This window comes from Aedes albopictus, chromosome 2, assembly GCF_035046485.1.
Source record: "Aedes albopictus strain Foshan chromosome 2, AalbF5, whole genome shotgun sequence".
Taxonomy (NCBI): domain Eukaryota; kingdom Metazoa; phylum Arthropoda; class Insecta; order Diptera; family Culicidae; genus Aedes; species Aedes albopictus.
Window position 1 is genome coordinate 443,395,006 of NC_085137.1, and position 72,089 is coordinate 443,467,094.

Genomic DNA, 72,089 nt, shown 5'->3' on the forward strand with positions numbered 1-72,089 from the left:
TGGAGGAATATTGATTGGTTTCGGAATAAACCGCTGGAAAACTTTGTGGAGACCTCTATGGAGGAATTATTAAAGAAATCCATTGAAGGTTTTCTGAAGGAATACTTTGTTGGCCCACCCCATTAGGCCGACGCGCGCATCTATGACTGTGGTATCTACAGCGTCGAGATCGTACAAAGCCTGCGATACAACGGTTGACAATGGAGTGACAGGTATACTGGGTGTCACTGGGTGAGTGATGAACATAAAAACGAATTGTAAAACAGAAAGATAGAGAAACGTGCTATACTAAAATCTACTTAAATCTAGAGTATAAGTATTGAATTTGATCTAAAGCCTAGTGAATTATATACATAATATTAGTACCTGGTACACACAAGCTGAACTTGGTGAGTTTATTCAGCTAAAACTAATGAAATCGAGCTAAATATTGAACTTAAACTAGGTAACATACACTGTACTGCGGTTGCTTTCCTCTGACACTCGCTTAGACTAGACTATTGACTATCGAAATCGGTAAGATGAAACTATGAAGAGTTTATACAAACATAAAACTTAACTATGTACACGATCAACAGGACAGACCACGAAACACGACATTACGGACGACAAACGCAAAACAAGGGAACTAAACGCAAGTTAACTCTACTATCTAAATTGGTGTTTAAACACATAACCGTGCATTTACATCCCCGCCCTCGAAAGACAGGGGTACACAAACCAACTTATGCATATCGCAAAGGTGGAATTCCAATTTATTTAATTTACAAAGAATGTCGTAAATTTTATTCTAAAATACATTTGTTTTCTATATAGGAAAGTTATATTCTCTAATACGCTGTCAACAAACGGATCGTGCGTTTTTATTTTGTTTCTGGCTGAGAATAATAATTTCGGAAATTCTCCCTACCCGTTGGATCGAATCCAACATACTTCATGGAATTTTTGGAGGAATCTCTACAAGAACTTTGAAAAGAATCTTTACGGAAATTTCTGGAAAAGTTAATGAAGAAGTTTCCGAAGCAAACCCTGTAAGGTTTCCTTAAGGAAGCTCCAGAAATACTGTTGAAGGCATCTGTGAAAAAATATTTGAAAGAACCCCAGAAGAATCCCTAGAAAAGTTTCCAAATAAAGCTTTGTCGATTTGTTAAGGAATCAATTGAAGATTTTTTTAAGGAATGCCTGGGAGAATTTTTGAAGGATTTTGCGGAAATTCTAAAGTTCTGATTCGTTGGTCAGTCGGTTTCCACGGTAGGGCGATGGAAGTGCGAGTGAAAAATCCGGGTTCAGAATCGTGCTACAATATTCGTTGGTCAGTCGGTTTTCTCGGTAGAGCCATGCAAGCGATAGTGTGGAATGCGGAATCAGATTAGCTTGAGATTTTTCGAATGGCTGACAATTTTCAGGTAAGAGTGATGGGGGTGCGAGTGAAAAATCCGGGTTCAGAATCGCGCCACAATATTCGTTGGTCAGTCGGTTTTCTCGATAGGGCGATGGAAGTGCGAGTGAAAAATCCGGGTTCAGAATCGCGCTACAATAATCGTAGATCAGTCGGTTTCCACGGTAGGGCGATGGAAACGCGAGCACGAAATCCGGGATCAGTGGTCATCGTGATCAAATAAATCATAATCGTGATGAAGACCGCGACGTGTATTTCCATATAACTAGTGGATCATATCACCTAACAGAGGTGGCTCCTAGATCCACACCTTACCCTACCCTACTAACCACCATTCCTTCCCGTGACAACTGTGGGGATGCTGTGGATTCCACGGTTTCTAGTAGCAACGGTTGTCGAACTAACATTCTTTCCCTTTCCTGATGACCGTAAGGACGTGGCCAGCGCCGTTATTGACTTTAAATAGCTGAACTCTCGATTTGTGCACATTGAGAATGGTTAGCTAGTCCCAAGCTTTCACATTCATTGGCTCTCTGTGCAACTTCGATTGTTCTGGTCAATCACGGAGTAGCAACTACGATGTGTACGGTTATCTTTGCTTTGCTTTGATTTTGCGGAAATTCTAAAGTTCTTTCTTGATAAACAAATTCCTTAAAATGTCTGGAAGATTTTCCAGAAGGAATCGCTGGTGGAATTTCATAAGGAATCCTTGGAATTTTTTTAGAGACATCCATGAAGAAAACCTGTGGAGGGTTTTCTAGAGGAATTCTTGGAGAAATTACGAGCAGATCTCCTATCAAATCAAAGACGTCAGAAAAGAAACTTTTTTTGTCTGTATTAACGTGATTTTCAGCCCTAGGCTAGTTCAACTCGGGACCGCTTTACTTCCCTCCCGAAGGAAGAACTCACATTTTGTGAGTTTGTAGGGGCTGGGACTCGATCCCAGGTCCTCGGCGTCATAGTCGCGTGTTTTAAGGTCCGCTCCACAGAAAGGAAACTCTGAAAGAAAACCTGAAAAACCGTTGCGGAATTTCCGAAGCAGCTCAAGGAAATCTCAGGAGAAAATTTCCGAATTAATCTCTGGAAGATTTTCTGAAAGAAACCCTGGAGGAAATTCTTAAGGCATCCGTGATAGTATTTCCAATGGAATAGTTGTAGAAAATGTATGGAGGAATTTGAGGACAAATTTCTAAAGAAATTAATTGAAAGTATTCTGAAGCAATACTTTGAGAAATTTCTAGGGGATTCCCTTTCGTAACGAACCAGCACAATTGTGCTGTTGAGTGGTAGCAGTTTCGCATATTTTTTTCATCTGTTCAGTCTTTGTTTCATGTGATGTAAACTGTTTCATTAATTCAGCCATTACTTATACTTGTTTGTGTGTAAAAAAAAACTTTTGTTTACGTTGCCTGTGAAATTCACCACAAAAAGTGGAAAAAAAAACCGTAAAACATGAAAAAGTCCTGTCTGTCGCATAATTTTCATATTCCATTTGTCTAGGTAGCCAAAGCTAGAAATCGAAAGATAAAGAATAGTTCTTTCAAATGAGGTAAAACAACTGTTGTTTTGTTGGGAAATCTAAGAGTTCTGGAGCGCCAAAGTTGAGCCATTTGTATGGAGATTTCATTTTTTTGCGCTCCGTCACGAAAGGGGTATAGAAGAACTTCGGGAACAATACTTGGAAACATTTCTGAAGCAATGCTGAAGCAATTTTAGGATGATTGATACCGATATTGCCACTAACTTACCGAATATTCCGAGCATTCTTTTGTATAAAAACATAGGCCCGGAAATCCGGATTTTCCGGCACCCACGGTGATCGGACCGCTCTAACCAAATATTATATCGATAGATAATAAGTTTGTGGGTACCCGGGTACCCTGCCAGCATTCTACGGGTGTTTTTTTGCTGGCCACACTACGGTTAAACAAATTATGAAAGAATTACCGGAGCATTTTTTGGAAATACCCTAAAGAAAAACAAAAAAGTTTCTGAAGGCATCTTTGAAGGATTCTCTAATGCCATCCTTGAAGAAAATTCTCAAATGCAAATTTGAAAGATTTCTTGAAAAAGATAGCCAATGAATCTTTTAGAGAATTTCCAAAGGAATCCGTTGGATAATTCTTAGCCTCGTCACCCCCACCGATTTTTACCATATTTTGCTTTTTTTGTAAACTGAGCGGTTGGTACGAGATGTCCCCACTCATTGTTTTTATTGTTAAATTGACAACGCTGCACAGTAGGCCTGGCCGCTTTAATGCTTGTAATGCATCTTCGATGTACTACAATCATTAATAATGACAAGAAAAATGATGGAAGTAGTCGATTTCATAATTTTCCAGGATTCTTTCAATGAATGGCTGTGTTTGTGTAGACTAGACTAGACTAGAAACTCTAAAGTTATTTCCAATGTATTTTTTAGGAGATTTAAAAAAACCCTGGAATGATTCTCTGTAGGATTTTTGAGTAAAAATCTCTGACAAATTTCTAAAGGAACCTCTGAAGAATTTACTAATGTAATCCCTGAAAAAAAAAAATCCGAAAAATAATCTTTCCGAAAAAAATACTTTTGAAACTGGAGAAACACGGAGTACATGCGAAAAGGGCTAAATCTTATTAAGTTATCAAAAAAAAAAAATAATATTAAATTAGTAATATCTTCTAAACGGTGCATCTTCGAAAAATGTTACCGAAGTACTTTTTGCTTGCAAATTTGATGTACTTTCATAAAATTAGGGCGACAAACTTTTTTGACTTTTCTTAATAGCTTTTTTTTTTGTAAATCGTAATTTTTTAAAACATTTGTTTTTCATTGTAACCTATTTTTCTCCAGAACAACCCACTGTGCACTAGATAGCATTTTCAGTCAGCTATAACATAAGGATAATTGAAAAATATTGACATGTCACTTTTAAGGGTTATATTTTAGTTCAAATCACAAAAACCAAACTTTTTTTTTTACCGTGCATATTTTCTCCATATAGCACCAACAATTGTCTAAAACTTCGCCGAAGACACCAAACCGATCGGACAAACCGTTTTCGAGATACAATTTTTGGAAGATATCATGTGCATTTTTCATAGGCCCTTCTCATAAGTAACGCTAGATTCAAAATGGCGAACCAAGTATGCAAAACGGCGTTTTTCTCCCCCAAAGACTTGTATGCAAGGTTTCATCCAAATAAAAATATATGAAAATTACTCGTTGCTGAAATGATATGCAACCGCTCAGCAGTGAAAATAACCGAAGAACAAGATTTGCTATTATCATGAAGTCATTGAACATATGAAACATTTAATAACAAGAAATGTTATTAGTTTGTTATTCAATAACTTTGGAATAACAAATACAGTAATTTAAATTTTAGGTATGCATTCATTATTGAAATAACAAGACTTGTTATTTTCTAGGCATTATTTATACGAAATTTTGGCATTCGTTTCTGTTATTTTGCCTCTTATTACCACCTAATGAAGAGCATATCAAGGTATGGTAGTATTTGAGGTAAATACCTTGATATGTTATTCACTTCTTATTTTCTTCTGCTCGGGATCCCAAACATTTTGGCCATCCCCTGTACTTTTGGATGAATCACTAGTGGAATTTTCAAGCTTTTTTTATTTAATCCGTAACAAAATCCCTGAAACAATTTCAACAGTAATCCAGAAATTTCCAAAGAAATCCCATGAGAATTTTTTGAACGAATTTTTGAAATATTCAATGAAAAACTCCTGGAAGAATTTTCTAAGACATTTTTAAATGATTTTCTAGAGTAATACCTAAATATGTAAATTTACAAATAAAGATTTATAGGAAAGTCAGAAGGAATTTTTGGATGAAATGTTCTAAGCAGTTCCGTGAAGGAATCTCTGTGAAATTTTCTGAAGGAAAACATGAAAAATACATGCACGAATTTCATGTGCAATCCTTGAAAGGATTTCATAAAGAATCGCTGAAGTAATTACATAAAAAATTTCTGAAGGTATGTTTCAAGATGAATGTTTCGATAAATTTCTTGAAAAAAATCATGAAGGCAAATTTCTGTAGGAATTCCTGCAAGAATCTCTGGAGGAATCCATGGAGACATTTCCAAAGAAATACATGGACACTGCTCAACTCCTACAGCATTGATGCTTAAAAATCAAATAACCACAATACATAAAAGAAAATGATACCGTTTTAGAATATTCAACTTAATACGGATGTTAGGGTGTACCAGAACAAATTCTATCAAAAAATCAGCTTTTTGTGGTTTTTCGGATTACAAATGTGATATTTACATGTTTTCTTAGATTTTATTGGCTAACCTTGTTCGGAGAACTTTCAGCAAACAAGTGTATATTTCAATTAACGCTAGAAAAAGTTAATTTTGGCAAGTTTTAGTGTAGTTGTATTTTTTTAAAATTCAATAATAGTCGAAACACTCCAAATTGATTTGTTGCACCTCTTAATTCCAATGGATTTGGCTGAAATGTTGACCAACCAGTTACTTCTTTTTGGATACCAATCCAAATATGGGGGTAGACTTGAGAATAGAGAACATTTTTTTTTTAATTGGACAGGAATGCACTCTGAAGGGATACTTGGTGGAATCTTCAGAAGAATTCCTGCAAGAATGCCCCTTTCGTGAAAATTTAAAAAAAAAACATGAAAAATATATGGATTCTAACATGACAGCACTGTTGGTGCTACTCAGTGAGAAACTTTGCATAACTCCAATGACACCAGTGCTACATATCAGTGTATTACATGGGAGCATAAGATCGGATGGCTTGACTTGTTCGGTGAAGTGCTCTTTTCAACATTATCACCCATTTCAGACCTCCACATGAACTGCTCTGGGTTTATTACTTTTCAGCTTAAAATATTTCCACGTCAAACATCTAGTAGAACCTGCACGACGTTGAAACCCAACACCCTCCGAATCATTCATAAGTTTCTTCCCATAAAGATTGTCATCTGTTATGACACTTAAAACTTAGGCAGTAAATTTTATCGCACCGCACTTTTCTGTCAAAGGCTAGAATCCGTCATCCTAGAAGCTATTTGTCCCCGGGGGAACAAGCGTGCGGTCGGCCAGTATCAATTTTGGCACGTAGGCACCTTCACCCAGCAGAGATCCAACCCGGGCAGTCGCGGGCGTCGTCATCGTCGTCCTCGTTGTCCCGGCTTTGCCAATCTCCGACTCTCGAGGCTATTATTACATGCGATTTATTATCTTCGCGGATTGTTTGACTTTGGCCATTATTGTTTGTCTTGCGGCTGGCTGGCTGACTGGCCGGTTGCTCGGGAGCCGCTGGCCGCCGGCCGTGGTGCGCGCGCCGAGGAGCGAAACGGTTTTATATTTTCAGACGGCGTTGGCCAATTTAATCGTGCGCGGTCTCTCTCTCTCCCGTCGTCGGATGTTCTGGGTCGGAGGTTTGGTATGCGTTCAACGACCCATGTGCTCCCGAAGGCAATGGTGACGACGACGGTGGCGGTGGTAATTTAATATTTGTGTGTTTGTTGTATCCATTTCACGCTTGATTGCCGCGCTAGAAGATCACGCGATTATGTAATGTGGCTCGGTGCACGATGATGGTATGGGGATTCTGTGGCCCGTGATTAAGCTGCGAATCAAGAATAGGGGACAGAGTTCGAGCCCCTCTGGGAATTGTCACTTGAATATTTATTGTGTTTGTCTACATCAACCGAAATCCTTGCAAAAATACTGCGCTGAATAGTCTGATAGCAAGCTGGTTATGCGTTGGTTATATAACTGCGACCTGAATATTTGTGCAAAAGTTGCGATTTGAATTTGCAGCAAATGTAAACAGACAAGACACATTTTTCATTAGGCGATTCAATTAAATGAATTTTATTTTGCGAGAATGTTGCAAGGCAAACAATAACGGGGAGCACCAGCAAAGCATTACGATGAGCACCTCAATGGCGACGTTGCAAGTACCGAAGGTGGCGTGGTAACAGATCTAGGAGTATGTGCACAGGACGAAAGACTTCCGGCCCCTGACCTCCAAGAGATTGAGGAGGAGGTTGGCCGGTTGAAAACAACAAAGCCGCTGGAGCAGATCAACTACCAAGCGAGCTTGTAAAATACGGTGGAGAAGCACTGGTGAGAGCACTACACTGGGTCATTACCAAAATTTGGGAGGAGGAAGTATTACCGCAGGAATAGATGGAAGGTATCGTGTGTCCCATCTACAAAAAGGGCGACAAGTTGGATTGCGGGAACTACCGCGCGATCACACTACTGAGCGCTGCCTACAAGATACCCGAGTAGAGGAAAAGAGCTCAATAATAGCATATTTTGATATAGAGATCAAAAAGTGATATGGGTTTGATTGACATAAGAGATAAAAGATCTAAAAATAAAATCAAAAATTTACTCCTGGAACACCATCATCAAATCATATTTAGATTTTGTAAGATCTAACCAATAGCAGCGAGCTATTCATATGATCTTGAAATATCAAATTTTGATATTGTTCAGATGTTCCAGGAACATTTTTCAGATATTATTTTCAGATCTTTTATCTCTTATATCAATCAAACCAATATCATGTTTTGATCGTCAGTATTTTACCTCTACCCGGGTACTCTCTCAAATTTTATGCCGCTGTCTATCATCGATTGCAAGCAGGGTTGTTAATAGTCATCGTAGCTGAAGCGCAATCACTGACGACAACGGGTAATAAAAAGTTTGCGTCACTGAGTCAGCAGCTATTGAATATTTTTCTTCATACACCGTCAGTCAGTTTGCTGGTCGCGACGAAAAAGTTTTGCCGTTTCTCTTTATTTGCATTTTCGTTGAGTGGCTTGCACCGAATAAGGCAGGCGAACAAATAGTCAGCCTCACGGGAATGGCTGATCAGAAAAAAAAAAATGCAAAAATGAAACACGCCTTCATTCGGAATCGAACCAAAAACCTTCGGATTAGCAGCACAACAAGCATACCATCAAAGCTAATTCAACAGCTCCGGAAGACCGAGGCTAAATCGTCAATAAAAGCTTGACTGGTTCGCCTTTCGTCTGCAATCGGATGCCATGTGACGAAAACGTGTTCGTTTTTCGTCGTTGCAAAAGGAGACAAAAGAGAATGACGAAAAATATAGCTTCCTGTTTTATTTTCGGTTCATCCTTGTCGTGGTTTTTGTGTCGGTCGATGATGATGATGCTAGTGACGGAGTTTTATTTGCTGACGGACTTTTTTAATTTTTCGTCGTTGGTCGGTGACGAAACAGATGGTTACCAACCCTGATTGCAAGAGAGTTCGTGGGGCAATATCAGGCTGGATTTATGGGTGAACGCGCTACAACGGACCAGATGTTCGCCATCCGGCAGGTGTTGCAGAAGTGCCGCGAATACAACGTGCCCACACATCACTTGTTCATCGATTTCAAATCGGCGTATGATACAATCGATCGAGAACAGCTATGGCAGATTATTCACGAATACGGAATTCCGGATAAACTGATCCGATTAATCAAGGCGACGATGGATCGAGTGATGTACGTAGTTCGAGTATCAGGGACACTCTCGAGTACTTTAGAATCTCGCTGGTTACGACAAGGCGATGGTCTTTCGTGCTTGCTGTTCAACATTGCGTTAGAGGGTATAGTAAGGAGAGCGAGGATTAACACGAGTGGAACGATTTTCACGAAGTCCGTTCAGCTGCTTGGTTTCGCTGATGATATTGATATTATAGCTCGTAAATTTGAGACGATGGCGGAAACGTACATCCGACCAAAGAGTGAAGCCAGGCGAATCGGATTAGTCATTAATGTGTCGAAGACAAAGTACATGATGGCAAAGGGCTCCAGGGAGGAACCTCCGCGCCCGCCACCCCGAATTCATATCGACGGTGATGAAATCGAGGCGGTTGAAGAATTCGTGTACTTGGGCTCACTGGTGACCGCCGACAACGACACCAGCAGAGAAATTCAGAGGCGCATTGTGGCAGGAGATCGTGCTTACTTTGGACTCCGCAGAACTCTACGATCGAATAAAGTTCGCCGTAACACGAAGTTAACTATCTACAAAACGCTGATTAGACCGGTCGTCCTCTATGGGCACGAAACATGAACCCTACGTGCAGAGGACCAACGCGCCCTTGGAGATTTCGAACGGAAGGTGTTGCATACCATCTACGGCGGAGTGCAGATGGAAAACGGGACTTGGAGAAGGCGAATGAACCACGAGCTGCATCAGCTGCTGAGAGAACCAACCATCGTCCATACCGCGAAAATCGGGAGGCTGCGGTGGACGGGTCACGTCATCAGGATGTCGGATAGCAACCCGATAAAAATGGTTCTCGAGAGTCATCCGACCGGTACAAGAAGACGTGGTGCGCAGCGAGCTAGGTGGTTCGACCAAGTGGAGGATGATCTGCGGACCCTACGCAGAGTGCTGAACTGGAGACAAACAGCCATGGACCGAGTGGAATGGAGACGGCTACTATATGAACAGCAGAGGTCACCCCGGCCTTAGCTTGTTGGGCAAGGTAAGTTAAGAGATACTAGTGCAGATGCGAAGTCGGCTACGGATGTCAGACCGGCGCCTTGCGATTGAAGTTGACCCTTCTAGTAGAATCTCTGGGAGATTCTATTAGAATCTCTGGGAGATTCTAATAGAATCTCAGGGAGATTCGAATAGAATCTCTGGGAGATTCGAATAGAATCTCTGGAAGATTCTAATAGAATCTCTGGGAGATTCTAATAGAATCTCTGGGAGATTCTAATAGAATCTCTGGGAGATTCTAATAGAATCTCTGGGAGATTCTAATAGAATCTCTGAGAGATTCTAATAGAAACTCTAGGAGATTCTAGTAGAATCTCTGGAGAGATTCCAGTAGAATCTCTGGAGAGATTCCAGTAGAATCTCTGGAGAGATTCCAGTAGAATCTCTGGAGAGATTCCAGAAGAATCTCTGGTGAGATTCCAGTAGAATCTCTGGAGAGATTCCAGTAGAATCTCTGGAGAGATTCCAGTAGAATCTCTGGAGAGATTCCAGTAGAATCTCTGGAGAGATTCCAGTAGAATCTCTGGAGAGATTCCAGTAGAATCTCTGGAGAGATTCCAGTAGAATCTCTGGAGAGATTCCAGTAGAATCTCTGGAGAGATTCCAGTAGAATCTCTGGAGAGATTCCAGTAGAATCTCTGGAGAGATTCCAGTAGAATCTCTGGAGAGATTCCACTAGAATCTCTAGAGAGATTCCACTAGAATCTCTGGAGGGATTCAACTAGAATCTCTGGAGAGATTCCACTAGAATCTCTGGAGAGATTCCACTAGAAACTCTGGAGAGATTCCAGTTGAATCTCTGGAGAGATTCCAGTAGAATGTCTGGAAAGATTCCAGTAGAATCTCTGGAGAGATTCCAGTAGATCTCTGGAGAGATTCCACTAGAATCTCTGGAGGGATTCCACTAGAATCTCTGGAGAGATTCCAGTAGAATCTCTGGAGAGATTCCAGTAGAATCTCTGGAGAGATTCCAGTAGAATCTCTGGAGAGATTCCAGTAGAATCTCTGGAGAGATTCCAGTAGAATCTCTGGAGAGATTCCAGTAGAATCTCTGCAGAGATTCCAGTAGAATCTCTGCAGAGATTCCAGTAGAATCTCTGCAGAGATTCCAGTAGAATCTCTGGAAAGATTCCAGTAGAATCTCTGGAGAGATTCCAGCAGAATCTTTGGAGAGATTCCAGTAGAATCTCTGGAGAGATTCCAGTAGAATCTCTGGAGAGATTCCAGTAGAATCTCTGGAGAGATTCCACTAGAATCTCTAGAGAGATTCCACTAGAATCTCTGGAGGGATTCAACTAGAATCTCTGGAGAGATTCCACTAGAATCTCTGGAGAGATTCCACTAGAAACTCTGGAGAGATTCCAGTTGAATCTCTGGAGAGATTCCAGTAGAATGTCTGGAAAGATTCCAGTAGAATCTCTGGAGAGATTCCAGTAGATCTCTGGAGAGATTCCACTAGAATCTCTGGAGGGATTCCACTAGAATCTCTGGAGAGATTCCAGTAGAATCTCTGGAGAGATTCCAGTAGAATCTCTGGAGAGATTCCAGTAGAATCTCTGGAGAGATTCCAGTAGAATCTCTGGAGAGATTCCAGTAGAATCTCTGGAGAGATTCCAGTAGAATCTCTGCAGAGATTCCAGTAGAATCTCTGCAGAGATTCCAGTAGAATCTCTGCAGAGATTCCAGTAGAATCTCTGGAAAGATTCCAGTAGAATCTCTGGAGAGATTCCAGCAGAATCTTTGGAGAGATTCCAGTAGAATCTCTGGAGAGATTCCAGTAGAATCTCTGGAGAGATTCCAGTAGAATCTCTGGAGAGATTCCAGTAGAATCTCTGGAGAGATTCCAGTAGAATCTCTGGAGAGATTCCAGTAGAATCTCTGGAGAGATTCCAGTAGAATCTCTGGTGAGATTCCAGTAGAATCTCTGGAGAGATTCCAGTAGAATCTCTGGAGAGATTCCAGTAGAATCTCTGGAGAGATTCCAGTAGAATCTCTGGAGAGATTCCAGTAGAATCTCTGGAGAGATTCCAGTAGAATCTCTGGAGAGATTCCAGTAGAATCTCTGGAGAGATTCCAGTAGAATCTCTGGAGAGATTCCAGTAGAATCTCTGGAGAGATTCCAGTAGAATCTCTGCAGAGATTCCAGTAGAATCTCTGGAGAGATTCCAGTAGAATCTCTGGAGAGATTCCAGTAGAATCTCTGGAGAGATTCCAGTAGAATCTCTGGAGAGATTCCAGTAGAATCTCTGGAGAGATTCCAGTAGAATCTCTGGAGAGATTCCAGTAGAATCTCTGGAGAGATTCCAGTAGAATCTCTGGAAAGATTCCAGTAGAATTTCTGGAGAGATCCCAGTAGAATCTCTGAAGAGATTCCAGTAGAATCTCTGGAGAGATTCCAGCAGAATCTTTGGAGAGATTCCAGTAGAATCTCTGGTGAGATTCCAGTAGAATCTCTAGAGATATTCCAGTAGAATCTCTGGAGAGATTCCAGTAGAATCTCTGGAAAGATTCCAGTAGAATCTCTGGAGAGATTCCAGTAGAATCTCTGGAGAGATTCCAGTAGAATCTCTGGAGAGATTCCAGTAGAATCTTTGGAGAGATTCCAGTAGAATCTCTGGAGAGATTCCAGTAGAATCTCTGGAGAGATTCCAGTAGAATCTCTGGAGAGATTCGAATAGAATCTCTGGAGATTTTAGTAGAATCTCTGGAGAGATTTCAGTAGAATCTCTAAAAAGATTCCAGTAGAATCTCTGGAAAGATTTCAGTAGAATCTCTAGAGAGATTTCAGTAGAATCTCTAGAGAGATTTCAGTAGAATCTCTGGAGAGATTACAGTAGAATCTCTGGAGAGATTCCAATAGAATCTCTGCAGAGATTCCAGTAGAATCTCTGGAGGGATTCCAGTAGAATCTCTAGGAGAGATTCCAGTAGAATCTCTAGGAGAGATTCCAGTAGAATCTCTAGGAGAGATTCCAGTAGAATCTCTAGGAGAGATTCCAGTAGAATCTCTAGGAGAGATTCCAGTAGAATCTCTAGGAGAGATTCCAGTAGAATCTCTAGGAGAGATGTTGCTCATTTTTGAATTCCACGAGTAGCCCAGGAAAAGAGATCCGCCGCGCCATGATGCAGGGGGTTTTGGTGATTCAAGGCCAATATCATGTTTCTGGAACGTGATACAGCCTTACATTTTTGACACCTCCAGTATCACCTTCCCGAACGTGATATTCTGAATATCATGATACAACTGCTCGAATTTACTACTTGAATGATGATTTTTTGGCAACCCTGTACGGAGTTGGCAGCTTTCATACTTTTTTGTTTTTGTTTATCATTTTGTTGTCGCGAAATCATAAACTGGAGTGGAAGTGCCGATTCTACAGAAGTTTATCGGATCGAATGTTCCGACCTCGGCTCCGACGGTGGCTCCCTAGAAGGAGCCAATTGATGGGAAATCAACTACGAGTAGGATGACTCCGAACCAGTTCAAACATTCATCTGGTAGGGACCGCTCCCAGGAAACCCTTGTTCCCTTGAAGGAATTCCTGAACTAGTCCTCGAAAGAATTGCTGAAGGAATCCTCGAAGGAACTCCTGAAGGAATAGCCATCGAAGGAATTCCTGAAGGAATCCTTGAAGGATTTCCTGATGTAATTCATGATGCAATTCCTGAAGGAATCTTTGAAGGAATTCCTGAAAGAATCCCGAAGAAATTCCTGATTTTGCTCTTCAAGGAATTTTTTGAAGGAATCCTTGAAGAAATTCCTGAAGGAATCCTTGAAGGTATTCCTGAAGGAATCTTTGAAGGAATTCCTGAAAGAATCCTTGGAGGAATTTCTGTAGAAATCCATGATGGAATTTCTGAAGGAATCCTTGAAGGCATTACTGAAAGAATCCTGAAGGAATTCCTGAAGAAGTTTTTGAAGGAATTCCCGAAGGAATTTCTGGAGAAATCCTTAAAGAAACTCCAGCTGGAATCCTTTCGGGAATTCCTGATGAAATCCTTGAAAGAATTTATAGAGGAATCCTGGACTCTCCGAAAGGAATTCTTGGCGGAGTCCCGGAAGTAATTCTTGGTAGTATCCCCGAAGGAATGTCTGGTGGTACCTCGAAAGTTATTTGTGGTCGAATACCCAGACGAAAGTTCCCTGGTGGAATCCTCGGAAGAATTCTTGGTGGAATCGCCAGAAGGAATTACTGGTGGAATCTGCGGAAGGGAGTTTTGGTGGTCAAGCAATATCACTAAACACCCAGTGTGAACGGTTTCGTGGCATTGGAATATCACGTTGCTTGTATCATGATATAACCACATAACTTCGTAGTCTGAACATGGCATTATGCTGGGGACAAATTACTGTGGGGTTGCCAGGTACCCCATACGCTCCGATAAGGACCGAGCATCTTTTTTACCCCCTCTATTACTCATTTCAAGCACTAGTCGCTTAACACCTTGAATTGGGTTTATCCCGTTTGGTGGCCTCTTTCCATCAGAACAGATCATCCGTAGTTCTATGCTGTGCCGGCAACTACACGACTGACTCGCAAAAGAGGAGGTCAACTTCTGCACAACTGAAATAATACCAGGACACACAACCGTTGCATGCCATGTTGTAGGGCCCATATAGCCGAGGCGGTAAACGCACTGTACCGATGCGTTCCCGTTCCTGTCTAACCGTAAACTGCCGCTCTTTGAGTGCCCTTATTCGCACGCATACATAAACCGCCCGCGATGTATAGATCTGTCAGATAACCAAAGTGACTCTTGATTCAGGTATAGTTCCCGTCGGTACATCCCTCCTCCAATTTGGATATAACATCTACAATAGCCAAGACAATAGACACTCTTTCTCGGTTTGACAGTATTTGGTTTCACAGGGTGTGAGGCTTCGAGAAATACACACAACCGGACGAATTTCATCATTTTCTGCTTGTGCTAAAACTGCGCCCAGGCCGCTCGGACCGGCATCGGTTATCAAATACGTTTTATCACGAGGATCGTAATACTTGAGCGTCCTTTGATCTGCTATCGACCTGTAAGAAACGAAACGAGTTATTCTATGTGTGTTAGTCTAATGTTTCCCTACTAACGTTTCCAGATCGTCAAGTTCTTTTTGATGGCATGGCTTTCAACAAAACGCGGTTCCCTTATGCAGTAGTTGCCTCATGTGATGGGTACGCATTGAAAGGTTCTCAATGAACTTTCCAAAGAACTGTGCAGTACCCAGAAGTGAACGCAGCTCACTAGTTGTTTGTGGAGCGCGCATGTCCAGAAATGCCTTAATCTTCGTTTCAGTGAGACTTACTCCCTTCTTTGAAACCTTGAACCCAAGAAATTCAACGCTGGATGCTCTCAATACGGACTTCTTTTCGTTTACCTTTAGGTTGAAGGTTTTCAGCCGCTCCATTACCAATGCAAGAATGCGATCGTGTTCTTCGACTGAATCAGCAAAGATCAATATATCATCGAGGTATATTATGACCCCTTTGATCCCGCCGATAAGGTTTGCTATTGTCTTTTGGAATAGCTCCGGAGCGCTTTTTATTCCAAAAACGAGTCGTGTGAAACGATACAGTCCACTTCTTGAAACAAATGTAGTTATATCACGGCTTTCTGTTTCAAGCTCAAGATGGTAAAATGCGGACTCCAAATCAAGCGTTGACAGCATTTCAGCTTTGTGGATAGACGATAAAGCTTCTTCTATGTTGGGCATCGGATATTTCTCGGTTAGTACTGCCTTATTTGCTGCTCGAAGGTCGACGCACAGACGGAGTTTCGCATCGCTTTTCCGGACAGGAACTAGTGAAGATACCCAGCTTGTGGGATGTTCAACCTTCTCTATGATCTTTTGTGCCAGTAACTCTTGTATCTGTTGTTCAACTTCTGCTTCCATAGCGATAGGTAAACGTCGTATTGGCTGACATACAGGAGTGACGGATGGATCAATGTGTATTTTCAACTGAATTCCTGGCACTTTTGGGAAAGGTGATTTGGGGTTTTGTTCAGCGCCAGTAATGGTATTGACTTCGCTTCCAACGTCATAGCCAATTCTCAGTACTCCGAGAGCAAAAGCCGTCGATTTGGATAGTAAATTGGTTTGCCCATTAGGAGAAACCAGAACGTAACTCCAGACTCCATTTTCTTCACCTGGTATTTTAATTTCGGTTTCGAAAGCCTTACTGAAGTGGATGGTGTCTGATGATCCGTATCCTTGGTATTGCTTGCTCTCTTCCAATGCTTCGCGCTCGTTGATGATATCTGCTCCTGCTCGTTTCAGCTCTCCGTAAGTCTTCTGTGTGATGATATTAGGCGGTGAACCGGAATCAACTAACATCTGTATTTTTATGCCACCAACTTCGAAAGCCAAGGTATCGCTTTTATCTCCAGCGTTGACGCAGTATAATCCTCTCCTGAACGCCACCTTTTGTTTCTTAGCAGGCCCCGAGTTGTCACTTCCATCCCATTTGCGTTTTTTCGGACAGCAAATTTTGAAGTGGTCAAGCTCGCCACATGTATGGCATTTCACACCAGATGCGGAGCATTTGTTCTTGTCGCGCGCAATGTGACCCAAACGGTTGCATCTAAAACATCTCACTGCTGACTTGTTTGATGGCTGCGAGGACGGCTGCACTCGTTGTACGAATTCTGATGGACGAACATCTTTCACATACGCCTTACACTGAGTTTGCAGGTCTTCCATTGCTTTTCCCAGCTGCAGTATTTCCTCGAAAGATTTGTCCTCCGACAGCAATTTCTTGCGGAAGTCTTGGGAGAGACAGCCTTCGATTATTTGATCGATCGTAGCATCGCTGACGTCAGCGAATTCACATCTGTTGGCTTGTTCTCGTATGCGGTTAACGAAATTGTCGAATGATTCGGTCTCTTCCTGCTTGATACTGCGCAACAGATGACGTTCATATCGCTTGTTTGTTCTGGGTACGTAGTATCTGTCAAGCGATAGGATGATCGAAGCATATTTGTCAACTCTCTGTTCATCTGTCTCAGCATCGGTGGTATAACTTCATAATGGACAATTTTCTCATATTGGTCTTGCAATTCAATACCACCGAGTACCAACAACAGGTCACATTTCTCTTCTTCATCGGTCACTGCTCAGCTTCAAATAGCGCTCCAAAACGCGTTTCCATTTGAGCCAATCGCTACGAGTGTCGTGTCCTGGTTTGAACGGAGGAACCACTGTTGCGTCTAAAAATAATCAAAATACACTTTGTTGGAATTTTACTTTATTTAACATAATTATCTTATTTAACAATTTTAGGTATGTTGCTCATATACAAGTGTGCTACCCACACCATTGCTATAATCTCGGCTATAATTCTCAATTCATGTGCTACCCACATGCATCGTGTGCCCCCCACGCCGTACCCATTCATTTTACATGTGCTACCCACATGCACTGTGTGCTACCCACACATCCCGGCTCTTTGTTCCGTATCTTCAAGTTCACTTTTTTTTAATACTTAAATGGTCGACACATTTTTCCGCCAGGTTTTCATAATTTCTCCACCTGGCAAAAGTAACACAGGTATGTTTCCATAGCTCTTCCAGGTGGTTCCACTTGCAAAATACACACAATTGAACAACTGCACTCCATGAAAACTCTAATCAGATGTTGAGCAAATACCACTTTATCACACGAAACACATTTTCATACATAAAAATTCAATATTGTCTGTCACATTTGCAATATAAACAGATGATACACTTGTTTACATACCTCCACAAACCTTCTTTCACTAATGCCTAGCAATAACAACTCTCCCCCAAATCACTGTATTCACCTGAACATTATGGAGCATGTCACCACTGGCATAGACGGTAAAAAAAAAGTATGTTTACAAATACGCGAAACGATCTTAAGAAAAAAAAACCGACGAGAACAAAAACAAATTGACACTTGACATGAGGTTCGGATAGTGAGAGCAAATCAACGATGAATCATTCAATGATGTTACGAACACATGTGCAACTCCCATCAATAATCACCATTCATGGTATCAATAAACATAACCCCAAATAAAAACCCACGCTAGTTCAGGAAGGGTACTATGCCCCCAGCGTCGGTGGGCCCCATTCTTTTATGATGCCGAATCAATTTTTTTTCGCTTAAAAATGGTTTTCAATCGCCCAGAAGAACGGGAACGTTGATCTAATTGTTCTCATGTTTTCACTTTTCTCCAGTTCGTATCGCAGTTCCACATTATTTCGAGGTTTTCGGCCGTTTTCACTTTACTCACCAATTTTCAGCGTCGTCGCCATTGTACCGATGCGTTCCCGTTCCTGTCTAACCGTAAACTGCCGCTCTTTGAGTGCCCTTATTCGCACGCATACATAAACCGCCCGCGATGTATAGATCTGTCAGATAACCAAAGTGACTCTTGATTCAGGTATAGTTCCCGTCGGTACACGCACGAGTATTCAGCATGACCATGCTGAGGGTGACGGGTTCGATTCCCGGTCGGTCCAGGATCTTTTCGTAAAGGAAATTTCCTTGACTTCCTTGGGCATAGAGTATCTTCGTGCCTGCCACACGATATACGCATGCAAAATGGTCATTGGCAGAGGAAGATCTCAGGTAAAAACTGAGGAAGTGCTCATTGAACACTAAGCTGAGAAGCAGGCTTTGTCCCAGTGAGGACGTTACGCCAAGAAGAGGAGGAGAGGAACCGTTGCATGCCATTATGTTTTTATCACTATCCGGGCGGTCATACGCGACACATTTGGGCGGAGAAACCGTAGCATTCAGGAAGACATATCAAAGGGGATTACTCACTCATTACTCACAGTAAAAAAATCTCAAAAAAAAAAATGTTGTCGCCGAAGCACTTAGGTATAACAATTCACACACAGTTGCTCTTGTTGATACGAATTAGCTGTAATTATTTTCGTATTGCCATGACTCACAGTTTTAGCCGAAAGTCCCTGTTAGTCATTGTAGAATTCTACCTATGTAACATGTTTTCCGTGAAATTTCATCATTATTCCAACGTTCCTATCAAGCACATGTGCGAACCATTTCTTTTCCCTTTTCACGCTTTCTCAAATGAATCGACAAATGAATTGGTTCTATTCAAGTCGTAGTCCAACACACACTCGGGCAAGCGCTTCACACAATTTCTCATTTTCAAGTTCATTTTCATCGTCATCCTTTGCACTATCTTCTCGACCTCACCAAAGAAGACTCGTGTAATTCTCTTCCACACATGTTGCGTCGCACATTCACAAAGTTCTCGACTTTTTAGTACAACATTGAACGAATCGTTCGGTCAGTCAGTCTTGTAAAATGTGCGGAGCGGATTCCATCATCATCGTCGGTCTTTCCGTGTGACTGTGTGACAATAATAAAACCATATTGGAGAAGTGCGTCGTCGTTTTCGTCGCCGTGAGTCGGTTCCTCATTTGCCGAATTTGATTCGGTTCTTTGTTTCGTTCGAGATTTTCCTAGGTGAGTAATGTCAGAAAAAAAGCTATCAACAAGTGAATCGCTAGGAAATTTCGCAATATTTTATCTACATGCATACATCTCATACCAATACACAAGTTTGACATCATTGCTCGCCTAGAACGTACGAATGTACCATTCGCTTGTTGCTTCGCATTCGGCTCATTGAGGAAGGAAAAAAAAAGTGAGGAAGAAAAAATATTCTGTTCAGGAGTTCGGGGTGATGACAAACAGACACATATTGCGGTATTTTTAGAACACCATCGTTCGACTGTTGATGGTGTTGTTGGGTTTTTGAATCCACCTACAGCTAGAAATCGGATGTAAAATGAATTTGAACTTTGGTTGCTTCGCGACGAGCGGTTTGTTGTTATTGTCGATACTGGTGTAGGTGTAAGTAGGTTCAGTTTGTTACACGTGTGTTAGTGCAAAGAAGACGAAGTGTGTGGGAAAGAAGTAAGGAATCAAAACAAAAGCTGAAAATCGAATGTTTGCATGGGACATATTATTCAATGAAAAGTAAATATCAGGACTGGTGGTTTACTTATTTGATACTATTATCTGACCGGTGTGCTCTAAGCAGTGTCATGATTTAGTGAAATCCATATCTTATCCGTATCAAATTGGAGCTTCCCATTAATCACCGATTTCACAAGCCGATTCGAATCAGCTCTTCCTGCCTGTATTAATTGGAAAGGGGCCATATACACACAGAAAAATAAATTGTAAACACAATTAAATTCTAGGTCAAATCAACCGATTTTGCAGTTTACTATAGCGACAAACTGATTTCTAGTTAAAACTGAACTGTTCTATTGTTTGATAATACCAATATTTTCATTTGTCGAAATTGTTGACAGTTTGTTAAAACAAACAGAAGTTTTGTAGTTTCAACATAAAATAACGGATTGTTTTAAACGACTGCACTTTTACCACTAACAAAGCCGGAATGTGATTGTGTTGGTGACGGCAGCTCTAGCGGCAGCTTGGAAATCTGTTTTTAGACACTCGGCAAGCGGATGGAAAGGAGAACGAATAAAAAAAACAAAAAGGTGAAACCGGCCAACTTTTTGGGGATGCTGACTTGAGTACCTACCTGCGCGTTATCCATCACGACCAAATCTGCACTTGGAAGTTGGGGTGATGGATTTGCTACACTTTCTTCGTTGTGGCGATGTTCGGGTAAGAATTTTAATGATGTGTGAGTGTGGCCGGGTCATGTTTGTGGTCCCCATTTTGTTGAAACAAATGAAGTTTTTGACGTTATATAAAATGCTGGGAATTGATTGTTTTCATCGATAAACTCTAAGTAAGAACAAAGAAATATAACTTTGGAATAAGTAAATGCTCAGTTTGAAAATCAACCATGCGTTTTGTTGTTTTAAACGAACCTCATTTTTCTGTGAGTAGCCACAGCTGTAAGGACGTGGGTATCCAGCATAATCATGCTGGAGAGACGGATTCGATTCCCGATCGGTCCAGGAACTTTTCGTAAAGAATATTTCCTCGAAAAAGGTCATTAGAGAAAGCTCTCAGTTAATAACTTTGGAAGTGCTCATAGAAGTTAAGACGCAGGCTTTGTCCCAGTGGAGGCGTTACACCAACAGAAAGAAGATTTATAAGGAAATATGGCAACTGAAACCTCGAAGTGATTCAGCGTGCTTCTTCACGGCCATCACATTTCGAAAGAGTGCTCACACACGTCTCAGTGCAGCAGGACAGGGAAAACCTACATTGATAACAGGAGATGTAAATATCCAGCATCATTTTAAACAGTTCAAATGGGACATTAGCCTGGAGCACGTTCAGGTTCCTGATTGCACACTTTTTAAAGGGTGATAGAGGATCATAAATGGTGAAAAAAATGTTTTACGCATATGGCCAAATCTCAACCGTTACGTAAGTTATTGAACTTCCCATGTTTTTTTACTCTTATCGCCTTGAATGGCTATAACTTGAAAATAGTCAAACTTATCACAGTTTTTTACCCTTATTCGAAAGATTATTGAGTTTTCTATCAAATGGCATCTTTGAATCGATTGGTTTAGTTTAATAACTAAGTTTTCTAGAGCAAATAGCTCAGAAGTAGTGTGTTTCAATTTGTTTTTGTCAATTATCTTTGAAAAAATGCGTAATGAATTAATATGTCTTCTTAGCCAAAGTTGTGGCCCTTGTTTCACTCTACAATTCGTTCTTTGACATCAAACATTTATCTCTTATCGTTTTCGTGCAATTTCGATTTAGTCATCGCATTTCAGATCATAAATTTGCAACTGTCAAGGTAAGCACTTTTATGCGCACTGTGCTAGCATTGGTCAAATCTGGCTGAGACATCGATTTTTTGTGAATCGATTCGAATCGAATCAGCAGAATCGATTCACAGATTTAATCGAATGCTTTGAATCGATATTTTCACATCGATTCGATATTATAAAATATTACAAAACTATTACTTGATTCGTTTGCTACATGTGGCTCAAGTCCATGGTATGTTTATTTGTCAAAATAAATACAATGTCAAATTTGAGATTGCACATCTAACATTCCACGACTCTGATTCGAAAATGGATATAACGTTGAGACAGTGTACTCTGAAAAAAAAAATGTAATTAATATTTTTGAATCGAAATAAAAATTCTGAGATCCTGATATTCCCCAGAACTGTGAAAAGTATTCCCATATAGGACGGAGATAAATTCTCGTAGACTGCTGAGAGAAATTCCCCTGGAATCTTTAAAGAGACTCTCCAGAACTATGAAAGGAGTTCCTCTAGAATTATGAGAGAGATTTCTTCAGATTGCTGAGAATGATTACACCAGAATCCTGAGCGACATTATCTAGGAAAGAAAGCAAGATTCTTTCGGTATCTTGGTAGGAATTCTCTCTGAATTCTATTAGGGATTTTCCTAGAATCCTGAGATAGATTATTCCATATTTATGAGACAGATTTCTTCAGAGTCCCGAGAGGACTTCTCCCAGATGTGATAGATGATCTCAGAATTTTTTGGGATTCTCCCAAAAAGTTTCAGAATCCTAAGATGGATTATCCCAAATTCCTTAGATGAATTCTTCCAGAATCCTGAGAGGAATTCCAAGAGCGGTTCTTCCACATTCCTGAAAAGGGTTAGACCCTAAAATGGATTACTTTATAATCCTAAGAAAGGTTCCTTTGAAATACTGGGTGGGATTGCCAAAGAAGCCTGAGATATCTCTCACAGAATTCTGGGAAGAATTCCTCCATAATCCTTTTAAGTATTCTCCCAGAATTCCCCTAGAATGCTGAGAATAATTCTGGGGAATCCCGAAAGGTATTCCCCAGAATTCTACGAGTTATTCCCCTAGAATCCTGAGAAGGATCATATGAGGGGCTCTTCAAGATTCTTATAAGAAATATATCTAGAAACCTTAGAAGCTTTTTCCCAAATATCTGATAATGATTCTTCGTGGAAGGGATTACGAAAACTTCTAGAATAGACATCCCCAGCATCTTGAGAAGGATTGGCTGGAATTCTGAGAGGTATTCCCACATAAAACAGAATAATAACCGTAGATTTCTGCAAAACATTCCCCCAGAATATTTGAATGGACTCCCTTAAACTCCTGAAAAGGATTGTTCCAGAACTCTGAGGGTAATTCCTCTAGAATACTTTAAATGCTCAAGAGAATCTTCCCATAATCTTGTCAGGGATTTTCCCTGATTACTAAAAGGGACTCTCCCAGAATCCCGAAAGGAATTTCTTTGGGCAACTGCTCCAGAACTCAGAAAACTGAATTCTATTGGGATTCTCGTAGAATGCTGAGAAGGATTTCTTCAGAACCCTAAGAGGAATCACAAAATCTATGCGAGGGATTCTCCAAAATCCATATTTGTCTAAAGCATTCTGCCCAGATTCTCGTAAGATGAAGAATTAATAGTTCTTAAAGAAAGTGCCCTAGAATCTTGAAAAATATAGCCCTAGAATCCCAAGGATTTCTCTGGAATCGTGAGACAAATTCCCCAGAACTGGGATTGAATCGACTGTATGGTACAATTAACTATTTTTGGCTACGCAGTCTTGAAATGAACAAACGACGTTATTTATTTGCCCGACGTTTCGACACGGGGTTTGTGCCTTCCTTAGGGAGTACTGCAATTGATTATTTGTACTAATTCTGTATGTTAATGTCTAGTTGTTTAAACTTACAATTTTTGTGTCGTTATTTATCCTATGTTTAGTCTAACTATAACTGCCGGATCACGCTGTTTTTGATACATGCTGTAAGGATTGAATGTATTACATAATGTGAAAATTATCACTGAATATACTTTTTAAAAAACCAATCTCACACTTTAAAATTTCTGATTTTTCTCGCACAACTTGTACTGGTAATGGCGCAAACTTTCAACTCTACTTTCTTCTATCTTTCGGATTGATTTACGTGCCCTATCGGTACAATTGAGTCCCTCTCATCGCTATCATTTCTCCTTGGTGCATTTTGCTCCCTTCTACTTTTTATGTCGTGCAACACTGCAGCGTATGTCGTACTCAATCTATCTATCTAGGTCTCGATCAGCGCAATCTTGGCTATTTCTGTGTTAGTGTTGTTATCATTTATCCCCAGAATCTTGAAATAAATTTCCCCTGAATCCTGACGGGGATTACCCCAGAAAGCCAAACTTTCAGAGAATTTTGGGAAGAGTACCCGCAGAATACTTTGTGATATTCACCCAGAATCTTAAAAGGATCTAAAGCAGAATCCTGAGAAGGATACCACTAGAGTCCTGTGTGGAATTCCTCCAGAATCCTAAGAAATATTCCTCCAGAATTCTGAGAGGAATTTCTGAGAATGCCGAGTTTGATTCTCCAAGAAGTCTTAGAGGAGTTCCTGACAATGCTGAGAAAGATTTCCTAAGACTGACCGGGGTTGATCACCGTGAACGATTATTATGCGGTTTTATTGGCAATTATCGGTGAAAAATAACGGAATTAGTATTATATTAGTATTATATAACTGACGAAGTTGAAGGGGTGATTCCAGCTGAATGTAAGTGTTTTGTGATTTGTAAATTGTAATGTATTTGTACCTAAATCAATGTATTAAATAAATGTATAATGTTTTAGGCGTCTGATGATGACCGAAGAATAGTAGGTCGAAACGCGTCACGCAAAATAAGCTGTTTCCGTTATTTTTCACCGATAATTGCCAATAAAACCGCATAATAAGATTTCCTAAGAGTTCTGAGTGCGATCCTAAGTGAGGGTCTTTCGGAACCCTTAGAGGAAACAACCCAGATTATCGAGAAATTTCTTAGAATCCTGAAAGGGATTTCACCCTTGGTATGGAACCCTGGTAGGAAATACCCCATAATCCAGAAATTAATTCCTTTAGAATCCAGAGATACCCAAGAATTCTGATAGGTATTCCCATATAATACTGCTGAGGAAAATACCTCCACATTTTTAACAGTGACTCTTCCATAACAGTGAGGATTCCTCTAAAATTCTGGCAGAGATTCCTTCAAAATGCTGTAAATTTTCACACCAGCACCCTGAGAGACCTTATTCTAGAAAAGAGAGAAAGACTCTTCTTGGAGACGAACCAGCATCGGGCTGAAAGTCTCGATAATAAAGATAAAAAAAACTCTTCCAATAGGAATTCTCTCTGAATTCTATTAAGGATTCCCCTAGAATCCTGGGAGTGATCACTCCAGTTTTCTGAGATGGGTTCTCTCAGAATCTTTATAGGAATTCTTCCAGAATCCTGAAGGATTTTCTCAAATTCCCGATATGGAGTCTTCTTGAATCCTGTGACGGATTGCCTCAGAATCCTGAGAGAAGTTTTTCCTCGAGATTCTCCCAGAATGCTTAGACGGATATCCCCAGAACTCCCTGGCGGATTCTACCAAAAATCCTGAAAGGGATTCTCCCAGAATTCTGAGAGCAATTCTCCTGCAGTATAGAAAGACATCCCATTAGAATCCTGAAAATGATTGTCCCAGAACCCTGAGAGGAAGCCTCCACATTATCAAGAGAAATTCATCTAGAAGCCTGAGAAGGATTCCCAAAAAAAATGTTCAGCATCCTGAGATGACCTGACCTAGAATCCTGAGAAGAAACTGCCCAAGAAACCTAAGATATACATGTATGCCTCGATTTAGTGGACCCTAGATTATAAAGACCCTCGATTTTATGTACATTTTTTACTGGTTAAATTCTACAGTGAATTCTAAAAAAGAAAAATCGAATGTAAAAATCGATTCGGTCGATTTCGTGAGGCTTCAACATCGATCCAAAAAATCGATTAACCCTCATGTGGCCGACAGGGTACCCGGGTACCCAGTGCCCATTTAAAAAGCACGGTGCTGAAAAAAGCAAAAAATTGTCGGACACATAACGGTTAATTGGAACAAAAGCGTCGATGTTGCGAACATCTATTCAAAATTGCTCAACGCTATTACATAGTTACTTGTAGGAAACTGCCGGGAAAATATCGGAAGAAATTCAGGTGAAATCTTGCGCGGAGCTCGTAAAGACCTACTGGCGAAATTTTGAGAGGAACTTTGGAAGAAATTCTGAGAAAAACTTGGGCATCTCTGAAATAAGTTCTGAAAGTAATCCCGAGAGGAAATGTCAAGAAACATTGAGGAGGAATTCTGAAAATCTCCATGAGAAATCTTGGAATGAACTTCGGGTGAAATCCAGCGAAGAAAGCCAAGATAAATATCGGAAAACTCTGGAAAGATACACACATAGAAAAGATTACCGACTTCGGTAATGTTTAAACGGAATCAGAACGGTTAAATTAGTTTTAAAGGAAAAAAATAGTAAAGGTAGCAACTTTTACCGAACTTAGTTAGAGTTTGACAGATAAACGATATCATTTTACCAAAATTAAGTATTTTTGTTTACAGAATTTAGTTAAAAACCCGATTTTAAACGCTCAGCAGTTGAGATTTCGGTAAAAAAAATACCAAACGCGACTAGCTGTGTGTGCATGCATTCGATAGTAACTTGAAATGCGTGCATCCTAGTGCGACTCTTGGTAAATAATCGTAATGTGCTCAGGCCAATTACAGTGGTTTCAACGTTTGCTTTGCATTTTAGACAGCAGCTTCAATCACTTGGAAACCAAGAAACACGCGTGTCATGTAAGAGTTGTGGCAGTGCAAGTTTTGGTTGTATAGAAGTGATTTTTTTCGTTTTTCTAACACAATGCTAGAATAACGTTAAATTAACTTCTATACAACCAAATCTCAGCAGCTGTAACTTTTTTATGACATGTGTGTTGCTTTGGCTATGCTATAGCATAGAAGATGAATTTCATGTTTCTTTCAAAAAATAATAAATTATCGCAATGAGTTCGTTTTGTATTTACATTCATGATTTATTCTAATTACGATTGAATCACATAGGGGTCACTCTACACACAAACACGCACATTGGTTGGTTGTTTTAAATTTGAGTCTTCTGATCATCTGTTTATCGCCTTCAATCTGCATTCGGAGGAAAGCACCGAACTGCTCACTGCTCAATGCTCATGGGCGCCTCATAGTTCCTTCTTGGTCCGCTCGTCGTAGTGCTCCACATCCACCTTCACCACGTACAGCAAAAACAGTGCCAGCCCGATCAGGAAACAGATGGCACCCAACTGTATCCAGCTGAATATTTTAACGGCTTTCACCAGCTCCGGTCGTTTCTGATGTGGGGAAGGCGGCGGGACAGACAGTCAGAAATATGTGCAACAAGAATTGATTCCAATTAGCTCCGGTTGAAAGCAGGTACAGTGGCGGCCATTAGTCATTTGACAGCATTTATTAAGGTTTTTTTTTATCTGTATTAACGAGATTTTTAGCCCTAGGCTAGTTCATCTCGGGACCCACGCTTTACTTCCCTTTCCCTTCCGAAGGAAGAACTCACATTTTTTTTTGCGAGTTTGTCGGGAGTGGGATTCGATCCCAGGTCCTCGGCGTGATAGTCAAGTGTTCTAACCATCACAACAGGTTCGCTCCACATTTATTAAGGTCTTTTTTCATGTACCATAAACAAACAACGACTTGGGGAATGTCAAGAAATAATACTCAAAACAATACCTTGTCAAATGATTTTTGAACGCTACTGTACCTCCTATATAAATATGTACACGATTAGGGGCACAACTAGTTGCACTTCTACTTACCGCCACGATTCCAATTATCAGGGCCACCACGGAAATCAAATTAGCCATACATGTGCCGATGATGATGACATTGGTACCTGGCGTAGATAGATATTTGAATAATATAAAACGAGCAATACGAGTGAAAAGTATGTACTCATGCAGACTTACTCGTAGGCAGATTGGCAATGGGGAAGATTTTGGCGGCGATTGTCACGAAGGTACCGAATAGGCAGATGGCAAAGCTGTACAAAAACACCCGGTGAAGCCGGCTGGAAGGCATAATTTGATTGTTTTTATTTCTATCCGGATTGGTGGACGAACTCTACACGAGCAGATGTATGACTCTGGGGCACTCCGATGCACTGAGAGGCAAAACATTAGTTGGCACGCACGAATTTCACAGTTTTAAGGTCGTTGGGTTGGCAGCAATGGCTGTCAGAGGCCAAAGCGATTGAAACGATGGTTGTGTGAAGGAAAATCGGGAAAATGTTTTTCATTTTCCTTTGGACTATGCCTGTTGGTTCGTAAACAACAAGCGTTCACTTCGCCAGTAAAGAGCGCTGTGGTTTTATGTAGGGTTTGATGAATAAGTTGTTCATCTGTTTGTATGAACATGCGCAGTCGGTCATGTTTAATAAACATTGTTTATTTCATTCATGCAAACGGTTTTATCATTTGAATTTTGTAGTTTGTATTACAATATCTTCCTTTCTTTAAACAGATGACAATTTTAATTGAGCTTAGGGTATGTGCAGCCTTCTCCAGCCTACGCCCCATGTTCATACTATTCTAAAAAAATAGACGATTGGTTCTTAAAAATTGTTTCCGTTCTTTAAATACAATATAAAAACAAAACAAATAGTGCCTATAGCTTAGTTTTCAATAGGATGAAAATTGGAGCAGGGGATTTTTTTTATTACCGAACAGGTTTGGGCCGAAGGGTCTCCGATTTCAATGAAAATTTCACCAGGACTAGAGGTCGTAGATATATGATCATATATGGAACTCAAAAAAATCATAGCGGAATATTTTCCCGAAAAACGCTAGATGAAATTTCACGATTTTCCAAAATTTTGTAAAATACCCCGAACTTCAAAAAATCATATCTCAAAAACTATGCATCATAGAACAAACTTTTTTAGTAAAATTGACGCCAAATTACCTCAGCAATCCAATAAAAATACAATGAGAAAACAAGTTCTCAGAAAATGTTTCACCATGGTGAAAAAACGTCTAAAAATGCTGTTAAAAGTACCGTCTGTATCATAGATTATTTTGAACAAAATTTGTCCTAGCGCAAAAACTAATGTTCTTCCTTTCGTTCTTTGACACCAAAATGGAATCTCTTACCGTTTTGGAGATATAGCCAAAAAACCAACGACCAGTCGCTATATTTTCATAGGAAACCATCTACAACAGCGGCCGTTCACCTGTTGCAACATATTTGCTTTGCAACGAGCAAGTGACATACGCTAATTGTAACATAACTTTGACACTAACGTGCATCGGTGTGCACTGACAGCACATATATGGCACTTGAGTGCCTTTTAAATGCATTAAATAGTCATATTTTGCAATGATCGGGTTTCTAACTAAAATGTGTTTCAAATAACGGGTTAACAACGAGCTAATGCCACCGGTGAGCGTTAAATTACTTATGGCACTCATACCCTATATGTTTTCCATTTCAATGTAAAAAAAAAACAATGAAAACAAAGAAAACTATTAACGAAGAATGGTTACTGCTCAGCAAAATATTTGAAATTATACCCGACAAGAAAAAAAATGACGAATTTCTATCTCATTTAACATCAAATAATTTCTTGTATGAAATATTGAACGCAGGTATCAGAAGGTATCAGAAGGCCGGCTCCAGAGGCACGTTATCCTCCATTTGGGACATTTGTGCCATCGCCATACATATGAGCCTATTTCATCATTTACCTGAGGGAGAATGGGACAAGGGATGGGAATTGGGGAAGGGAAAGGTGATGAAATAGGAAGGGGTGCCCTAGAAGAGGGAATGAACGCATAAGCGCAACGAGAGCTCATAGCTCATACCACAACGGCGTTAATCAGTGCCCTGAAAAGGACACTGTAAAACGCATAAGCGTAAAAAGAGCCTATAGCTCATTGGAGGCAGCTTGCGACGTCATGCGAAAACAAAGAAAACTATTAACGAAGAATGGTTACTGCTCAGCAAAATATTTGAAATTATACCCGACAAGAAAAAAAATGACGAATTTCTATCTCATTTAACATCAAATAATTTCTTGTATGAAATATTGAACGCAAGCTTCATACTGACAGCAAGCTGGAAATTTATGAACCGATGGAAAAATGTGTGCGATACGACGAGGTCCTATGATTTTTTTGAATTCCATATATGATCATATATCCACGACCTCTAGCACTGGTGAAATTTTCATGAAAATCGGAGACCCTTCGGCCCAAAGTGTTCGGTAATAAAAAAAAATCCCCAGCACTATGCTGAAGATGGGTTCCGTTCTCCTAATTGAAAAATCAAAATTTTCAAAATTATTCGCAGCTTCGTAAATATAAGAAAAGATATCAGCTATTTTTTAAAATGTTGTGCAATTCTTTTTCATATTTACTATGGAATTTGATTCCACCATCCTGAACATAATAAAATCATCTATATGATGTTCCTAATCCGTAATGCCATTATGGTAACGACATATTCTTCTTAAAAAATAAGACACCGTCCACGGTTTTTTGTGGCCTCGTATGTGTTACTGTAGTTAGTTTTCCCAACGTTTTGTGTCCTCATCCGTGCATTAAGAAACTCTGTGATATAAGGACTTTCAGGGATTGCTTCAAGAATCCCTCCAAATCGAATAAATATTTTGGAGACTCTTTCAGATATTCGTTCCGTGATTTCTTCACATATTTTTATAAATTACTCCACAAAATTCTCCTGAATTTTTTTAAGGGCTCTTCAAAAAATCTATTAAAGATTCATTCGAAATTTTTTATTCATGTATTTCTTTATATTATTCTGGAAAATCCTACATGGATTGCTTCAGAAATTATTCCATGAATTCGTTTCGAAATCCTTTAGAGATTCCTTCCAAAATTCTTTAAGAAATTCTTTAATTGCAGAAAATTATCGAAGGATTCGTTTTAAAATAGATTAGATGCACTAGCTGAGGAAATTCGTCGAAACATTCTTCAGGTCAAGTGATGCTTTAGGTATTTCTTCAGAAACTCTTCCAGGGATCTGGAAGAAATTTTGCCAGGAATGTCATCGGAGATTCTTATGAGAAATCTTTCAGGAATTCTTCCAGTTTCCTCTAGAATTTCCTCGAATGTTTTCCTGAGTCAATTTCAGAAATTAATTTAGGTGCTTTTTATATTAAGCCTTCCTTAGATTGATTCCTAAGTTATTCCATCGATTCTTTTAAAAACCTTCCTGGAATTTCTTCCATTGATTTCCTTACAAAGTTCATTTATTCCTTCTGAATTTTCTTTGGAGTATCCTCAAGAAACTTCTTCTAAAATTCCTATTAAAAATCTTCTGTGGGCTTCCTTTAGAACAGGCTTGTCCGCACTGAGCGCATGACGGCATTGTACACAAATTACGTAACGCTATAGGGGGAGGGAGGGAGTACAGATTAGCGATACGATCCATACATTTTTTTTTTTGGTATTTCATACAAAAAGCGTTACATGGGGGGAGGGAGGGGATCTGAAAAGGCCAAGTTTTGCGTTACGTAATTAGTCTACAATGCCCAATTCTGCTCTTTGGATTAACACCATTAAGCTCATCATAAATCTTTTTATCTTTTTTATCAAATACATCCTAGAAGGAAAAAAAAAAAAACGTACGGCAGGGCACCACGGAGTGCGCAGAGAGTTTCACCCGGGTGAAAACACTCCAGTGAATTTCACTGACAACGAACAACACACGAAACACCCAGTGGTCCAGTGGCCCAGGTAGATCCAAAGACACCTACTCCTACAGCACTTGCTGCCTTGGAACCGTCTGAGTACCGGATATCAGCGTTTGAATAGGGTAGAAGAATTTCAGAAACTATTCCGATAATTTGGTCTTTAAATTTTTCATAGTTTCTATTAGATATTCTTTTTTATTTTTTTCAAGATTTTTCATCGTCATCAGGGTTTTCATCAGATATTCCCTCGTAAATTTCTCCAAGAACACTTTTAGGTAGATTTCTATTGGTTCCTATTAAAACCTATAAGGAATTACTTTAGAAATTCTTCTAGGAATTCGTTGAAAAAAGCGTAAATACCTCCAGGAATTCCTTCAGATTTTTATTGAGAATTATTTCAAATATTCTTTCACAAGTTCTTCTTGTAATTTCTTTTTGAAATTTTCAAGATGTTCTTTCAGGAGTTCATGCAGGTATTTCTTTGGCAAGTTCCCACACCATTGTTTAGGAATTGCTGTAGGGATTTCATTGAAAATCACCGCAAGAATGTGACCATATTTTTTCCGGAAATTCATCCTGAAAAAATGCTACAGCTATTCCTCCACAGATTCCTGTAGAAGTTCATACACAGTACTCTTCAAGATTTCCTCCAGCTATTCCATAATATATTTCCCCAGGAATTTATCTGACATTTCCTTTAAGCACTCATAATTTCCCCACGGATTCTTTAAGTAATTTATTCTAAAATATTTTCCAGAAATTTGTACGGAAATCCTTTAGACATATTTCTACAGTTTTTTGCAGATGTTCATTTTTGCGTTTCTCCTGTTATACCTGTAGGATTGTTTTTTTTTTTTTTCAGAAAATTTATACACAGATTTTACCAGGAATCCTTTCAGAAAATCATCTAATGTAGTTTTATTAACGAATTCCACCAGGAATTCCTCTGTAAATGCCTGAATATTTTTTTATAGGTCTCCTGAATCAAGGTTTTCCCCGAACCTAAAGGTTTCCGCAATAAGATCGCAAGAAATTCCTCCTGAGATTTCTTCAAGAATTTTCCAGGGATTTCTTCAGATTTCTCTCCAAAGATCAAAAGTACAACCTAACATTTCTTCAGTGATTCTATTGAAGATTTCTTTAAAAAAAATACTTGATAGATTCAGAAACTTCGGTCTTTCTGAAAATATATTTACATCCAGAATTATCTTCAGAATTGTGGAGATTTCTTCAGAAATGTTAGCAAGTGATTTATTCAAAATTTATTCCACCCAACTAAAAATCACTCATTTAACAGGCACCATTATGACGAATTAATTCAGCGTGATGTTGAAAAACATTTGAATTACTTTGACGTACAATCTATGTTCGGGTTTTGTTCACACAAATTTGGAGAAGTTATAAAGCATCATGTTGTGCACCAACTTAATTTTTTGTTGTTCAAAGCGTTTTACAAATGTACAAGAAAGTTGTTATTAAGCTTTGGCAAAAATGACTGAAAATAAATAAAATGCAAAAATGTTGAACTCTCACGAGAGTAATTATTTGCTCTCATGTTGAGAACACCTATTATGAAACAAGAATTACATATAAAATTACTTAAATCCGGATTAGAACTCGAGACCTGTCGATTGCTAGCCGCATGCCTTCCTATCTGCGCCATCCTAGAGATGGTGAGATGCAGCACCCAAAGCAAAACATAATCTTCCATTGACTCAATAATGATCACTCCTGAACTTGTGTGCAGCAGTGGTGAATTAGCACAGCACGTGGTAATCAACTGAACAACGCCTTATACTTCCACAACTGTTCAGCCCAAAACACGTGTTTTCCATTCTGATTTCGCTGTCAGTATTTCTAGCGCACGGTGAGAAAACTTGTATCGAATGCGGCCAAAAAGTGTTGGTCCTTATTGAAATATTGTTTCCAGACGAACTAATTGCGATATGAATATGTTTTTATTTTTATTATTAAATATCGATCTTTAAAAATGTATGACAATATGTGGTGCGGTATGGTCTTGGACATGGTGCATTCACAGCATCTGTTCATGTAATCTACTCATGCTCAGTCGAAGATCCGTTAAGCATTTTTTTATTTATGCTTTTGTCATGGAATCTTGATATTATGTTCAATAAATAGTGCATAAAGATGTTTAGGGATACTTAAAATGTGTTGATTTCTGAATGCTGTTTGGTTATCTAGGTGACTGTGGGAACAATATTCAGTAAACACGATAGCACTGAAATGTCAAATGCATCGATCCAAGCGTCTCTTACAATCGAACTGCTGCGGAAGATAAAAAATATAATAATCAAGGTACAAGACATCTTGTTACAGACTATTAATAATAAATAAATGCCTCATTTTTACGTTGATTACGTCGCTTGGAACTCAATGTTAAACGACATAATTCTATTCTGTTTTATTTTATGTAATTCGTTTAAAATTTTGGTTCTTCAATAACTTTGTTGTCTAAACAGTTTTGGCCATGATTTATCCCATTATCCGAACAAAGTTTATATGACAAGTGAAAAGCACATTGTTCAGGAGCATATGTTTATCGATTCATCAGCTTAATAAGATGCAGACAAATGTTTTGTTAAACTCTTTTGTTAAGGAATCAATGCCTGTCGATTAAATTTTTTGCTAAACTTGTGAAAATTGTTTAAATTTATCTTTGCTGATACCGATGAGGAAAGTCGAACATTGACTATTTTCTCAATTGGAAAATCATTTAAACAATAATTTGTAGAGCATAATTTTAGTTCAGCTATCATCACCATTATTTAGCAAGCTTGCTTGTTTGTGACTTGCAATTGTTAGTTGGGCATTGAGTTTTTTGGAAATTCATTCAGAAAAATCTTTACAAATTCTAAAGGATTTTCTTCGGAAATTCTAAAACACCTCCCGTAATTTCTGCAAAAACTCCTACAAGGATTTTCCAGCGGTTCCATCATAAATATCTACTGAGATGTCTTTGGAAATCCTTGCAGAATTTATCTAATATTCATTCGAGGATTTTTCAGAAATCCTTTCAGAGATTTCACAAAAAAATACTTAAAAATGTTTCAAGGAATCCCTGAAGAAATTTCTAAGAAATTTCTAGAGGTTTTTTTTTTCAAGAAATGCCTTAACAATTCCTGGATATACTGGAGGAATTCGTAAACAAAAATTCATGAAGAAAATTCTGCAGTTATATCTGGAGCAATGCCTAGGAGAATACCTGAAGAAACACTTTAAGCAGAGAAGAGAAGGGCATCTCAGAACAAACCGAACACACGAAAAGTGATAAATTTTAGGCGTGAAAAATCGACTCGATTTATTTTGTTTCTACCCATTTCGTTTCCATCGTGTATAAACGTCAAAACAACTGCATGGCTCAAAGTATATTGATTATTTCAGGTATAATCAAAATTAATGAACAGATGACGTCATATCGATGATAAATTATCTTATTCTTCGAAATTTTGTTTCCTTGAGAGCATATCAATTGTTGTTTCGACCACTATTGCAATAATATGGTGCACGTACCAAAGATGTTTTTTGCAATTGCAGGCTGTTATAAAGCATAATAATGGTGTTTTAATCATTTTTCTTGATTATCATAACGGTCTCATACATATTCCCATCACTATTGTATCGCGTACCCTATTTACGGTTTTAAGAGATAAGCAACTTTGACTGTGTCCCCGAAATACATTCTAGTTAAACACATTTTTTTTTGCGAATCAGTTTTTGAGTTGATGTACCTGCCTCCGAAATACTTTGCTTTTTCGTGTCAACACGGTTGAAATTTTCCGTGTAAAAAGTGTGGCTTCAACCGCTAGATGTCGCGACCAACGGCATCAAATATTTATCAATTTCTGACTCGGGAGATGGCCTTCTCTTCTCTGCTTTAAGGTACCCCTCTAATGCTTAGAAAAAAAAAACATGAGAGACTTCTCTATCAGTTTGACCTTCGCTGCTTTGCGCTTCAGGCGGGTGTCCAGTGCGGGTGTTCCACCGTCATCCGCAAAACGAAGAATTTGACTGAATTTTGTGAATACAGGCGTACCTCGATAGTACGTACCCTCGATAGTGCGTACCCTCGATGGTACGTACCCTCGATAGTACGTACATTTTGCCTCGATAGTACGTACACCAAAATTTAGTTAACTTTTAATCTACAAAAATGAGTTCGAATCATTAGTAGACTTATAGCAGAGACTCCGATACTATGCATGTGTGTTATGCAGACTCCTGTAACACGGATTTTCATTAATCAGTTTTAAAATAATGCGAAATGAAAGGCATGAACGAATACGTTTAATGTAATGATTGCAGTTTTCTTTGCTTTACATAGATGTTTTCTGCCAGTCATAATATCGGGCATCATCATTCTGGCGTTACATCCCAACTGGGGAGGACTGCTTCTCAGCTTAGTAGTTGATAAGCACTTGCACAGTTATTAACTAAACGTTTTCTTTACCAATAGAATGTTGTAATAAAATAAAAAAGCACATGATGGTTCTATTTTGCGTGGTAATAAAAAAAACTAAATTTAACGGCGAAGAATGCGCTCCAAAACATAATTAAACCCATCAAGTTACTTATCTAAACCATTGATTTCAGTTCACTTACTTGTTTTTTTTTTGGTTTTCCAACAAATAACTTTTTTTTGCGATACGTATGAAATATTTGACAGTTTTCCATGAGTTTGCAAATTTAAACAACTTTGAGTACCGTAGGGCACTGCAAGCCGCGGTTGCTAAGGAAAATGTTCTTAGTTTTGGATGTTTCGTGGCTTTGTTGTTTATGATTCGGACTTAAAAAAATCGTCAGCTTATCATGAGTGGTTGGATTGGTTTCTAAAAGGGGGGTATGCGTGCGTGTGCTGTTTTATAACTTGATGGTGACATGGTGGCTCACCTCATGAAGTTCCTTCTGGGATTCCACAAGAATACCATAAGGGACTCCTCTCGTGATTTGTCCACAAATTTGCTCCAGAGCTTTCTTCTGACGGGCTTGGTGGTCTAGTGGCTACCGCTTCTGATTCGTATGCAGAAGGTCATGGGTTCAATCCCTGGCCCGTCCTTTTCATCCTACTTTGTATCTTTCTATCCACTTTCTCTCACTCTCTCTTCTCTACATATACAACTCATGTATATTCATATGTTCATAGCCATCGCTAGAACCAGAAACGAAAAGTCGTTTCCCTCCCTTCCAACTTCCACTCACAGCACAGTGTATATATAACGCCTATAAGTTATGCAACCAAAGCGTGCTGTGCCGCTTGACTTTATTCACCTTATTCACCACACAATCTATCACGAACACTATAAATAACCCTATCCATGGATCGCATCACCGACCCAACGGTGACTCCCAGATCTCCCATCCTTTCCGTCTAACAAATACCCCAGTCCGTGCGGGTTGTGGGACGCAGAGTGCTCTCGGTCTCTAGTAGCAACAACCAGTACACTCTAACATTCCTTTCCCTTCCCAGCTGACTATAAGGACTTGGCCGGCGCCGTTATTGATCAAATATGCATGAGCTGCTAAAATTGCACTTTGAGAATAAGTGGAATGTCCCAGCCCCTTATTCAGTTGGATCACAGCGCAAATGGTACCACTTCAGATCAATCACGGAGGAGCAACCATTGACATGTATAGTCAGAATTGATCGTTTTTTGATCGAAAACTCTTAATGAGATTCTTCCAGAAGTTTATTTAGGATTCCATCAGAAGTTCCCACTGGGGTTTTCCAGGATTTTTTTTCTGAGATTCCTTAAGAGGATCCGTCTGGTGTTCCGTCAAAAGCTCTTTCCAGGATTGTTCCAGGAAGTTCCACGAGATTCTTCCAGAGATTCCTGGATTTCTGAAGAAATCAGTTCTGATTCCATCAGCATTACTCCTTCTAGGATTACCTTAATAATTTTTCCTGTAACTCTTCCAGGTATTCTTTCCGTGGTTTCTCCACAAACTTTTTCTAGAATCCCTCTAGGATTTATGTGATTCTTCAGGGAGCTATAACTAAGTTGCTCTTTCCTGTGTTTATTCAAGGAAATCCTACATGAACTACATGAGGAATTCCATAAACAAAATACTCCAAAAAGTTCATAATAAACTCCAGGAGGATATGCATTACAAACAATTCCTGACGGAGCTCTTGGTAGAAACCAAAAAAAAGTCCCTAGATGATTTCTGGAAAGAGTTCTCGATGATATCCCTGAATCAGTTTCTGAAAAAATCCTAGAAGAAGCTCTAAGAGGAATCCCGGAAGAAGTTCTTGAAAAGTAATTCCCCAGAAGAAATTACCTGAGGAATCCCGGAAAATCCCTGGTGAAATTATTGTATGAATCTCAGAAGGAATACTTGAATCAGAAGAAGCTCCAGAAAAAAAAAACGGAAGAAGTTCCTGGAGTGATCTTGGAGAAGCATTTAGAGGAACACTGAATGAAGTTCTTGTCAGGGATCTTGTAGGATTTCTGAAAGGGTTTCAGAAGGAATTCCTAAAGAATTCCCAGAAGATACTTGGAGAAGAATCTCGTATGAAATTCCAGGAATAAATCTTTACTGATTGTTGCAAGGATTTTTTGAAAAAATCTCGGTAAGAATTTCTGATACCATTTCTGAAAGAACTCATAGAGAAATTCTGGGTGAAGTTGCTAGAATTTCCAGGAATACCATGTGGAAGCCCAAAAAGAAATCCAGAGACATCCTAAAATAAACTATTCGGGAATCCCGAATGAAATTCCTGGAGGATTCCAGGAACTCCTTGAGAAATTCTGGAAGAAATCTCCGAAACGTGAACAAAAATGTCACAAAACGTCAAAAACTTTGAACAAATTCTTTAGCAACCGCGGTTTGCATTGCCATATAGGCTGTACCAATTCAATTGTTTCGCTTTCTCGCTCCCTAAAGATTTCTTCAAATTTCTTTCAGTTCCGAAATTCCTCTAGGTGTTGGTTCCGAGATTTCTCCAGGAATTCTTTCTGGGAATCCTTAGGGATTTTTCCAGGAGATTTCTTAAGAGATTCCTTCCGAAACTTCACCAAGAATTTCTTCTGTAATTCTTTCGGGACTTTCAGGATTTTTTTTAGGAATTTCTTCCAGAATACTTCCAGGAATTTCGTTCCAAGATTTTTCCATGAATTCATTCCAAGATTCCTCCAGAAATTCATTCCGACATTCCTACAGGAATTCTTTCTAAGATTCATCAAGTAGTTTTTCCTTGAATATCTCCAAGAGTTCCGGGATACCTCTTGAAATCCCTTCTCGTAAAAAAATTAAACTCTTGGAGGAGTCCTAGAAGGAGCAACGTTCAGAAGATTTTGAAAATATCACGGCAATAAATGCTGCCGAAGAAAATACATCTAGAATGCTTTTTAACAAGATATAACTGATCTAGATCGATTCAATTATATCTAGACCAGTTTGGATGGTTCTAAAAGATAACTCAAATAAAATCAATCTAAGTTCCCAGAGACGAGATGCCTCTACGAAGCATTCCCAGAGCACAAGAAGATTTTTCCAATAAAGATAGCATCCTAAACTAGCAAAATTACGTAATTAATAAACGGACCCTTAGGCCACATGTAATTGTTTGGCAATCCTGACGTTCTAGAAATAACATTCTTTGATTTAAAAATGAAATTTGAAATAAAAAATTGTGATTCGATAGTACGTACGTTTCGATAGTACGTACACTAAACGAAGCGATGGTGTACGTACTATCGAGGTATGCCTGTATAGTGCCCTGGCTGTTGAACCTGCCCAGGTAACCAATAAGCATTTGAATAAGCCTTATTTCTGTTTTATATCCGCTTTTGACCGGCTTACTGCCGTATGATATCAGTTCGACTGCTAAACTGCTCTATATTAGCAATTGAAATGCTTATGAAAACTTGTTATTGACTTGAGTTTACAAAGTTTCATCACAATTTATGTCCTATTTTAGATCTCCACGTGCTGCCAGTATAGATCTACGAGGTTTTACGAGGTTTTACGAGATCTACGAGGTTTTACGTCACAGCCATGAGAAATGGTATACATGCTAAAAAATGGTATGGCAATAATGTTATAACGCATTTGAAATTTTAATGCCCTGTATACCAGCGTACGAACTCGGAAAAGCATCAACTTTTTGAGCCAGAGTTTCACTTATGTTATGTGACCTTTCCATAGTCCCAGCGAGATTCGAATGAACTAGACGAATCTCCCGAAAATCTTACGCATTTTTTTACACCGTCCATCGTTGCTTTGATCCGTCTAATGAGCTTCCCGAGAACGCCGTTTCATGATTGTCCAATGGTCAATGTCCATAACTCTATGCGGTTGATACTGTCGTATGCCGCTTTGAAGTCCATGAACAGGTGATGCGTTGGGACGACATTTCTGGAGGATTTGCCGTACGGTTTTTATCTGGTCCGTTGCCGACCGGACGTCGATTAAGTCGGCTTGATAACTTCCCACGATCGAATTCGTTTTAGGTGACAGACGACGGAAGATGATCTGGGATAGCACTTTGTAGTCAGCATTCAAAATAGTGATTTCTCAGAAATTGTCACAATCGAAATGATCGCCTTTCTTGTGAATGGGGCAGATTACCCCTTGCTTCCACTCCTCCGGTAGCTGTTTGGTTTCCCAGATCATCCCAAGCAACACACATGGCTACAAAACAGTCACGGCAGCGCATGTAAGGGTTGCGCAGTAAGTCACAGTGACTTCTGTGCAACCCTTACATGCGCTGCCGTGACTGTTTTGTAATCATGTGTGTTGCTTTGGATGACTTCCGTCCTCTGCTGTATTGGCGTAATCATTCCCTCCGTTGTCGTGGTCTCCCGTGCCTACGTCCTCCACGCCATTCAGGTGCTCGTCGAAGTGCTGCTACCACTTTTCGATCACCTCACGTCCGTCCGTCAAGAGGCCTCCCTCCTTGTCCCTGCATATTTCGGCTCGCGACTTCTCGTAGAGCATGGTTTCGCAACCTTCGTTTCACGATCCCCCAAATGCTTGCAGGCACACTGTGATTGTTTTGAATAAAAGCATGGTGACAACAGACGGGGGGTGGGGGGGGGGGGGGGGGGGGGTCGCGAGAGCCAAGGTTGGGAAGCGATGTCGTAGAGCTTCCGTGTTTCAAAGGAACGACACAGCAATTCCATTTCCTCGCACTCCGCTTCTTTCAGGCGGCGCTTTTTTTTTTTTTAAAGAAGCGAAACTGCTGCTTCCGCTTCTGTTTGTAACGTTTCACGTTCTGCCGGGTACCTTGCTGTAGCATTACCGCCCGTGCTGCGTTCTTCTCCTCCAAAATGGCTCTACACTCCTCATTGAACCAATCGTTCCGTCGACTCCTATCCACATATCCGATGGTGTTCTCGGCTGCGTCGTTGATGGCTGCTTTTAGTGTTCTCTAGAGGGGCCACATCGAGCTTGCCGTCGTCCGGTAACGCTGCCTTAAATATCTGCGCGTATGTGGGTGGCGACATCTGCCGGTTAGCGCAGTCACTTCATGCCCGATGCGTGGGTCGCCACTAGCAAAAGTGACACGCTGGTGGAGGTAATCCTTTACTTTAAGAGAACTGATTCTTCACCTGCAATGGCATGTGAATCTACTAAACAATCCTTGTAAAAATTAGCTTGACAATAATCTAACAATTTCGTAAGGCAGTTCTGTCACTGCAGCTAACATTTTCATTTAAACTAATCCCTTACACAAACCGAGTAAACCTTTCTTGGCTCGATACCCAATAATTATCATACTTGAGGAAGGGTCCGCTGACAGGGTAGAAGGCAACAATCATTGTTGATATATTTCTGGAGTTATCTATCTCCAAGGAGCGTCTATAAATGATGTAGTATTTTTTAGTTGATTGTTAACTACCCTCCCCCCTCGTAGCTTATTTTCCCATACCTAATACATGGCTGGTCACACAATCCCAGATTCCCCATCCCCCTTAAAAGGCTACGTCATTTATGGACGCTCCCTAAGAAAATCCCACATGGAGTTCGTGATATCTTTCGGATGGAGTCGTTTTTAGATAAATTCTTCAGAAAACAATCTTACCCGAGCAGCGGAGAATACCATATTGATAACAACAGAATCACATAGCCTGTTTTTATATCACAATTTATTATTGTTAACTTATCAAAATATATCTTTTTAATAACATGTTTTGTTGGGCAATATTATTTTGTTATATTCAAGTTTTTGGGATACATCCACAAGATAACGTTTCAATAATATATTATGTTGTAGAACATGTTTAGTGATTATTCTGCTATAGAGAATGTAAAAATATGTGATGAAGAATAACACAACAGTAACAAGTTCACAAATTTCCTGTTATTAAGTTGTAATTGAACTAACAAAACATGTTATTGAATTACTCTTCTCGGAACATTTTTTTGTTATGGTAAGGTACACCGGGGCAAGTTGAAACGGGTGGGGCAAGATGAAACACGAAGTTTTGGAACGGATTTCAATACAATTTCTATTTTTTTCTTTCGTCAAAAGATTGTTTGAATCAAAAACTATGTGTTATGGCATTCAAGCTGTTTATCATCATCAGATAACATCATGTTAACCCGCTGTTTCATCTTGCCCCACCCGTTTCAACTTGCCCCGGTGTACCTTATTTGTTATTTTGCCGTCATAAGCGGCAAACGACAAGTTAATAACATAATATGTCATGCTAATAACATAAAAATTACTGATTCCATTATACAGTTATTAGGCCAAAATAACATATTTTATTATGCTGTTGATATTTTCTTCTGCTCGGATAAGAAGCTCTTTGCAGGGTTTTTAAAGAGACTTCTGGAAAGCTGCATCTCTGTGTTAAGGGTTGTTAATGGATACTTAAAGAAATTTCTGGATTATTTTGATTAATTCTCTCAAAAATATTTCGTAATTGATTAGAAATATGTGTGATTTTTTAAGTGTGGAAAAAATCCTTAATTTAAGAATTATTCCTTGACTTTCTTTTTCATTTATTCTTCCAAAAAATCCCTGTATGGGTTTATAGAATAATTTTAGGGAAAACACTTGAAGAAATATGAAACATGATTTAAATCGATGTTATGTTTTGCTAAATAGATAATGTTTTATTTATAGTGGAAAATCTGACAGAAAAGGCGTCAAAACGTAGTAACGTCACGGTAGAATGTGTCTTTACCAGTATTCGCGCCTCTTCCCGAAAGTTTGAATTAATTCGAAGAAATACGAGAATCAAAGAACATAAAATGTTGCTTCATAATGACTGACTGATTTTGCAGAATACTCTGATTAACCTTCCTGCACTCGCGCGGTTGACCACCACCGCCAGCACCATGCTAATGCTGAGTTCAAAAAGCGAGATTTTGTCAACACATTGTAGAAAACATAACAGCGCGATCACCTGAGGGTTGAAGGTATTAACGTTTCAACGTTTCGGTTTTTTTTCTTCAGTTTTTATTTCGATCCCGTTGTTCTTAAAATAGATTGGTGTCCCTCGGCTTGCAAACGCTTATCCATGTAGCTATTCCATGAAAGCTCAATCACAGATCAACCTTTACCAATTGCCTGTCGACTTCATTTCCTATTCCTCGTTGAAACAGTCTCTGACTCTTCAATATGCCATCTTTTTCTCCCTCTCTGCATTCAACCGCACAGATCTTCCATAGCCCCGCCGAAGTCATGTTCCGACACCACATGACCCAGTTCGGGTCCTGTGCCAGCGAGGTCCACAAAACGTTGTGCTACTTTTTCGCAGCGCTGAACATCTTCCTAGCGATGGACATGCTCGCCGACTTCAGCTCGGTTTGGTTCGATGCCCTGGACGTGTCCGGCGGGGAAAGGTTTCAGGGTGTAACCGATGCGGAAGCTTGTAAGTTTTTCTGCCGTGTGCAATGTGTTTGTGTGCTTTCGTTCGTGGTTTGATATTGATTGTTCTCCGCTTGCAGCCAAAATGGCAATGGGATTGATTATCATTGGACCAGCGATCGCCAACGTTTGCCTGGCCGTTATGTTGATCATTGGCGTGTACAAGGTAGGGCATCGGGGGAATTTGGTGGACGTTTTTTGGATCCAGTGTTCTAATCTACAGTTTCGTATTTAGCGTCGTCCAACCTACATCCGAGTGTTCAGACTGTTCATCTTGGCACAGGTGGTTGTCATATGTTTTTTGGCCATCTTTTCCTACTCGATCGTGCTGGAACATCGAGGCAGCCATACGATCATGCTCTTCGTGTTGGTGATTTCTATTGGTAACATTTGACCGGGTGCATTATGAAAAACTGCTTCAGAATAACTTTTCCTAAAATTTTCAGCCCTGTTCGGTGCCGAAGCTTGGATCGCTGGAGATTATCATAAGCTTTTACTGGAGGAGATGCTGTTGGAAGAAACGGACTGCCCTAGAATTGCCTAAATCTAAAAATCCCAGTAGACTGTAAAGGATGTGCCTTAGAATCTCGAATTGCCTGAATAAAACTTCCAGTTATCAAGTTTATCGCCATTTTAATGTTGCTATTCTAATGAACAGAAATCCATTTGACCTGACACCGATAATAGGAATTTTCTTGACTTCCCGGGTAAATCTCTAAAGGAATTCCCGAAGGAATCCCTGGAGGAATTCTCGGAAAAATCCCTTTAGGAACTCCCCGGAAAAATTTTGGGGGAATTCCTGGAGAAATCCTTGTAGGTATCCCCGGAGGAATTCCGGCAGGAATCCTGTAGTAATTCCCTCAGTAAATCACTGAGGTTGTTCCAAAAGGAATCCTTGCAAGAATACCTAGAGAAATCCCCGTACATATTCCTGGCGAAATCTCTGTAGAAAACCCCGAGATAACTGAGGAAATCTCCTCCCGAAATTTTCGAAGAATTCCTCCCGAAATTCTCCAAGAATTCCTCCCGGGATTCTACAAGAATTCCTCCCGGAATTCTCCAGGAATTCCTCCAGGAATTCCTCCAGGAAATCCCCATGAATTCCTGCAGGAATTCTTCAAAAATTGCTCATGGAATTCTCCTAGAGAATTCCTCCAGAAAGCCTCCTAGAATTCCTCCAGGAATTCTCCTAGAATTCCTCCAGGAATTCTCCTAGAATTCCTCCAGGAATTCTCCTAGAATTCCTCCAGGAATTCTCCTAGAATTCTTCCAGGAATTCTCCTAGAATTCCTCCAGGAATTCTCCTAGAATTCCTCCAGGAATTCTTCAAAAATTCCTCCAGAAATTCTCCAGGAATTCCTCCAGGAATTCTCCAAGAATTCATCCAGAAATTCTTCAAGAATTCATCCAGGAATTCTCCAAGAATTCATCCAGGAATTCTCCAAGAATTCATCCAGGAATTCTCCAAGAATTCATCCAGGAATTCTCCAAGAATTCATCCAGGAATTCTCCAAGAATTCATCCAGGAATTCTCCAAGAATTCATCCAGGAATTCTCCAAGAATTCCTCCAGGAATTCTCCAAGAATTCCTCCAGGAATTCTCCTAGAATTCCTCCAGGAATTCTCCTAGAATTCCTCCAGGAATTCTCCTAGAATTCCTCCAGGAATTCTCCTACAATTCCTCCAGGAATTCTCCCAGAATTCCTCCAGGATTTTTCCAAGAATTCCTCCAGAAATTCTCCAAGAATTCTTCCACAAATTCTCCAAGAATTCCTCCAGAAATTCTCCAAGAATTCCTCTAGGAATTCTCCAAGAAATCCTCCAGCAATTCTCCAAGAATTCCTCCAGAAATTACCAAGAATTCCTCCAGAAATTCTCCAAAAATTCCTCCAGAAATTCTCCAAGAATTTCTCCGGAAATTCACCAAGAATTCCTTCAGGAATTCTCCAAGAATTTCTCCAGAAATTATCCAAGAATTCCTCCAGAAATTCCCCAAGAATTCCTCCAGCAATTATCCAAGAATTCCTCCAAAAATTCTCCAAGAATTCCTCTAGAAATTAACCAAGAATTCCTCCAGAAACTCTCCAAGAATTCCTCCAGAAATTCTCCAAAGATTCCTCCAGAAATTCTCCAAAAATTCCTCAAAAAAAGTACCGAAAAATTTCTCCAGAAATTCTCCGAAAATTCCATCAAAAAATCTCCCAGCATTCCTCCAAAAATTCTCCAAGAATTCCTACAAAAATGCTCCAAGAATTCATCCAGGAATTGTTCAAGAATTCCTCCAGGAATTCTCCAAGAATTCCTCCAGGAATTCTCCAAGAACTCCTCCAGGAATTCTCCTAGAATTCCTCCAGGAATTCTCCAAGAATTCCTCCAGAAATTCTCCTAGAATTCCTCCAGGAATTCTTCTAGAATTCCTCCGGAAATTTTCCAAGAATTCCTTCAGAAATTTTCCAAGAATTCCTTCAGAAATTCTCCAAGAATTCCTCCAGAAATTCTCCAAGAACTCCTCCAGAAATTCTCCAAGAATTCCTCCAGAAAGCCTCCTAGAATTCCTCCAAAAATTCTCCTAGAATTCCTCCAGGAATTCTCCTAGAATTCCTCCAGGAATTCTCCTAGAATTCCTCCAGAAATTCTCCTAGAATTCCTCCAGGAATTCTCCTAGAATTCCTCCAGGAATTCTCCTAGAATTCCTCCAGGAATTCTCCTAGAATTCCTCCAGGAATTCTCCTAGAATTCCTCCAGGAATTCTCCTAGAATTCCTCCAGGAATTCTTCAAAAATTCCTCCAGATATTCTCCAGGAATTCCTCCAGGAATTCTGCAAGAATTCATCTAGAAATTCTTCAAGAATTCATCCAGGAATTCTCCAAGAATTCATCCAGGAATTCTCCAAGAATTCATCCAGGAATTCTTCAAGAATTTATCCAGGAATTCTCCAAGAATTCATCCAGGAATTCTCCAAGAATTCCTCCAGGAATTCTCCAAGAATTCCTCCAGGAATTCTCCTAGAATTCCTCCAGGAATTCTCCTAGAATTCCTCCAGGAATTCTCCTACAATTCCTCCAGGAATTCTCCCAGAATTCCTCCAGGAATTTTCCAAGAATTCCTCCAGAAATTCTCCAAGAATTCTTCCACAAATTCTCCAAGAATTCCTCCAGAAATTCTCCAAGAATTCCTCCAGGAATTCTCCAAGAAATCCTCCAGCAATTCTCCAAGAATTCCTCCAGAAATTCTCCAAGAATTCCTCCAGAAATTCTCCAAAAATTCCTCCAGAAATTCTCCAAGAATTTCTCCGGAAATTCACCAAGAATTCCTCCAGAAATTCTCCAAGAATTTCTTCAGAAATTATCCAAGAATTCCTCCAGAAATTCCCCAAGAATTCCTCCAGCAATTATCCAAGAATTCCTCCAAAAATTCTCCAAGAATTCCTCTAGAAATTAACCAAGAATTCCTCCAGAAACTCTCCAAGAATTCCTCCAGAAATTCTCCAAAGATTCCTCCAGAAATTCTCCAAGAATTCCTCAAAAAAATTACCGAAAAATTTCTCCAGAAATTCTCCGAAAATTCCATCAAAAAATCTCCAAGCATTCCTCCAAAAATTCTCCAAGAATTCCTACAAAAATGCTCCAAGAATTCCTCCAGGAATTGTTCAAGAATTCCTCCAGGAATTCTCCAAGAATTCCTCCAGGAATTCTCCAAGAATTCCTCCAGGAATTCTCCAAGAATTCCTCCAGGAATTCTCCAAGAATTCCTCCAGGAATTCTTCTAGAATTCCTCCAGGAATTCTCCAAGAATTCCTCCAGGAATTCTTCTAAAGTTCCTCCAGAAATTTTCCAAGAGTTCCTCCAGAAATTTTCCAAGAATTTCTCCAGAAATTCTCCAAAAATTCCTCCAGAAATTCTCCAAGAATTCCTCCAGAAATTCTCCAAGAATTCCTCCAGGAATTCTCCAAGAATTCCTCCAGAAATTCTCCTAGAATTCCTCCAGGAATTCTTCTAGAATTCCTCCGGAAATTTTCCAAGAATTCCTTCAGAAATTTTCCAAGAATTCCTTCAGAAATTCTCCAAGAATTCCTCCAGAAATTCTCCAAGAACTCCTCCAGGAATTCTCCAAGAATTCCTCCAGAAATTCTCCTAGAATTCCTCCAGGAATTCTTCTAGAATTCCTCCGGAAATTTTCCAAGAATTCCTTCAGAAATTTTCCAAGAATTCCTTCAGAAATTCTCCAAGAATTCCTCCAGGAATTCTCCAAGAATTCCTCCAGGAATTCTCCAAGAATTCCTCCAGGAATTCTCCAAGAATTCCTCCAGGAATTCTTCTAGAATTCCTCCAGGAATTCTCCAAGAATTCCTCCAGGAATTCTTCTAAAGTTTCTCCAGAAATTTTCCAAGAGTTCCTCCAGAAATTTTCCAAGAATTTCTCCAGAAATTCTCCAAAAATTCCTCCAGAAATTCTCCAAGAATTCCTCCAGAAATTCTCCAAGAATTCCTCCAGAAATTCTCCAAGAATTCCTCCAGAAATTCTCAAAGAATTCCTCCAGAAATTCTCCAAAAAATTCCTCCAGAAATTCTCCAAGAATTCTTCCAAAAATTTTCCAAGAATTTCTCCAGAAATTCTCCAAGAATTTCTCCAGCAATTCTCCTAGAATTCCTCCAGGAATTCTTCTAGAATTCCTCCAGGAATTCTTCTAGAATTCCTCCGGAAATTTTCCAAGAATTCCTTCAGAAATTTTCCAAGAATTCCTTCAGAAATTCTCCAAGAATTCCTCCAGAAATTCTCCAAGAACTCCTCCAGAAATTCTCCAAGAATTCCTCCAGAAAGCCTCCTAGAATTCCTCCAGGAATTCTCCTAGAATTCCTCCAGGAATTCTCCTAGAATTCCTCCAGGAATTCTCCTAGAATTCCTCCAGGAATTCTCCTAGAATTCCTCCAGGAATTCTCCTAGAATTCCTCCAGGAATTCTTCAAAAATTCCTCCAGATATTCTCCAGGAATTCCTCCAGGAATTCTCCAAGAACTCATCTAGAAATTCTTCAAGAATTCATCCAGGAATTCTCCAAGAATTCATCCAGGAATTCTCCAAGAATTCATCCAGGAATTCTCCAAGAATTCCTCCAGGAATTCTCCAAGAATTCATCCAGGAATTCTCCAAGAATTCATCCAGGAATTCTCCAAGAATTCATCCAGGAATTCTCCCAGAATTCCTCCAGGAATTTTCCAAGAATTCCTCCAGAAATTCTCCAAGAATTCTTCCACAAATTCTCCAAAAATTCCTCCAGAAATTCTCCAAGAATTCCTCCAGGAATTCTCCAAGAAATCCTCCAGCAATTCTCCAAGAATTCCTCCAGAAATTCCCCAAGAATTCCTCCAGAAATTCTCCAAAAATTCATCCAGAAATTCTCCAAGAATTTCTCCGGAAATTCACCAAGAATTCCTCCAGAAATTCTTCAAGAATTTCTTCAGAAATTATCCAAGAATTCCTCCAGAAATTCCCCAAGAATTCCTCCAGCAATTATCCAAGAATTCCTCCAAAAATTCTCCAAGAATTCCTCTAGAAATTAACCAAGAATTCCTCCAGAAACTCTCCAAGAATTCCTCCAGAAATTCTCCAAAGATTCCTCCAGAAATTCTCCAAGAATTCCTCAAAAAAATTACCGAAAAATTTCTCCAGAAATTCTCCGAAAATTCCATCAAAAAATCTCCAAGCATTCCTCCAAAAATTCTCCAAGAATTCCTTCAAAAATGCTCCGAGAATTCCTCCAGGAATTGTCCAAGAATTCCTCCAGGAATTCTCCAAGAATTCCTCCAGGAATTCTCCAAGAATTCCTCCAGGAATTCTCCAAGAATTCCTCCAGGAATTCTGCAAGAATTCCTCCAGGAATTCTCCAAGAATTCCTCCAGGAATACTCCAAGAATTCCTCCAGGAATTCTTCTAAACTTCCTCCAGAAATTTTCCAAGAGTTCCTCCAGAAATTTTCCAAGATTTTCTCCAGAAATTCTCCAAAAATTCCTCCAGAAATTCTCCAAGAATTCCTTCAGAAATTCTCCAAGAATTCCTCCAGAAATTCTCAAAGAATTCCTCCAGAAATTCTCCAAAAATTCCTCCAGAAATTCTCCAAGAATTCTTCCAAAAATTCTCCAAGAATTTCTCCAGCAATTCTCCTAGAATTCCTCCAGGAATTCTCCAAGAATTCCTCCAGAAATTCTCCAAGAATTCCTCCAGAAATTCTCCAAGAACTCCTCCAGAAATTCTCCAAGAATTCCTCCAGAAATTCTCCAAGAATTTCTCCAGAAATTCTCCAAGAATTTCTCCAGGAATTCTCCAAGAATTATTCCAGAAATTTTCCAAGAATTCCTCCAGGAATTCTCCAAGAATTCCTCCAGGAATTGTCCAAGAATTCCTCCAGGAATTGTCCAAGAATTCCTCCAGGAAATGTCCTGGAATTCCTCCAGGAATTGTCCAAGAATTCCTACAGGAATTCTCTAAGAATTCCTATAGGAATTCTCTAAGAATTCCTCCAGAAATTCTCCAAGGATTCCTCCAGAAATTTTCCAAGAATTCCTCAAAAAATTTTCCAAAAATTTCTCCAGAAATTCTCCAAGAATTCCATCAAAAAATCTTCAAGAATTCCTCCAAAAATTCTCCAAGAATTCCTCCAAAAATTCTCCAAGAATTCCTACAAAAATTCTCCAAGAATTCCTCCAGGAATTGTAAAAGAATTCCTCCAGGAAATGTCCTGGAATTCCTCCAGGAATTGTCCAAGAATTCCCACAGGAATTCTCCAAGAATTCTTCCAGGGATTGTCCAAGAATTCCTCGAGGAATTGTCCAAGAATTCCTCCAGGAATTGTCCAAGAATTCCTCCAGGAATTGTCCAAGAATTCCTCCAGGAATTGTCCAAGAATTCCTCCAGGAATTGTCAAAGAATTCCTCCAAGAATTTTCCAAGAATTCCTCCAGGAGATCTCCAGGAATTACTCCAGGAATTGTCCAAGAATTCCTCCAGGAATTCTCCTAGAATTCCTCCAGGAATTCTCCAGGAATTACTACAGTAATTCTCCTAGAATTCCTCCAGGAATTCTCCAAGAATTCCTTCAGGAATTCCCCATAAATTCCTCCAGGAATTCTTAAAAAAATGCTCAAGGAAGTCTCCTAGAATTCCTCCAGGAATTCTCCAAGAATCCCTCCAGAAATCCACTTAGAATTCCTCCAGGAATTCTTCTAGAATTCCTCCAATAATTCTCCTAGAATTCCTCCAGGAATTCTCCTAGAATTTCTCCAGAATATCTCCAGGAATTCCTCCAGGAATTCTTCAAAAATTCCTCCAGGAATTCTCCAAGAATTCATCCAGGAATTTTCCAAGAATTCCTCCAGGAATTCTCCTAGAATTCCTCCAGTAATTCTCCTAGAATTCCTCCAGGAATTCTCCTAGAATTCCTCCAGGAATCCTCCAAGAGTTCCTCCAGAAATTCTCCAAGAATTCCTCCAGAAATTCTCCAAGAATTCCTCAAGAATTTCTCCAAGAATTCCTCCATAAATTCTCCTAGAATTCTTCTAGAAATTCTCCAAGAATTCCTCCAGAAATTCTCCTTGAATTCTTCCAGATATTCTCCAAGAATTACTCCAGAAATTAACCAAGAATTCCTCCAGAAATTCTCCAAGAATTCCTCCAGAAATTCTCCAAGAATTCCTCCTGAAATTCTTAAAGAATTCCTCCAGAAATTCTCCAAGAATTCCTCCAGAAATTCAGGACATTCATCCAGGAATTCTTCAAGAATTCATTCAGGAATTATTCAAGAATTCATCCAGGAATTCTCCAAGAATTCATCCAGGAATTTTCCAAGAATTCCTCCAGGAATTCTCCAAGAATTCATCCAGGAATTCTTTAAGAATTCGTCAAGAATTCATCCAGGAATTCTCCAAGAATTCATCCAGGAATTTTCCAAGAATTCCTCCAGAAATTTTCCTAGAATTCCTCCAGGAATTCTCCTAGAATTTCTCCAGGAATTCTCCTAGAATTCCTCCAGGAATTCTCCAAGAATTGCTCTTGGAGGAATCCCTGTATGAACTTTCAGATTGAAAGAGTCCCTGAGGAAATTCTCATGCCTTTAAGAATTTTCAGAGGAATTTCAGTAGAATTACCTTGAAAAAGGTGTGAAGAAGTTTCCAAGGAATCCCTGGAGTAATATCCGGGGAATTCTGGAGGAACTTTAGGAGAAACCTTTGGTGGGACCTCTGAAGGAATATGCGGACAAATCTCATGAGGAGTTCCCAGAAAATACCTGGATGTTTAATGATGATAGTACCGTGTGGAAAACACATTTATTTTTCTTGTTCAAAAGCAGCCAAAATCAGGTCATATCTGAAGAGCTCGGTCTGACCGTAGCTTATGAAGAACTCAAGTCAGATTTGTTATTATGTCGGCAGTTACAAACGAATTCACTGCTCTATTGGAAGCAGTTGAGATAGCTTCTTATCATATTTTCTCAAAACATGCGTTCCACATTGTTTCAATAATACTTTCACACCACTTGAACAAATAAAGTAGAATTTAAAAACAAACTTCCTTCAACCCAATTTTCAAACACCAAATCCTAAACAATGCTTTCCTTGATGGCTTCTTCCAGATCTGATCCCGTGTACCTGCCAATACCGCCATGATTACCTACAAACTTTACAAGGTCCTGTGCTATCTGACCGCAGTACTGAACATTCTACTGGTCATACAAGTGGTGATCCATGTTGTCCTTCCAGTTCCATCGAGAGGTAGGTGGTGACGTTAGCCCTTTCCGTTTTCCATTTACTTTTGATTGATCGCAATACTTCCCCTCATAGCCATAGCTGATATCCTGTTTCCCCCTTGCCTGGGGAATCTCTGCCTGGCAGTCATCCTTATTTTTGGCGTTGCAAAGGTGAGCAGTTGAAGTAGTCAAAGTTAGCCCTTTTGACAAACGAATTTCCACTCGTTCCAGCGAATGCCATCCTTCATCCGATTGTTTCGAATCTTTATGTTTGCCCAGATGGCATTCTTATTGATGATCGCCGTGTACTTCTTTCGATTGGTCGTCCACGGTCGTGAAGATATGCGTGTGGCTATCAATGCCACTCTCATGTTGATCGGTATGCAAACGAAATGTTTTTTGCTATTGAAGTATCACTGAATAGGTTCCATCTTACAGCACTTTTTGGCATAGAGGCCCTGATAGCATCCGGAGGTTTACAAGCTGTGCTAAGCGAGCCTCCGCCGTTCGAAGAGGGAGCAGTTATTTTCCAGCGTTTAGTTTAGATGTGCCATTGATAGTTTTATATAACATCGAACTGATTTTATTTATAAAAACAATTTTTACCACCTTTCTCATTCTTGTTTTATTGTGCTTTGAAGAACTCTATTTCCAAACTCCTGTCTATCTAACCTTACAGAACATCTTTCCAGCAGATGACCCGGATGCACCATGTTCTCCAACAGGAACTACAAAATCCTCACCTATATCTTCGGTTGCATTCACATCTTTTTGGTACTGATAGTGCTTAGTCAGGGGGCTGTTCCCATCGTTACCGACTGTGAGTGAAGTTAGCCCCTTTGTACAAAAACCGCTCATACGATTTGTTTCATTCCGATTTAGGGATCGCAGCGATATCGATCATAACACCATGTGGCTTGAACATCGTTTTCACCCTGTTTTGGATGATTGGAACTGGACTGGTAAGATACGGTGGGGAACGCTGATGACAGTGTTATGGATTTTGTTCTTTTCTTTTCAAACAGAGGCGACCATCAATGATAAGTCTGTTCAAGTACTTCACCTATGCTCAGATGGCGTTGATAGCTGTTCTGGCAATTGGTTTCATCGTGCAGTGTTTCCTCAACGGTGGCCAGTTTCACCTATACATTATGATTTTCATCGTTCTTTCGCTGTTTGGTAATACAAGCCATTCTCAATCATGTTTTCAAGATCTAACTGATAAAAAACTTCCACTCTTTTCACCCTTTGAAATCACACAGTCCTTTCGATGATCGAGCTCTTTGTGACCATTGGAGGACACCGAGCCGTAATGGAGGAGCTGCTAGGATCCCGAATGAGGGCCGTCGAGATGACTGAATGGACCAGTTGAAGTTAGCCCTCCTGATTGGGTATCGATCAACTGATCAACGCACAGCATTTAAACACCGGAGATTATATTTATATGTATGACCCTAGTGCTAGCATGTAGGTAGATTGATGGATGCATGACAAATGAAACCGAAAGCTTTAACAATTAATGTATGTGTGCTTACCACGTGTCAACGTATGCCTTAACGCAGCTGCCTTCGCATAATAAAAGCTATATTTTGTGATACAATTGCACTTATTTGAAAGATCGTTTTGATACATCACAGCCTACCAGTCCAAGGTAAGTATAACTTATCTCAAACAATACGAATGTAACCAGATGTAGAAGGATATGGCACAGAGAACAGACGAACATGCTCGAACAAAATTGCTTGAAAAACTTGTGTAAAGAAAAAACAAGCTCAGTAGCGACATCGACGGTGACTTTCCCACTCAAAAGCTTGTTTCGACACCATGATGGCGCTTTCTGAAGAAATATTTCACTAGCGCACCTTTAAATTTTCCTACTCAGATTCTGAGCTGTATTTGCTTAGATAACAAGATGTTCATGATTATTTCACTAATCCAGCAAAAAAATTTGAGCAACCCATTGATAGTTAGTTTCATTATTTTCAATAAGAAACAAGTTGAACGAGAATTCAATTATTGTTTTCCAAGTAAAATCAACACATTCTCTTGGTGGAACTATACTATAGTGCACACTTGGTGACACTAGCGCCAAAAGGTAAAATAACGGCAAATTTGTACCTCGATTCGAAATCTGACAGCGCCGCGTAATAGCCACATTCCCAGTTATTTCAAAACAACCGTTGCAATGCTTTACACAATAGCACTACATGAGCTTGGACGTCTGTTCTCTGTGGATATGGTAAGTATGTGAATCACTGTAAAGTAGAAGTCCGGGAATTCCCAAAGAGTTCCTCCAGGAATTCTCCAAGAATTCCTCCATAAGTTTTCTAAAAATTCCTTCGGAAATTCTACAAGAATTCCTCCAGGAATTCTTTAAGAATTCCTCCAGGAATTCCCCGAGAATCCCTCCTGGAGTTATCCGAGAATTCCTCCAGAAATTTTATAAGACTTCCTCCAGGAACTCTCCAGGAATTCGTCAAGAATTCCTTCAATGCCTACAGGAATCCTCCAAGAATTCCTCCAGAAATTCTCAAATAATTCCCAACAAACATTTTTGCTGTACAAGAGTGGAACAAACCACTCTTAAGCAAACTTTAGCTTAAGAAACTGTTATTCAGCTAGTTCTGGTTCTTGAGTTGTTACAGAAATTCTCCAACATTTTTTCAGAAATTCTCAAAAAAATCCTACAGTAATTCTCCGAGAATTTCTCCAGGAATTCTCCAACAATACTCCAGAAATTCTTCAAAAATTGCTCTCCAGAAATTCTGCAAGAATTCCTCCTGAAATTAACCAAGAGTTCCTGTAGGAATTCTCCAAGAATTCCTGCAAAAATTCTCCAAGAATTTCTCAAGGAATTCTCCAAAAATTCGGCTAGAATGCCTCCAGGAAATCTCCACGAATTCCTCTAGGAATTCTCCAAGAATTCCTCCAGGAATTCACCAAGAATCCCTCCAGGAATTCTCCAAAAATTCCTCCAGGAATTCTCCAAGAATTCTTCTAGGAATTCTCAGAGCATTCCTCCAGGAATTTTCAAGCACTTCTCCAGGAATTCTCAAAGTATTCCTTCAGGAATTCGCAGGGAATTCCTTCAGGAATTCTCAAGGAACTCTCCAAAAATTCCTCCTGGAATTCTCCAAGAATTCTCTTATGAATTCTCCAAGAATTCCTCCAGAAATTCTCCAAGAGTTCCTTCAGGAATTCTCCAAGAACTCCTCCACGAATTCGCCAAGAATTCCTCCAGGAACTCTCCAAGAATTCCTCCAGGAATTCTCCTAAAATTCATCCAGGAATTCTCAAAGAATTCTTCTAAGAATTCTCCAAGAATTCCTCCAGGAATTTTCAAGCATTCCTCCAGGAATTCTCCAAGAATTTCTCCAGGAATTCTCCAAGATTTTTTCCAGAAATTCTCTAAAAATTTCTCCAGGAATTTTCCAAGAATTCCTCCAGGAATTCTCCAACAATTTCTCCAGGAATTCTCCAAGAATTTCTCCAGGAATTCTCCATGAATTCCTCCAGGAATTCTCCATGAATTCCTCCAGGAATTCTCCATGAATTCCTCCATGAATTGTCCAAGAATTCCTCCAGGAATTCTCCTCGAATTTCTCCAGGAAATCTCCTCGAATTCCTCCAGGAATTCTCCTCGAATTCCTCCAGGAATTCTCCTCGAATTCCTCCAGGAATTCTCCTCGAATTCCTCCAGGAATTCTCCTCGAATTCCTCCAGGAATTCTCCTCGAATTCCTCCAGGAATTCTCCTCGAATTCCTTAAGGAATTCTCCTCAAATTCCTCCAGGAATTCTCCTCGAATTCCTCCAGGAATACTCCAAGAATTCCTCCAGGAATTCTCCTCGAATTCCTCCAGGAATTTTCCTCGAATTCTTCCAGGAATTCTCCTCGAATTCCTCCAGGAATTCTCCTCGAATTCCTCCAGGAATTCTCCTCGAATTCCTGCAGGAATTCTCCTCGAATTCCTCCAGGAATTCTCCTCGAATTCCTCCAGGAATTCTCCTCGAATTCCTCCAGGAATTCTCCTCGAATTCCTCCAGGAATTCTCCTCGAATTCCTCCAGGAATTCTCCTCGAATTCCTCCAGGAATTCTCCTCGAATTCCTGGAGGAATTCTCCTCGAATTCCTGGAGGAATTCTCCACGAATTCCTCCAGGAATTCTCCTCGAATTCCCCCAGGAATTCTCCTCGAATTCCCCCAGGAAGTCTCCTCGAATTCCTCCAGGAATTCTCTTCGAATTCCTCCAGGAATTCTCCTCGAATTCCTCCAGGAATTCTCCTCGAATTCCTCCAGGAATTCTCCTCGAATTCCTCCAGGAATTCTCCTCGAATTCCTCCAGGAATTCTCCAAGAATTCCTCCAGGAATTCTCCTCGAATTCCTCCAGGAATTCTCCTCGAATTCCTCCAGGAATTCTCCTCGAATTCCTCCAGGAATTCTCCTCGAATTCCTCCAGGAATTCTTCTCGAATTCCTCCAGGAATTCTTCTCGAATTCCTCCAGGAATTCTCCTCGAATTCCTCCAGGAATTCTCCACGAATTCCTCCAGGAATTCTCCACGAATTCCTCCAGGAATTCTCCACGAATTCCTCCAGGAATTCTCCACGAATTCCTCCAGGAATTCTCCACGAATTCCTCCAGGAATTCTCCACGAATTCCTCCAGGAATTCTCCACGAATTCCTCCAGGAATTCTCCACGAATTCCTCCAGGAATTCTCCACGAATTCCTCCAGGAATTCTCCACGAATTCCTCCAGGAATTCTCCACGAATTCCTCCAGGAATTCTCCACGAACTCCTCCAGGAATTCTCCACGAATTCCTCCAGGAATTCTCCACGAATTCCTCCAGGAATTCTCCACGAATTCCTCCAGGAATTCTCCACGAATTCCTCCAGGAATTCTCCACGAATTCCTCCAGGAATTCTCCAATAATTCCTCCAGGAATTCTCCACGAATTCCTCCAGGAATTCTCCACGAATTCCTCCAGGAATTCTCCACGAATTCCTCCAGGAATTCTCCAAGAATTCCTCCAGGAATTCTCCTCGAATTCCTCCAGGAATTCTTCTCGAATTCCTCCAGGAATTCTTCTCGAATTCCTCCAGGAATTCTCCTCGAATTCCTCCAGGAATTCTCCTCGAATTCCTCCAGGAATTCTCCTCGAATTCCTCCAGGAATTCTTCTCGAATTCCTCCAGGAATTCTTCTCGAATTCCTCCAGGAATTCTCCTCGAATTCCTCCAGGAATTCTCCTCGAATTCCTCCAGGAATTCTCCTCGAATTCCTCCAGGAATTCTCCTCGAATCCCTCCAGGAATTCTCCTCGAATTCCTCCAGGAATTCTCCTCGAATTCCTCCAGGAATTCTCCTCGAATTCCTCCAGGAATTTTTTTTTTTATTCTTAACCACTTAACCTATTTTACAGCTCTTTTGTCCACTAGGGCACTACGTGAGCGATTCCAATTGGCGGCTGCACTTACACTTTGTACAGCGCCTAAATGTATTCTATTATATTCTATTTCTACTATATCGAACTGGTTTGCCTTTGTGCTGCTTTCACTTTTCTACCCTGTCCTTAGTAGAATGATGAGCACGATGGTGAAATGATGTGTGGCTGTTGTTCCTTTTCCAGTCCGATTGGGGGTCGTCCATTATGGGTTGCCGTTCGCCGATATCCAATTATTCGGGTCCGTTTGAGCAATGAAGCTCAGAAGAGGGTCATGTGCCAGCCGCTCTCGGGGGGAAGAGCAACTGACGAAGTGCCGGGGCTGGGATCGAACCCATGACCATCCGCTTATGAAGCGAACGTGTAGCCACTACGCCACGGGCCCCGGTTCCTCCAGGAATTCCTCCAGGAATTCTCCTCGAATTCCTCCAGGAATTCTCCTCGAATTCCTCCAGGAATTCTCCTCGAATTCCTCCAGGAATTCTCCTCGAATTCCTCCAGGAATTCTCCTCGAATTCCTCCAGGAATTCTCCTCAAATTCCTCCAGGAATTCTCCTCGAATTCCTCCAGGAATTCTCCTCGAATTCCTCCAGGAATTCTCCTCGAATTCCTCCAGGAATTCTCCTCGAATTCCTCCAGGAATTCTCCTCGAATTCCTCCAGGAATTCTCCTCGAATTCCTCCAGGAATTCTCCTCGAATTCCTCCAGGAATTCTCCTCGAATTCCTCCAGGAATTCTCCACGAATTCCTACAGGAATTCTCCACGAATTCCTACAGGAATTCTCCACGAATTCCTCCAGGAATTCTCCACGAATTCCTCCAGGAATTCTCCACGAATTCCTCCAGGAATTCTCCACGAATTCCTCCAGGAATTCTCCACGAATTCCTCCAGGAATTCTCCACGAATTCCTCCAGGAATTCTCCACGAATTCCTCCAGGAATTCCTCCAGGAATTCTACACAAATTCTACACGAATTCCTCCAGGAATTCTCCACGAATTCCTCCAGGAATTCTTCACGAATTCCTCCAGGAATTTTCCACGAATTTCTCCAGGAATTCTCCAAGGGTTCCTGCAGGAATTCTCCAAGGGTTCCTGCAGGAATTCTCCAAGAATTCCTCTAGGAATTCTCCAAGAATTCCTCTAGGAATTCTCCAAGAATTCCTCCAGGAATTCTCCAAGAATTCCTCTAGGAATTCTCCAAGAATTCCTCTAGGAATTCTTCAAGAATTCTTCTAGGAATTCTCCAAGCATTCCTCCAGGAATTCTCCACGAATTCCTCCAGGAATTCTCCACGAATTCCTCCAGGAATTCTCCACGAATCCCTCCAGGAATTCTCCACGAATTCCTCCAGGAATTCTCCACGAATTCCTCCAGGAATTCTCCACGAATTCCTCCAGGAATTCTCCACGAATTCCTCCAGGAATTCTCCACGAATTCCTCCAGGAATTCTCCACGAATTCCTCCAGGAATTCTCCACGAATTCCTCCAGGAATTCTCCACAAATTCCTCCAGGAATTCTCCACGAATTCCTCCAGGAATTCTCCACGAATTCCTCCAGGAATTCTCCACAAATTCCTCCAGGAATTCTCCACGAATTCCTCCAGGAATTCCTCCAGGAATTCTACGCGAATTCTACACGAATTCCTCCAGGAATTCTCCACGAATTTCTCCAGGAATTCTCCACGAATTCCTCCAGGAATTCTCCAAGGGTTCCTGCAGGAATTCTCCAAGAATTTCTCTAGGAATTCTCCAAGAATTCCTCCAGGAATTCTCCAAGAATTCCTCCAGGAATTCTCCAAGAATTCCTCCAGGAATTCTCCAAGAATTCCTCCAGGAATTCTCCAAGAATTCCTCCAGGAATTCTCCAAGAATTCCTCCAGGAATTCTCCAATAATTCCTAGAGGAATTCTCCAAGAATTCCTCCAGGAATTCTCCAAGAATTCCTCCAGGAATTCTCCAAGAATTCCTCCAGGAATTCTCCAAGAATTCCTCCAGGAATTCTCCAAGAATTCCTCCAGGAATTCTCCAAGAATTCCTCCAGGAATTCTCCAAGAATTCCTCCAGGAATTCTCCAAGAATTCCTCCAGGAATTCTCCAAGAATTCCTCCAGGAATTCTCCAAGAATTCCTCCAGGAATTCTCCAAGAATTCCTCCAGGAATTCTCCAAGAATTCCTCCAGGAATTCTCCAAGAATTCCTCCTGGAATTCTCCAAGAATTCCTCCAGGAATTCTCCAAGATTTCCTCCAGGAATTCTCCAAGAATTCCTCCATGAATTCTCCAAGAATTCTTCAAAAATTCCTCCAGGAATTCTCGAAGAATTCTTCTAGGAATTCTCCAAGTATTCCTCCAGGAATTTTCAAGCATTCCTCCAGAAATTCTCGAAGAATTCCTCCAGGAATTCTCCAAGAATTCCTCCAGGAACTTTCCAAGAATTCCTTCAGGAATTCTCAAAGAATTCCTTAAAGAATTCTCCAAGAATTCCTCCAGGAATTCTTCAAGAGCTCCTCCAGGAATTCTCCAAGAATTTCTCCAGAAATTCTTCAAGAATTACTCCAGAAATTCTCCAAGAATTTCTCCAGAAATTCCCCAGAATTTTCTCCAGGAATTCCCCAGAATTTTTTCCAGGAATTCTCCAAAAATTCCTCCAGGGATTCTGCAAGAATTTCTCCAGGAATTCTCCAAGAATTCTTCCAGTTATTCTCCAAGAGTTCCTCCAGGAATTTTCCAAGAATTCCTCCAGTAATTCTCCAGGAATTCCTCCAGGAATTTTCAAAAAAATCCTACAGGAATTATCCAAAATTTCCTGCAGAAACTTTCCAAAAATTCCTCGAGGAGTTTTTCGAAAAATCCTCCAAGAATTCACCCATGAATCCTCCAAGAATTCCTCCAGGAATTCTCCAAGAATTCCTCCAGGAATTCTCCAAGAATTCCTCCAGGAATTCTCCACGAATTCCTCCAGGAATTCTCCACGAATTCCTCCAGGAAATCTCCACGAATTCCTCCAGGAATTCTCCACGAATTCCTCAAGGAATTCTCCACGAATTCCTCCAGGAATTCTCCACGAATTTTTCCAGGAATTCTCCACGAATTCCTCCAGGAATTCTCCACGAATTCCTCCAGGAATTCTCCACGAATTCCTCCAGGTATTCTCCACGAATTCCTCCAGGAATTCTCCACGAATTCCTCCAGGAATTCTCCACGAATTCCTCCAGGAATTCTCCACGAATTCCTCCAGGAATTATCCACGAATTCCTCCAGGAATTCTCCACGAATTCCTCCAGGAATTCTCCACGAATTCCTCCAGGAATTCTCCACGAATTCCTCCAGGAATTCTCCACGAATTCCTCCAGGAATTCTCCACGAATTCCTCCAGGAATTCTCCACGAATTCCTCCAGGAATCCTCCACGAATTCCTCCAGGAATTCTCCACAAATTCCTCCAGGAAATCCCCACGAATTCCTCCAGGAAATCTCCACGAATTCCTCCAGGAAATCTCCATGAATTCCTCCAGGAATTCTCCAAGAATTCCTCCAGGAAGTCTCCAAGAATTCCCACAGGAATTCTCCAAGATTTCCTACAGGAATTCTCCAAGAATTTCTCCAGGAATTCTCCAAGAATTCCTCCAGGAATTCTCCAAGAATTCTTCAAAAATTCCTCCAGGAATTCTCCAAGAATTCTTCTAGGAATTCTCCAAGTATTCCTCCAGGAATTCTACACGAATTCCTCCAGGAATTCTCCACGAATTCCTCCAGGAATTCTCCACGAATTCCTCCAGGAATTCTCCACGAATTTCTCCAGGAATTCTCCACGAATTCCTACAGGAATTCTCCACGAATTCTCCAGGAATTCTCCACGAATTCCTCCAGGAATTCTCCACGAACTCCTCCAGGAATTCTCCACGAACTCCTCCAGGAATTCTCCACGAATTTCTCTAGGAAATCTCCTCGAATGCCTCCAGGAAATCTCCACGAATTTCTCCAGGAATTCTCCACGAATTCCTCCAGGAATTTTCCAAGAATTCTTCTAGGAATTCTCCAAGTATTCCTCCAGAAATTCTACACGAATTCCTCCAGGAATTCTCCACGAATTCCTCCAGGAATTCTCCACAAATTCCTCCAGGAATTCTCTACGATATCCTACAGGAATTCTCCACGAATTCCTCCAGGAATTCTCCACGAATTCCTCCAGGAATTCTCCACGAATTCCTCCAGGAAATCTCCACGAATTCATCCAGGAATTCTCCACGAATTCCTCCAGGAAATTTCCACGAATTTCTCTAGGAAATCTCCTCGAATGCCTCCAGGAAATCTCCACGAATTTCTCCAGGAATTCTCCACGAATTCCTCCAGGAATTCTCCACGAATTCCTCCAGGAATTCTCCACGAATTCCTCCAGGAATTCTCCACGAATTCCTCAAGGAATTTTCCACGAATTCCTCCAGGAATTCTCCACGAATTCCTCCAGGAATTCTCCACGAATTCCTCCAGGAATTCTCCACGAATTCTTCCAGGAAATCTCCATGAATTCCTCCAGGAATTCTCCACGAATTCCTCCAGGAAATCTCCACGAATTCCTCCAGGAATTCTCCACGAATTCCTCCAGGAATTCTCCACGAATTTCTCCAGGAAATCTCCACGAATTCCTCCAGGAATTCTCCACGAAATCCTCCAGAAATTCTCCACGAATTCCTCCAGGAATTCTCCACGAATTCCTCCAGGAAATCTCCACGAATTCCTCCAGGAAATCTCCACGAATTTCTCCAGGAAATCTCCACGAATTCCTCCAGGAATTCTCCACGAATTCCTCCAGGAATTCTCCACGAATTCCTCCAGGAACTCTCCACGAATTCCTCCAGGAATTCTCCACGAATTCCTCCAGGAATTCTCCACGAATTCCTCCAGGAATTCTCCACGAATTCCTCCAGGAATTCTCCACGAATTCCTCCAGGAATTCTCCACGAATTCCTCCAGGAATTCTCCACGAATTCCTCCAGGAATTCTCCACGAATTCCTCCAGGAATTCTCCACGAATTCCTCCAGGAAATCTCCACGAATTCCTCCAGGAAATCTCCACGAATTCCTCCAGGAATTCTCCACGAATTCCTCCAGGAAATCTCCAAGAATTCCTCCAGGAATTCTCCAAGAATTCCTCCAGGAAGTCTCCAAGAATTCCTCCCGGAAGTCTCCAAGAATTCCTCCAGGAATTCTCCAAGAATTCCTCCAGGAATTCTCCAAGAATTCCTCCAGGAATTCTCCAAGAATTCCTCCAGGAATTCTCCAAGAATTCCTCCAGGAATTTTCCAAGAATAACTCCAGGAATTCTCCAAGAGTTTCTCCAGGAATTCCCCAAGAATTCCTCCAGGAATTGTCCAAGAATTCCTCCAGGAATTCCCCAAGAATTACTAAAGGAATTCTCCAAGAATTCCTCCAGGAATTCTCCAAGAATTCCTCCAGGAATTCTCCAAGAATTCCTCCAGGAATTCTCCAAGAATTCCTCCAGGAATTCTCCAAGAATTCCTCCAGGAATTCTCCAAGAATTCCTCCAGGAATTCTCCAAGAATTCCTCCAGGAATTCTCCAAGAATTCCTCCAGGAATTCTCCAAGAATTCCTCCAGGAATTCTCCAAGAATTCCTCCAGGAATTCTCCAAGAATTCCTCCAGGAATTCTCCAAGAATTCCTCCAGGAATTCTCCAAGAATTCCTCCAGGAATTCTCCAAGAATTCCTCCAGGAATTCTCCAAGAATTCCTCCAGGAATTCTCCAAGAATTCCTCCAGGAATTCTCCAAGAATTCCTCCAGGAATTCTCCAAGAATTCCTCCAGGAATTCTCCAAGAATTCCTCCAGGAATTCTCCAAGAATTCCTCCAGGAATTCTCCAAGAATTCCTCCAGGAATTCTCCAAGAATTCCTCCAGGAATTCTCCAAGAATTCCTCTAGGAATTCTCCAAGAATTCCTCCAGGAATTCTCCAAGAATGCCTCCTGGAATTCTCCAAGAAATCCACCTGGAATTTTTCAAGAATTCCACCTGGAATTCTTCAAAAATTTGTCCTGGAATTCTTCAAGAATTCCTCCTGGAATTCTCCAAGAATTCCTCCAGCAATTGTCCAAGAATTCCGCCAAAAATTCTCCGAGAATTCCGCCAAAGATTCTCCGGGAATTCCGTCAGGAATACTTCATGAACTCCTCCATGAATTCCCCAAGAAATCCACCTGGAATTCTTCAAGAATTCCACCTGGAATACTTCAAGAATTCGTCCTGGAATTCTTCAAGAATTCCTTCTGGAATTCTCCAAGTATTCCTCCAGGAATTCTCCAAGTATTCCTCCAAGAATTCTACTAGTATTCCTTCTGGAATTCTCCAAGAATTCGTCCTGGAATTCTCCAAGTATTCGTCCTGGAATTCTCCCAGAATTCCTCCTGGAATTCTCCAAGAAATCCACCTGGAATTCTTCAAGAATTCCACCTGGAATTCTTCAAGAATTCGTCCTGGAATTCTTCAAGAATTCCTCCTGGAATTCTCCAAGTATTCCTCCAGGAATTCTTCAAGTATTATTCCAAGAATTCTCCAAGTATTCCTCCTGGAATTCTCCAAGAATTCGTCCTGGAATTCTCCAAGAATTCCTCCTGGAATTCTCCAAGAATTTCTTCAGCAATTGTCCAAGAATTCCGCCAAAAATTCTCCGAGAATTCCGCCAAAGATTCTCCGGGAATTCCGTCAGGAATTCTCCATGAACTCCTCCAGAAATTCTCCATGACTTCCTTCAGTTATTCTCCACAAATGCCTCCAAAATATCCTGAATTCTACATGAAATCATCAGGAATCCTCCAAGAATTTCTGTAGGAATCCTCCAAGAATTTCTCCAGGACTCGACTGGATGGTTGTTGATTTTTTTTTGAATATTTCGGCTTGCAGTCTACCCATTTGCGTTGATTAATTATGGATCATCGCCGACGTTTCGGTTTGGCTATTGGTACATCTTCAGGGCTCGATACACAAATCAACAAGCCACACAATTTTGGTCAATTTTGAAACCGTCGGGTTGAAAAGGATCACGCCGTCTGGTACACTTCTGGGCCATTCGTTCCGGTTGGGTTTGGGAAATCCCTAGCTGGTGCACAGGTACTATCTGCCGGTGCAGACTGCCGCCTCTACAAGGCGGCCTTTTCAACCCGTCCAATAGCCGGACCGAAACGTTGGCGATGATCCGTATTTAATCAACGCAAATTGTTAGACTGCAAGGCGAAATTTTCCATAAAAATTCCTCCAAGACATCTCCAAGAATTTCTCCAGGAATTCGCAAAATACTCAGCACTTACCATGTTTTAAACAAATTTAGAATTTTTGAAACAGTCCCAAGTAACATTTTTAGTTTTCTTATGGTCTACAAGCTGATGTTACGATCAAACCGTTAAAACTTATTTTAAAGCTTATTAACCTTTACAGCTGTAATAAACCCGTGATAAAACCCTATAAAACCTGAAAGGGCCCACCCTACAGGAGGTTGTTCAAACCATTTCTTAAAACGTTATGTATGCTACTAGGTTTTGTGACACGTTTTTGTAGTGGACTATACAGCATAGTTAAGACCTGTTGGGTAGGTTGCGAGAAGAGCAATAAGCCGTATTGAAGTTCGGAAACTATCTTGAATGAAAGATTAAAACCACAGCCTAAAAATCAATCTGAAACTAAAATCATTACATGCTGACAGTAAATTGCAAATTATTCATAATGATTAAACGAAAACTATGTCGATCATCAATGTTAATAAAATTTAGATGGAAATTTCTCCGGAAAGGAATTCGGTTACTAAGACAAAGAAATTCATGCCGAAAAAAATTACTGGCATAATCCCATAAAATATTTCTGAATAAAGCGAAGCGCTACGTCATTAACCTCACATGACATATTAAAAATATCAATTTTGATCTCGCTTGCAAAACTATGCATGCAAGCCACAATCCAAACATCAACATGGCGCACACAATTTGCTAGCAGGAATTGATTATCGCGATGAAAAACATGGATTCCTTTAAGTTAAATCCTTCTGGATTTGTTTGCGATTGTTTAAGATCATTTAGAGTAAAAGCAGCATGTTCTAGAGTTGTTATTCTTTATCGATACGGTGCAAAGGCTGACATACACCTTCTTAATCTTAACGCATGATTATATGCGCTACTCAAACACTGTTTGGTTCTAAGGAGATGCGAGTGCATGCTAAACGCTCTTAAGAACTCGCCGCTTGGCTGACAGTCGTAAAATGTAAACAAACCAAAAGGTTTGTATTTTCGATAGATTTTAGTTATTTTTCGGGGTTTTCGTGGTCGCTTTATCTGCTGGAGTGTTTGGTAAGTAGATATAATCTATCAGGATCTTCCTCCATCGGCTGTGGCTGTGGCAAATGAAAGTGTGATGCCGAAGCAAGAGCAAACGATACGATCCCTACCACCCATATCTTGCTTGGGAAACCCCGGTTACAATCGGACTCTAGCGGGGGAAGCTTAGTTAGATCGTCTAGCCAGACAAATTTTGCCCGCCGAAGATTGTTTTAATTACATTTCCTTTATATAAAATGAAAAAATAATGATGTCTGATTGATTACTTTTTCATTTGGGTAGCATATTAAATCTATTCACCAAAAGTAGATCGCATTGCTGTGCCACTCTCAAGCCAGCTTTAATACGTCTGATGTTAAATCCAAAAAAGTTTATAACTACTTTATCACGACTTCATACAATCTATCAGGTTTTAGGACCGTTAAGATATGCCAAGTTTTATGATCAAGTTTTAATACGCACTTAACAGTTCGTTTACAATAAAATTTTTGCTTGGCAAACAGGCAAGCAGGTAAGTTTTATTCCATTGGCTTGAAAGTATCTACAAACTGCTTTAAAGTTGCTTGTGTTGTTAAAGCTGTTTTACAATATGAACTGCTTCATTAAACCAAAAAGGTTTTACCAAATCCGTAACAAAACCCTAATAAATATTATCTAAGAGCAGAAGGTATAGAAATTGTTACTTGGGGTCCGTCAGATGACCAATTTGGCATGACAATTCCGCGAAAACCATTCTCCAAGTCCGAAGCTTCCGAGAGAGCAGGTGAATATGAGAACTGTTATGACTGTTGAAACAAATTGCTCATAAATTATTGACAGTACCACCAGCACCGGTTTCCATTACAGGCTCTGGCTTAATTTTTATGACTGATTTAATTGTGTGCGCTTTGGTACATATTGGCAGATTAAGCTTTAGGACTGTAAAAAATAAATTGTCGTTCGCATCTGCTGTTTTTTTTTTTTGGTTGCAAGGGATGGTTTTGAAATGAATGACATGTGTAATGCAATACTAATGCAGCTTGATGGGCAGCTGGTTTTGAGGATACTGAGTGAAATAACGCTGATGGGCAGTTTTTACGATTTGTCTGTTTCCATTGATTATCGCAGGAATGAATACAGTGCGGATGTCTCAACTAAAGTACACTGGCAATGTAAAAAAAGCTTTTTTATTTGAAACGCATCAGTACATTGCTGAAGAGACAGGATCGTGGGTTCATCAATGGAATTGCTAAATTCGGCAGCCGATAAGAAATTCTTACTCCACACAATAGGTATAAAAGATGATGAGTCCATTTTTGTATCATATTCCGTTGTATACGCGTTAGTAGTCCACTCCTTCTATTGGTAATATCGTAAATTATCCCTTCCGCATACCCCAAACCAATACCCAAAAATCTTCAATTATACTCTTGTTGCTACAATCTTTGCGGAATGTGGTGTTACATAAACATTCCTGAAAATCACTGCGTACTGTCCACTACACTTATTCCGTCACGTTAATCGCCCGGCTCACGGTCTAACAACGCCAACCGGCATAGTAGTGGATCGAGCAGTGGCGACGTGACGGCCGTGTGGTAGCAGCGGATCCTTTGGCACCACTTTGAAAGCCAAATTAATTGCGTGGTTATCTTGAGTCTCTGATGCGCTTCGTCACCGTGTCTTGCCAATCTACGACGGCGGTGTCTGCATTGCACCCTACTGACATCCACTGTTCAACGATACGCCTCTCGATTTTCGTAGCCTTCCCGGCGGAACAAGAGGCTAGAAATGTGCACAAAATCTCTAGCATAAACCCATCAAGATGAATAATAGACCGTGTCGCACTCCCAGTGTCTTGTCCCAGCACCTCGGCACTGCACTGGGGGACTCGCATTTAGCCAGAAGAGCACATTTATTCTGACGACACTGAGATGAGCTGCCATTGCCGCCAGGCAGCCACTTGAGACGGCATCAGAGATTTAATAGAATAGAATAATTTCTAGCCTCGTTCGAGTTTGAAGAGAAGGTATGTAGTATCGTTTGCATTGGTGGTCCTATCGGTGTCGGTAACTGTTGCGTGGGAATGTTGAAATTTCGCGTGAAATCAGCTTCTCGGTTGACACTGCTGGTGCCGAGTATCCGAGTATATACCGATCGTTGTCTTTCCAAGAAACGATGACTCGGAAGCAAACGGTGAGAGCACACAAGTGCCAGTTGGAAACCGCATAAACCACTACAATTCTCGGATGACAATTTCTACAACAAGAGCAAGCAAATCGTTCGGAATTAGATAGGTAAAATAACAACCTAAACTTAAAGGAAGGTCGAGAATAATGGATTCAAGTAGTATGCACTTTCTTCAAACGAAAGGTAATAATGATTATAATAGTACTAGAAAGTTGAACGACCACGACAGAACTTTTGAAGAATTCTTCAAGAATTTCTGAAGGAATTCTTGGAAAAGTCTTGGAGGAATTCTTGGAGAATTTCTGAGGGTTCTTGGAGAATTCCTTGAGGAACCTTTAGGTTTTTTCATAGCACATCTAAGAATTCTTCAACATTTCCTCTAGAAATTCTCCAAGAACTTCTCCAAAAATTCTTCCGAGAATTCTCCAAGAACTCCTCCAGGAATTCTCCAACAATTCCTCCAAAAACTTTCCTAGAATTCATCCGGAAATTCTCCAAGAATTCCTCCAAAAATTTTTCAAAAATTTCTCCAAGAAGCCCTTTAGGAGTTCTCCAATAATTTCTTCTTGGAGTAATTCCTGAAAAATTCCTGGGGAAATTCTAAGAGATTTGTTGGAGGAAATCTTGACAAATTTTCGGAAGAATTCTCAGAGAAATCCTGGAAGAATTCTTAGGGAGTTTCCAAATAAATTCTAGGAGAAATTTTTGAAGATTTCTAAGTCGAATTCTTGTGGAGTTCCTAAAAAAAATCTTGGAGAGTTCCTAAAAGAATTCTTAAAGAGTTTCTGGAGGAATTCTTGGAGAATTCCTGAAGAAGTCCTTGAAGAATTTCTGGAGTAAATTTTGGAGAATTCTTGGATGAATTCTTGGAGAAATCCTGGAAAAATTCTTTGAAAAATCCTTGAAGAATTCTTGGAGAGTTCCTGAAGAAATTCTTAGAGAATCCTGGTATGAATTCTTGGAGAGTTCCTGGAGAAATTCTTAGAGAATCCTTGTATGAATTCTTGGAGAATCCCTGTATGAATTCTTGGAGAATTCCTGGAGGAATTCTCGGAACAATACTGTAGCAACTCTTAGAGAATTCCTGGAAGAATTTTTTGAGAATTCCTGGATGAATTCTTGAAGAATTCAAGAAGAAGCTTCTGGAGGGTTCCTGGGGGAATTCTTAAAGAATTCCTGGAAGAGTTCTTGGAGAAATCCTGGAGGAATTTCTCTAACAATTCCATGAGGAATTTCTGAAGGAATTCTTGGGAAATTTCTAGAGAAATTCATGGCGGAAATATATCGAAGTTTTCCTGAAAGAATTCTGGGAGAATTCCTGGAGAAATTCTTGTAGAATTTCTGGAGCAATTCTTGGAAAAATCCTGGAGGAATTCTTTGTGAAATCCTTAAGAAATTCTTGAAGAGTTCCAGGAGGAATTCTTGGAGAAATCCTGGGAGAATTCCTGGAGCAATTCTTCGAGAATTCCTGGAGGAATTCTTGGAGAATTTCTGGAGGAATTCTTGGAGAATTCCTGGAGGAATTTTTGGAGATTTCCTGAAGGAATTCTTGGAAAATTCTTGCAGAATTCCTAAAGGAATTCTTGCAGAATTCCTAGAGGGATTCTTGCAGAATTCCTAGAGGAATTCTTGCAGAATTCCTGAAGGAATTCTTGAAGAATTCCTGAAGGAATTCTTGGAGAATTCCTGGAGAAGTTCTTGGAGAATTCCTGAAGGAATTCTTGGAGAATTCCTGAAGGACTTCTTGGAGAATTCCTGAAGGAATTCTTGGAGAATTCCTGGAAAAATTCTTGGAGACTTCCTGGAGGAATTCTTGGAGAAATCTTGAAGGAATTCTTGGTGAATTCATGTAGGAATTCTTGCAGAATTCCTGGAGGAATTCTTGGAGAATTCATGGAGGAATTCTTGCAGAATTTCTGGACAAATTCTTGGAGAATTCATGGAGGAATTCTTGGAGAATTCCTTGAGGAATTCTTGGAGAATTTCTGGAGGAATCCTTGGACAATTCCTGGCGAAATATTGGAGAATTCCTGGAGGAAATCTTGGAAAATTCCTGTAGGAATTCTTGGAGATTTCCAGGAAAATTCTTGGAATTCTTGGAGAAATCCTTCCGGAGGAATTCTTGGAGAATTCCTGGAGGAATTCTTGAAGAACTCCCGGAGGAATTCATTGAAAATTCCAGGACGATTTCATAAAGAATTCCCGGAGGAATTCTTGAAGAATCTCCGGAGGAGTTCTTGAAGAACTCCCGGAGGTATTCTTGAAGAATTCCCGGAGGAATTCTTGAAGAATTTCCTAAGGAATTCTTGAAGAATTCTTCTAGGAATTCCTGAACAATGCCCGGAGGAATTCTTGTAGAATTTCCCTGGGAAATCTGGAGGAATTCCCGAAAGAGTTTTTGAAGTATTCCTGGAGGAATTCTTGAAGAATTCCCGGAGGAATTCTCGGAGAATTCCCGTAGAATTTTTCGAAGAATTCCCGGAGGTATTCTTGAAGAATTCCCGGAGGAATTTTTGAAGAATTCCCGGAGGAATTCTTGAAGAATTCCCGGAGGAATTCTTGAAGAATTCCCGGAGGAATTCTTGAAGAATTCCCGGAGGAATTCTTGAAGAATTCCAGGAGGAATTCTTGAAGAATTCCAGGAGGAATTCTTGAAGAATTCCAGGAGCAAGTCTTGAAGAATTCTAGGAGGAATTCTTGAAGAATTCTCGGAGGAATTCTTGAAGAATTCCCGGAGGAATTCTTGAAGAATTCTCGGAGGAATTCTTGAAGAATTCTCGGAGGAATTCTTGAAGAATTCCCGGAGGAATTCTTGAAGAATTCCCGGAGGAATTCTTGAAGAATTTCCCTGGGAAATCTGGAGGAATTCCCGAAAGAGTTTTTGAAGTATTCCTGGAGGAATTCTTGAAGAATTCCCGGAGGAATTCTTGAAGAATTCCAGGAGGAATTCTTGAAGAATTCCAGAAGGAATTCTTGAAGAATTCCAGGAGGAATTCTTGAAGAATTCCAGAAGGAATTCTTGAAGAATTCCAGGAGGAATTCTTGAAGAATTCCAGGAGGAATTCTTGAAGAATTACAGGAGGAATTCTTGAAGACTTCCAGGAGCAATTCTTGAAGAATTCCAGGAGCAAGTCTTGAAGAATTCTAGGAGGAATTCTTGAAGAATTCTCGGAGGAATTCTTGAAGAATTCCCGGAGGAATTCTTGAAGAATTCTCGGAGGAATTCTTGGAGAATTCCCGTTGGAATTTTTGAAGGATTTCCGGAGGAATTCTTGAAGAATTCCTGGAGAAATTCTTGAAGAATTCCCGGATGAAGTCTTGAAGAATTCTTGGATGAATTCTTGAAGAATTCCCGTTGAACTTTTTGAAGAATTCCCGTTGAAATTTTTGGAGAATTTCCGGAGGAATTCTTAAAGAATTCCCGGAGGAATTCTTGAAGAATTCCCGGAGGAATTCTTGAAGAATTCCCGGAGGAATTGTTGAAGAATTCCCGGGACAATTCTCGCAGAATTCCTGGATGAATTCTTGAAGAATTCCCGGAAGAGTTCTTGAAGTATTCCTGGAGGAATTCCCGGAGGAATTCTTGAAGAATTCCCGGAGGAATTCTTGGAGAATTCCCAGAGAAATTTTTGAAGAATCACCGGAGGTATTCTTGAAGAATTCCTGGAGGAGTTCTTGTAAAATTCTAGGAGAAATTCTTAAAGAATTCCTGGAGGATTTTTTTTTATTCGTATTAACGAGATTTTTGGCTCTGGGCTAGTAAATCTCGAGACCCACGCTTAACTTCCCTTCCGAAGGAAGAACTCACTTTTTGCGAGTTTGTCGGGAGTGGGATTCGATCTCAGGTCCTCGGCGTGATAGTAACGTGCTTTAACCATCACACCAGGTCCGTTCCACACCAGGAGAAATTCTTGAAGAATTCCAGGAGGAATTCTTGAAGAATTCCCGCTTCATCCAGGAATTCTATAAGAATTCGTCTCGGAATTCTTGGAGAATTCCTCCAGGAATTCTCCTAGAATTGCTCCAGGAATTCGCCAAGAATTCCTCCAGGAATTCTCCAAGAATTCCTCCAGGAATTCTCCAGCAATTCATCCAGGAATTCTCCAAGAATTCCTCCAGGAATTCTCCAGGAATTCA

The 72,089-nt window shown here is 40.3% G+C and overlaps 2 protein-coding genes across 6 annotated transcripts; one reads left to right on the forward strand and one right to left on the reverse strand.

Moving 5' to 3' along the window:
• The first annotated feature begins 19,107 nt into the window (after window positions 1-19,107).
• LOC109420233 (uncharacterized) lies at window positions 19,108-53,609 on the forward strand. Of its 5 annotated transcripts, none has more exons than XM_062853768.1 (5): window positions 19,108-19,376; window positions 52,705-52,829; window positions 52,892-52,971; window positions 53,035-53,188; window positions 53,272-53,609. In XM_062853768.1, the coding sequence occupies exons 2-5, from the start codon at window positions 52,721-52,723 to the stop codon at window positions 53,379-53,381; spliced, it is 453 nt and encodes a 150-aa protein (XP_062709752.1). In that variant the 5' UTR covers window positions 19,108-19,376; window positions 52,705-52,720; the 3' UTR covers window positions 53,382-53,609. The 5 variants fall into 5 exon arrangements, with proteins under 5 accessions (XP_062709752.1, XP_029725799.1, XP_029725798.1 ...); XM_029869939.2 differs by having other exon boundaries at window positions 19,109-19,376; window positions 52,702-52,829; XM_029869938.2 differs by having other exon boundaries at window positions 19,111-19,376; window positions 52,689-52,829.
• Window positions 26,697-29,887, reverse strand: LOC109432087 (uncharacterized). Its single transcript, XM_029869941.2, has 3 exons — window positions 27,681-29,887; window positions 27,531-27,607; window positions 26,697-27,050 (listed from the first exon to the last, which is right to left on the reverse strand). The coding sequence occupies exons 1-3, from the start codon at window positions 27,790-27,792 to the stop codon at window positions 26,901-26,903; spliced, it is 339 nt and encodes a 112-aa protein (XP_029725801.1). The 5' UTR covers window positions 27,793-29,887; the 3' UTR covers window positions 26,697-26,900.
• Window positions 53,610-72,089: the final 18,480 nt, after the last annotated feature.

What these genes read in the sequence shown, in the direction of transcription:
- LOC109420233 (XM_029869937.2), top strand. Translation starts at nt 43,086, where the DNA reads ATGTTCCGACACCACATGACCCAGTTCGGGTCCTGTGCCAGCGAGGTC. An exon ending in TGATCATTGGCGTGTACAAG is followed by an intron (nt 43,438 to 43,506) that starts GTAGGGCATCGG and finishes TTTCGTATTTAG; the next exon opens with CGTCGTCCAACCTACATCCG. An exon ending in CGTGTTGGTGATTTCTATTG is followed by an intron (nt 43,655 to 43,717) that starts GTAACATTTGAC and finishes TAAAATTTTCAG; the next exon opens with CCCTGTTCGGTGCCGAAGCT.
- LOC109432087 (XM_029869941.2), bottom strand. Translation starts at nt 27,792, where the DNA reads ATGCCTTCCAGCCGGCTTCACCGGGTGTTTTTGTACAGCTTTGCCATC. An exon ending in CATTGCCAATCTGCCTACGA is followed by an intron (nt 27,608 to 27,680) that starts GTAAGTCTGCAT and finishes TATCTACGCCAG; the next exon opens with GTACCAATGTCATCATCATC. An exon ending in TGATAATTGGAATCGTGGCG is followed by an intron (nt 27,051 to 27,530) that starts GTAAGTAGAAGT and finishes TCCCCACATCAG; the next exon opens with AAACGACCGGAGCTGGTGAA.